Here is a 72,089-nt window from a genome sequence, read left to right as displayed (position 1 = left end):
AGAGATTCTTCGATGACTTTTATACATCAGACAAACCGTAGTTAAAGGGGTATGAAACTCTAGAAATTATTTAATTTATGAAAAAATGAATGAACTGCTACATTTTAAACTTCATGTTTAGAAAAAATTAAAGTTTTATAGTTAATTATCTCAATTTTTTTCCACAGTTTTTTAATAGAGGTAGAAAATTCTAGAGTTTCATACACTTGTAACTACTGTTTGTATGCTATGAAAAATTCATCGAAGAATCTTTCTTACTTAGGAAGAAAAGTGTACCTATAGCAACAAATGCAGGCAGTAATAAGTGAAAAAAGATGAAATTTCACATGTAAAAAAAAGGTATTTTGATATGTTTTTGAACTGCGATGAGTGTGAATCCATCCTGGTCATGGTGACAAAGTTTTATGAATTTATTTGTAAAAGTATAGACAGTGGAAATGAAAATGTCCTGTGGTGACTCTCCTGCTCCAACTCGGCCCGTTTGACGTCCTACGTTCTCATTTGCGCGATTCTGAAGCTCTTGATACATTGCGAGGCGAAAGTCTTTCTCGTCTTGACTCACGGGCTGTAGGACGAACCTGGCGGCAACACGATGCGTTCCTGGCTGCTGTGTCAGGATTTCATGACATGACCCGACTGAAATGTTACATTCTTCTGCCAGCTCTCGGACAATCAGTCTTCCATTGAGACGTACAATATCGTTGACGTTCTTGACGCGAGCGTTGTCGGTAGACGTCGAAGGGCGTCGTGAACGAGGGTCATCTTAACTTCCGTCCGGCCGTTTTTTAACCGTGTGAACCATTCGCAACACCGAGTAAGGCTTACGCGCTCACCACCGTAGGCTTCCTGCATCATTTGGCGTGTGTCTGTAAAGGTTTCCTTGAGTCTCACGTAAAATTTAATGCAGATGCGTTGCTCCTCTAATTCTACCTTCTAGAAATTCGGAAGCTCTGCGACAAAACGTTCTACGCAATGCAGCACTGAGCCCGGCAGTTATCAAACACAGCCGTGTGCAGGGATGCCAACCGCATATCGCTCCAAGACACTACTGGCGCAAAATTACGAACGTTCCGAATTTTTTGGAACCGACCTCATATATAAGTACGGGTAGGGCTGTTGCTCTGCAGGTTCTGTCCACACTTAGTTATATCTATACATAATAATAATAATAATAATAATAACAATAATAATAATTTCGTGTGGCTCAGTAGCGTGCTGCGAATCTTTCTGCTTCAGGCCACTTCAGCGACTTGCGCGTCCCTACCTACCTAACTGGGGAATGGGGACCTTCAGTTTAACGTGAGATTTGAACCAGCCGTCATTTCTGGCAACCAGTCACATCGTTGAGAGGTTGAAACGTCCCCTTAGAAAAATTATGAATGGCTGCGCTGGTAAACTTCTACGTTATTTGATTTTGAAAAAGCTGAGCAAAACTGAACGTACTCAGTCATTTCGCTCTTTACTTATTCTGATCATCACTAAACTGACACACAATATTTTTGGCGCAACGCAATCTGACTTTGAACAATCCCTACAAAAGAATGAGCCTGACTAAGAATAATCTATACCTTCCATGAATCACTTACCTCACAAAAATCTTCGTTACTCCAACTACTGCAATACAGCGATCGCCAATACTGGCAGCTAAATAAAATATTTTAACTACTGACGGCACTAACTACTGATAGGCATAGTTAGCAAATGATAGATTTTGATAGAGAACAAACAATGTATTTACCTTAATAGTGTTCAAAAGTCATAATTTTGTGACATCCAATTAAACAAATTTCCTTTTTCTGACAGACACACGTCCTCATCGTACGCTCAAAACTCCGCCATCTGTCTCCCCACATCCACCACTGCTGGCGGCTCACCTCCAACTGCGCAACGCTACGCGCTGTTCACATCCAACTGTCCAACACTACAATAGCGAATATTACAACAATGCCAACCAGCCACAGACTGCACACAGTCAGTGATTTTCATACAGAGCGCTACGTGGCGTTACCAAAATAAAAACCTAAACAGCCTCTTACAAGGTGAAGGCTGGGTTAATGAAGACAGAAAAATACATGTCCCCACCGTGACTCGATCCCGTGAGCTTTCGTTTTCGAGACCGCTAGATGCCCACCACGGCCGGCTTCTGTGTGGATAATTCTTCTATATATAATTTGGTGAGTGAGTTTTGGAGTATCAAAGTATGTGACATAAAAGCCCGTTATCTTTTGATTTGATTGACTTGGAAGCTTAAATTTAACATCGCCTTCAGACCGTTGACCTTTGTATCTGAAATAATTTGTAACGTGATACCTCTCCTCGTTCCTGAAGAAAAAAAAAGGTTCTTAACAGTGGGACAGACAGGCAATAAAGTTATCCTGTAAGGGTTCCGTTAAGACTGTCTCCATTCTGATACGATAGAATTACGCTGCTCCGCGTATTACCGCCAAACGATAGCCGGACAATTTATAAAATAGATAATTTATTGAGAACTGCTAAGTGGCATACGAGGTAACCAATTGGGTCTAAGAGCCAATAAGGATATTTTTATTTCGAGTCCCATTAGTATTGAGGCACTACGTTTTATTTGTTATTAAAACAAGTACAGAAACGGAGCAGTAAGTTTTTAACTAGTAGAACTGCCGACAATAATAACCACCGTGTCACATCTTTTAAATCAACAGTGGAGCGGTTCTTGGCACGAAGGCTATGCGTCGTCCAGTGACGTATTTTCGGAAGACTTTCTGCACGATGTGACACCTGGATCAAGTCCAGGGACATGAAACAGAGAACCGATAACACAACAGCACTGCAAACGCGATTTGTGAAGAAATGGCACTTAAAACATATTGCAAATCGAATCTTTATGTTATGGCGCACTGAAATCATACACATTCCCCAACCAAGCATGGAGTGTTTCGGTCTTATTTCAGCCTCCAAATGCCAGAAACGAAATTCCGTACCATTCTTGCCATCAGTGATGGCAACCTTGTGTTGTGGCTCTTCTTGTTTCACCAGATCAGAATCGTAGCAGAAATCGCATTTACAAGGGGAGGACAAAATTATAGAAACGCGGCTAAAGATGCGTGTTTGTTCACAAATGTAGGGGGGGTGCTAGCCAAGCCTGAGGCTCGCGCCGATATACGTGGGGCAAGGTTCTTGTCAGCGCACTCCGCATTGTTGCCAAATTTATTCAAGATGGCGGTGATGACGTCATCCAAGATGGCGGCTTGTAGACTTGGCAACAGGGCATGACGTCATCCAAGATGGCGGATTTTGGTGGGAAAATAGGACAATTGGGCTATGTCCACTAACCTAACCCTCCAGAGAAAATGGTGGGAAATTTGAATTCCAGCAGGATAATGTATGCAAAATCGTACTTGCCTTTATTATTATTCATTATTATTGATTATCATTTATTATCATTTATTATTATTATTATTTATTATTATTAGCCTACCTCCACTAGAAAATTCGCGCCAAATTCAAATTCCAGCACGATAATTGCTGCAAAACCGTACTTGTTTTTATTTTTATTCGTTATCATTTATCATTTATTATTATTGGTCTACATCCACTAGAAAATTGCGCTAAGTTCAAATTCCAACACCATAATGTCTCGAAAACTTGTACTTCTATTTTTTATTATTTATTCAAGACGTCCGATTTCTGCGGCGAGAGAGCCATTTGCATTACATCCATGACAAAAATCTATGCGTTAGCCGCTGGACCAGCGATCGCTCCCACGTCTTAAACATGTTTTCGCTGGACACGCTGGAACCTCCCGATGCAGATGTCACACAACGGTCGGTTGTCTGTTGACCACGTGCGCGACATAGAACGCACTGCCACGCTTTTGGCGCCAAATTTGTTTTCCTGGACAGGTTCGAACGTGTTGATGCTGACGTCACACAACGGTCGGTCAGTTGCCGATCCAGCACGTGGCCGACGTAGAACGCACTACCACACGTTCGTCGTAAACATGTTTTGCCACACAGGTTGGAACCAGCCCATGCCTGCATCACAACAGGTGGTCCAGCACGTTTGGTGATGAGTACTAAGCCAGCTTTCGGGAGGACGATGGTTCAATCCTGCGTCCAGCCACCCTGATTTAGGTTTTCCGTGATTTCCTTAAATCACTCCAGGCAAATGTCGGGATGGTTCCTTTCAAAGGGCACGGCCGACTTCCTTCCCCGTCCTTCCCTGATCCGATGAGACCAATGACCTTGCTGTCTGGTCTCCTTCCTCAAAACAACCCAACCCAACTAAGCCAGTTGGACTCCGGACCTCATGGTCAGATAGAGAACATAAACACACACACTCCTAAGACTACGTCATGCTGCACTTAAAAACAGTCTATAATATTAGATCGAAAACCTTTCACCCCTATCAGACATACATCCTTCTTCACAGTTTCTCTACCTTGAACTATCTTATCGAATCGTAAAACATTTCCTGTTCATGGTACGTGCGCAATATAGCTTTGTGGAGACGTATAGTGTTCACATCCGATCACGGTTCAGAAATTATACGATGCCTGCATAAGGCCTACACAAAATGATACTTACTGGGGGGGGGGGGGGTTATCCTACAAGGAGACAGATAAACGCAAAGCAGCAGCGTGCGACATGTGAAAATTACAACTCATTCCGTCACTAACTCCGTAAACAACGAATAAGTCGAGCAAGCCGTACACAGCGATTGCAGTACATCACAATCTCTTACCGCTAAGTTAGTTATGACCATGAAGTCTCGATTTTACACCCAAGATCTGACTGGGGTGATTGCATAAATGAAAGCTCCTTTAGAGGAGTGTGTCAAGTTTCTTCACATATGAGATGGAATTCCTCTGATGACCGACAGGTTTACCGTTAACGATCGCAAGTAGACAGTGATGTAAAACACATACCGGACGTGTAGCTGTATACGAGTAGAATGCAGGCCATGTCACGTGACGGATGCATCTGGAATCACTGGTAACTCAATAGACGTACAGTATAATGCACCCTCAATGGGAGAAAAAAAAATTGACTGCCCCCCCCCCCCCCTATTCCCTTCGTTTCGGTATCCACGTTTTTCCGAGATTCCTCCTGTTGCAGCATATTTGGCCCGATATACTAATTGTTCGGTGCGAACCAGAATATAGCAAAGTACTTCCTCAAGTTCACCACAGTACGCTCTATATTCGATCGATATATACCTATTCCTCGGTCACTTTTCGCAACTCTATCGATTTGATCTATATACGCGATCATGACATAACATCTCGTTCTGTGTTCTAGAATGGATTGTAAATGAAGGAAAGATGCCACCACCTAGCCCAAATCCAGTGATCGGGACGTGGAATACAGCACCGCACTCGACTGCATCCAGTCACCTCCATGTTCAGTGAGCGTTTGCTCTGCTTTCTGTATGTCTCTGTGCCGATGATTCTGTGTACTGAGTCAGCTGGACCGTGCACTGATTGGCGAATACAGAGGGTGGTGGTGCTATCTACACTACTGGCCATTAAAATTGCTACACCACGAAGATGACGTGCTACAGACGCGAAATTTAACCGCCAGGAAGAAGATGCTGTGAGATTCAAATGATTAGCTCTTCAGAGCATTCACACAAGGTTGGAGCCGGTGGCGACAGCTACAACGTGCTGACATGAGGAAAGTTTCCAACCGATTTCTCATACACAGACATCAGTTGACCGGAGTTGCCTGGTGAAACGTTGTTGTGATGCCTCGTGTAAGGAGGGGAAATGCGTACCATCACGTTTCCGACTTTGATAAAGGTCGGATTGTAGCCTATCGCGATTGCGGTTTATCGTATCGCGACATTGCTGCTCGCGTTGGTCGAGATCCGATGACTGTTAGCAGAATATGGAATCGGTGGGTTCAGGAGGGTAATACGGAATGGCGTGCTGGATCCCAACGGCATCGTATCACTAGCAGTCGAGATGACAGGCATCTTATCCGCATCGCTGTAACGGATCGTGCAGCTACGTCTCGATCCCTGAGTCAACAGATGGGGACGTTTGCAAGACAACAACCATCTGTACGAAAAGTTCGACGACGTTTGCAGCAGCATGGACTATCAGCTCGGAGACCATGGTTGCGGTTAGACTTGACGCTGCATCACAGACAGGAACGCCTGCGATGCTGTACTCAATGACGAACCTGGGTGCACGAATGGCAAAACGTCATTTTTTCAGATGAATCCGGGTTCTGTTTACAGCATGACGATGGTCGCATCCGTGTTTGGCGACATGGCGGTGAACGCACATTGGAAGCGTGCATTCGTCACTGACATACTGGCGTATCACCCGGCGTGATGGTATGGGGTGCCATTGGTTACACGTCTCGTTCACCTCTTGTTCGCATTAACGGCACTTTGAATAGTGGACGTTACATTTCAGATGAGTTACGACCCGTGGCTCTACCCTTTATTCCATCCCTGCGAAACCCTACATTTCAGCAGGATAATGCACGATCGCATGTTGCAAGTCCTGTGCGGGCCTTTCTGGGTACAGATAATGTTCGACTGCTGCCCTGGCCAGCACATTCTCCAGATCTCTCAGCAATTGAAAACGTCTGGTCAACGGTGGCCGAGCAACTGGCTCGTCACAATATGCCAGTCACTACTCTTGATGAACTGTGCTATCGTGTTGAAGCTGCACGGGCAGCTGTACCTGTACACGCCACCCGAGCTCTGTTTGACTCAATGCCCAGGCGTATCAAGGCCGTTATTACGGCCAGAGATGGTTGTTCTGGGTCTGATTTCTCAGGATCTATGCACCCAAATTGCGTGAAAATGTAATCACATGTCAGTTCTAGTGTAATATATTTGTGCAATGAATACCCGTCTATCATCTGCATTTCTTCTTGGTGTAGCAATTTTAATGGCCAGTAGTGTATATGTAATTGTTTACATAAAGACTGGTGTATGATTTTGAAAAGTTTACGGCTAGCGAGCATGGTATTTGAGATGGATTATTATTTAGACAAATTAAGAGTTGTTCGGTTCTATGGACTCAAGTGTTTTGAATTGTTTAGGAGTATTTCGCATCTCTGTAGGCTGTGTAGTGACTTTTTTTGACGGTTTACAATTAGCAAGCGTGTATGTAGAGCCTTATACATGAGTTATGTAGGAGTAGTTTGCAGGTCTGTATGCTGTGGGACATTTCAGAGCGCGTATTCTGTGATAAATATAATTAATCGGTAAATAAAGTGCTGGCAAATAAAATAAAGTCATTCTTCTCTCGATCAGTCTAGTGCAGCCTGAGTGAGTCCTTTTATCAGCAGTCCCTAGGAGGAGGTGGCGGTCGGGTGACAGGTTAGTGGAGGTGAGCTTTGCCCGCCACAATTTTCTCATGTTGGTAGCGAAACACAAAGTGACCGCCAAAATTCAAACTTCACTTATTTCTATAGAGAAAATGTCATATAAGTTAATGTACGTTAGCAAACGTTAATACAGCTCAGTGCATGAACATGGGTTGGTAAGGGGATGTGGCGGTTGGCTGAGGATCGTGGTAGAGACTTTTACTATTTGGTTCCAAGTCTAGGTGGAAGTGGCGCTTTCTGCAGCAACGAGGTTAATTAATTGATCAATTTAATTATGTAGTGATCTGAACTTTGTGTTAGGTTAAATTGTGGAGGTATGTAGGATGGGGCAAGCGATGGTTCACGCATACGCGCGTGTGTTTTCGGGACGAATTTGGATTAGGTAATAGCACTATATCGATCTGTTATCTTAAGAGACGGACTTCGTGTTGAACAAACGTGGTGGGCCGCCTGTTGTGACGTAGACATAGGCTGGTTCCAACCTGTGCGGCAAAACATGTTTACGACGAACATGTGGTAGTGCGTTCTACGTCGGCCACGTGCTGGATGAGCAACTGATCGAGCATTGTGTGACGTCAGCATCGACACGTTGGAACCTGTCCAGGAAAACAAATTTGGCGCCAAAAGTGTGGCAGTGCGTTCTATGTCGAGCACGTGGTCAACAGACAACCGACCGTTTGGTGACGTCTGCATCGGGAGGTTCCGGCGTGTCTGGAGAAAACATGTTTACGACGTGGGAGCGATAGCTGGTCCGCAGCTAGCGCATAGATTTTTGTCATGGATGTAACGCAAATGGCTTTCTCGTCGCGAAAATCGGACATCTTGAATAAATAATAAAAAATAGAAGTACAGTTTTCGAGACATTATGGTGTTGGAATTTGAACTTGTCGCAATTTTCTAGGTGATGTAGACCAATAATAATAAATGATGAATGATAATGAATAATTGTGGTGTCACCGCCAGACACCACACTTGCTAGGTGGTAGCCTTTAAATCGGCCGCGGTCCGTTAGTATACGTCGGACCCGCGTGTCGCCACTATCAGTGATTGCAGACCGAGCGCCGCCACACGGCAGGTCTAGTCTAGAGAGACTCCCTAGCACTCGCACCAGTTGGACAACAGACTTTGCTAGCGATGGTTCACTGACTACATACGCTCTCATTTGCAGAGGCGACAGTTTAGCATAGCCTTCAGCTACGTCATTTGCTACGACCTAGCAAGGCGCCATATTCAATTACTATAAGTAATATCTTCAAGAATGTATTCTGAACAGATAATATTGTGAATCATGTACCGTCAAGAGCGACGTTCATCATTAATGGATTAAAGTATCAAACTAATTACGTCCTCTTTCTGAATTCTGATTCCTTGGCCGGCCTGAGTGGCCGAGCGGTTCTAGGCGCTTCAGTCTGGAACCGCGCGCCCGCTATGGTCGCAGGTTCGAATCCTGCCTCGGGCATGGATGTTTGTGATGTCCTTAGGTTAGTTAGGTTTAAGTAGTTCTAAGTTCTAGGCGACTGATGACCTCAGATGTTAAGCCCCATAGTGCTCAGAGCCATTTTTTTTTTTTCTCATTCCTTGTCATGTTCCAGACCTCACGTCAGTATAGTTCTTCCATCCTCATGCCAGCATGCGTGAGCTAAAACGCGTGCATTTTGGCCTCCACTCATAACATGGTGTTGGCTCTTCTGCTAACACAAAAATAATAATGAATAAAAATAAACACAAGTACGGTTTTGCAGCGATTATCGTTTTGGAATTTGAATCTGTCACGAATTTTCTAATGCAGGTAGGCTAATAATAATAAATAATAATAATAAGTGCTAATGAATGATAATAAATGATAAACGATAATAATGAATAATAATAAAGACAAGTATGATTTTGCATGCATTATCCTGTTGGGAACCAAATTTCGCACCGTTCTTTCTGGAGGGTTAGGTTAGTGGACATGGCTCAATTGACCTATTTTCCCGCCAAAATTCAAATTTCCTGCTATTTTTTCTGGCGGTAGGTTAGTGGAGGTAGCCCAATTTGCCTATTTTCCCACCAAAATCCGCCATCTTGGATGACGTCATGCCCTGTTGCCAAGTCTACATGCCGCCATCTTGGATGACGTCATCACCCCCATCTTGAATAAATCTGGCAACAATGCAGAGTGGGCTGACAAGAATCGTGCCCCACTACTTACGGGCGCCTTGTGCGCGATGCCTTCAATACGCCAAAAGTCTCAGCTGTGGCCACAACAGTGTTCTTTGAGCCTGTGGCTCAATTATGCCCCAGCAAAGTAAATGCGAACGTGTTCAGACTGCTGGTCGCTCCTCTGGTGGAGCTTTCCATAACCAAGCTATGCGAAGTGTTTCAAGAGGCATCGTATCGAAGATTTATACCACATACACGGAAAGTGGAAAAACGTGGTCTACAAAAAAACGCAGACGAAACTGTATTCGATCCTGATGATTTTCCCAGCTAACACCAAGTTCGAATTATGTTGTCGGAATCATTTTCACTTCACCCGACAATAAACGTCTCTGATCACTTCATCACACGTAATGTATTTTAAACGTGCTTGAAGAGTCTTTAAATAATCTCCATAACGAATTTCGCAGTCGCGTACCACTTTTTCATCGACTAACCCGATCGCGATAACTGAAGGTAGAGAGCTCAATAATGTGTTACATGTTCCTTTATACGTATTAAAAAACAAACGCGCCCCTATACTTTTGTGTCCCGCTTGGTCTTTGGTACTTTGCATTTTATTACTTTTCATTACATTGCTTCTTAGTAATACTGTGCAGTTATTAAAGTTTCGTATTACTTTCCCCTTTTTAATTCTTCCAAAATAAAGTCGATTTATCCCCGATTTTAATTAATATGATGCTAATTGACACGCCTACCCGCAAAGTACCGTTATACTAGTCTCAAATCATCTTCTTTGTAGACAAGGGAGGATTGGATTCGCTGATTGGGTCCTCTCAGAATATGCAGCTTGGGAACCCAGCGCGCTGTCGGAATTGGCTATCAAGCCAACATAACCATCAAGAGGGGAGATTCTAATACTAGAGGATAGTTCCATTGGTTTGTGCAATATGGGGGTGGTTTTGTTGTGCTAATTCAGCTCCCGTACCGAAGCTTGGTGGAAAGTGTTTGCGATTTTTCGAGAACTTTCGTCTTCTGTTCCTCCCCTAGTGGAGAACTCCAGGTCTTCCAATGGTGGGTCGGACTTGTGGTCTGTACCCTGTGGCAGTCATCAGTCTGCTGACTGGTTTGATGCGGCCCGCCACGAATTCCTTTCCTGTGCTATCCTCTTCATCTCAGAGTAGCACTTGCAACCTACGTCCTCAATTATTTGCTTGACGTATTCCAATCTCTGTCTTCCTCTACAGTTTTTGCCCTCTACAGCTCCCTCTAGTACTATGGAAGTCATTCCCTCATGTCTTAGCAGATGACCTATCATCCTGTCCCTTCTCCTTATCAGTGTTTTCCACATATTCCTTTCCTCTCCGATTCTGCGTAGAACCTCCTCATTCCTTACCTTATCAGTCCACCTAATTTTCAACATTTGTCTATAGCACCACATCTCACATGCTTCGATTCTCTTCTGTTCCGGTTTTCCCACAGTCCATGTTTCACTACCATACAATGCTGTACTCCAGACGTACATCCTCAGAAATTTCTTCCTCAAATTAAGGCCGGTATTTGATATTAGTAGACTTCTCTTGGCCAGAAATGCCTTTTTTGCCATAGCGAGTCTGCTTTTGATGTCCTCCTCGCTCCGTCCTTGGTTATTTTACTGCCTAGATAGCAGAATTCCTTAACTTCATTGACTTCGTGACCATCAATCCTGATGTTAAGTTTCTCGCTGTTCTCATTTCTACTATTTCTCATTACCTTCGTCTCTCTCCGATTTACTCTCAAACCACACTGTGTACTCATTAGACTGTTCATTCCGTTCAGCAGATCATTTAATTCTTCTTCACTTTCACTCAGGATAGCAATGTCATCAGCGAATCGTATCACTGATATCCTTTCACCTTGTATTTTAATTCCACTCCCGAACCTTTCTTTTATTTCCATCATTGCTTCCTCGATGTACAGATTGAAGAGTAGGGGCGAAAGGCTACAGCCTTGTCTTACACCCTTCTTAATACGAGCACTTCGTTCTCGATCGTCCACTCTTACTATTCCCTCTTGGTTGTTGTACATATTGTATATGACCCGTCTCTCCCTATAACTTACCCCTACTTTTTTCAGAATCTCGAACAGCTTGCACCATTTTATATTGTCGAACGCTTTTTCCAGGTCGACAAATCCTGTGAAAGTGTCTTGATTTATCTTTAGCCTTGCTTCCATTATTAGCCGTAACGTCAGAATTGCCTCTCTCGTCCCTTTACTTTTCCTAAAGCCAAACTGATCGTCACCTAGCGCATTCTCAATTTTCTTTTCCATTCTTCTGTATGTTATTCTTGTGAGCAACTTCGATGCATGTGTACTGACAGTAGAACTAGATGTCATCTCGGACGTATTGTGTGCCACGAGGGTCAACTTATTCGTCCTGAGTCGGCGGTCTGAAGTTTAACGCTGGCAGCATAAAGAGTGAGAGCCTCTGAGTCAAAGTGATTTGGCAAGACCAGCGAGCAGGTACACCTCACACTGAAATCTGCCGAATTTCAGGGCTCTGATAGGGAAATTCCCCGCGTTCTGATAGTCAGAACGCAAGACCGCGTAGTTCGCATATTTTCGTGGACGCGTCAGGACGTCACAGCTGCCGCTCCTCGCATATAGCGTGCTGATTCCTGCTGTCCCCTGAGTCAAGGTGAAAGGGGAAAGTACGGGTGCACCGTCGTAGGGTTGTTAAATGATATTCACAGCACACTGCTGTCAGCTGGACCATAGTTTGTGCTATAGTTGTTCGTAGTTGACTCCATTTGAACAGAGTTGGGCCTGTAACAGGAGTCCTCTTCCAGCATTACCTTTCCTCAACAGTAGTAGTCGATACCAGTAATATTTTTCGATTTTTGGATAGGTGAATATTATCTCAGTTGCTTCTCTGAAAACTTTTACAAATTTCAAGCTAATATTTAAGAAAAATTACTTTATTTGCGATGTTATAATTGATGAGTACTAGTTCTGAATGTACAGTTATTTTTTTAGAAACATTTGAAATTACGAACTATTGACACACTTAACATTTCTGTTATTAATTACGCAATACTGTACTGGCTACTATGTTTATTTCTGAAATAATAATCGAAATTAAAGCTAGTAGAAATTCATTTCTTAACAAAAATTGGAACCCCTTTGGAATATTGTTATTTCCGCATAGAGAGTCATAACCATGCCTTTGATGTGATAGGACGTACCTTTGTATTTTATGCAAACACTGTAATTTCGGCATTGTTAATGTGAAAAATCAAAAGAATATCGTATACTAAAACGAGAAAAAATATATTTACGTAAAAACTAAAATTCTGCAATAATAATCTTCAAATCTACTTAGGTCAATCCAACAGTGAGGACCTAAAACGTGACGTTTTCAGCTTCAAGTATCAGAGCCCTAGACAAGATGAACTGGAGCCAATTCTGCGTGACGACCCAAGTAATCTAGGAAGTTTATTGTAATCTTCGTTCCTCTCAAATCTTCATGAAAGACTAGCGTGAACCATAGATGGAATTAGGAAGGAGGGGGAAGATTACAGCCCTCACAGTGACTTAATGCAAACAGAGTGATCAATTATTCAAAATGACCGTCACAGTCGCATTATTTATTTTGCCGCCAACCGGTTTCAACCCGCGATGGGTTGATTATAAGTGAATTAATCGCTGTTATCTCTACACAATTATGTTGTCTAGAAACTCAAACAAAGTGAGATTGCATTGTAAAAGGGGAGCGAATTTGCATTGCTTCTACCCCAATGTTTGCTTTGCCTATTAAAAACCTTTCCTTATGTGATTTGTTTTTGTGATTTTTGTGCAAGATTTATCAACTAGTTGTAGTGTCACTAAAGGTTCAATAAAACTTGTCATTATTTCGTAAAATGGAATACGCCATTGATCTCATCGATATTCCCTCTACTATTCACTATCTTTATTTTCTTGTGGAGGTACATGAGTACCTTCACTCAGACATATATTTTAGATTAAAGCGAGTGATGGCTTGCAACACTGTTGTTCTTGTAGTCTTCAGTCCTGAGAATGGTTTGATGCAGCTCTCCATGTTACCCTATCCTGTGCAAGTTTCTTCATCTCCCAGTACCTACTGCAACCTACATCCTTCTGAATCTGCTTAATGTATTCATCTCTTGGTCTCCCTCTACGATTTTTACCTTCCACGCTGCCCTCCAATACCAAATTGTTGATCCCTCGACGTCTCAGAACATGTCCTACCAACCGGTCCCTTCTTCTAGTCAAGTTGTGCCACAAGCTCCTCTTCTCTCCAGTCCTATTCAATACCTCCTCATTAGTTATGTGATCTACCCATCTAATCTTCAGCATTCTTCTGTAGCACCACATTTCGAAAGCTTCTATTCTCTTCTTGTCGAAACTATTTATAGTTCACGTTTCACTTCCATACATGGCTACACTCCATACAAATACTTTCAGAAACGACTTCCTGACATTTAAATCTATACTCGATATTAACAACTGTTTCTTTTTCAGTAACGCTTTCCTTGCCATTGCCAGCCTACATTTTATATCCTGTCTACTTCGACCATCATCAGTTGTTTTGCTCCCCAAATAGCAAAACTCCTTTACTACTTTAAGTGTCTTATTTCCTAATCTAATTCCCTCATCATCACCCGACTTCATTCGACTACATTCCATTATCCTCGTTTTGCTTTTGTTGATGTTCATCTTATATCCTCCTTTCAAGACACTACCCATTCCGTTCAACTGCTCTTCCAATCCCTTTGCTGTCTCTGACAGAATTATAATGTCATCGGTGAACCTCAAAGTTTTTATTTCTTCTCCATGGATTTTAATACCAACTCCAAACTTTTCCTTTGTTTCTTTTATTGCTTGTTCAATATACAGATTGAATGACATCGGGGAGAGGCTTCAACCCTGTCTCACTCCCTTCCCAACCACTGCTTCCCTTTAATAACCCTCGACTCTTATAACTCTCATCTGGTTTCTGTACAAATTGTAAATAGCCTTTCACTCCCTGTATTTTTCCCCTGCCAACTTCAGAATTTGAAAGAGAGTATTCCAATCAACATTGTCAAAAGGTTTCTCTGAGTCTACAAATGCTACAATTGTAGGTTTGCCTTTCCTTAATCTATTTTCTAAGATAAGTCGTAGGGTCAGTATTGCCTCACCTGTTCCAACATTTCTACGGAATCCAAACTGATCTTCTCCGAGGACGGCTTCTACCAGTTTTTCCATTCGTCTGTAAAGAATTCGCGTTAGTATTTTGCAGCTGTGACTTATTAAACTGATAGTTCGGTAATTTTCACATCTGTGAACACCTGCTTTCTTTGGGATTGGAATTATTATATTCTTCTTTAACTCTAAGGGTATTTCGGCTGTCGTATACATCTTGCTCACCAGATGGTAGAATTTTGTCAGGACTGACTCCCCCAAGGCTGTCAGTTGTTCTAACGGAATGTTGTCTACTCCGCGGCCTTGTTTCGACTCAGGTCTTTCAGTGCTCTGTCAAACTCTTCACGCAGTATCATATCTCCCATTTCATCTTCATCTACATCCTCTTCCAATTCCATAATATTCCCCTCAAGTATTTCGCCCTTGTATAGACCCTCTATATACTCCTCCCACCTTTCTGCTTTCCCTTCTTTGCTTAGAACTGGGTTTCCATCTGAGCTCTTGATATTAATGCAAGTGGTTCTCCTTTCTCCAAAGGTCTCTTTAATTTTCCTGTAGGCAGTATCTATCTTACCCCTAGTGAGATAGGCCTCTACATCCTTACATTTGTCCTCTAGCCATCCCTGCTTAGCCATTTGGCACTTCCTATCGATCTCATTTTTGAGACGTTTGTATCCCTTTTTGCCTGCTTCATTTACTGCATTTTTATATTTTCTTCTTTCATCAATTAGATTCAATATTTATTCTGTTGCCCAAGGATTTCTACTAGCCCTCGTCTTTTTACCTACTTGATGCTCTGCTGTCTTCACTATTTCATCCCTCAAAGCTACCCATTCTTCTTCTACTGTATTTCTTTCCCCCATTCCTGTCAATTGTTCCCTTATGCTCTCCCTGAAACTCTGTACAACCTCTGGTTCTTTCAGTTTAGCCAGGTCCCATCACCTTAAATTCCCACGTTTTTGCCGTTTCTTCAGTTTTAATCTACAGCTCATAACCAATAGATTGTGGTCAGAGTCCACATCTGCCCCTGGAAATGTCTTGCAATTTAAATATATATTATACTAGAACTGACATGTGATTATATTTTCACGCAATTTGGGTGCATAGATCCTGAGAAATCGGTACCTAGAACAACCACCTCTGGCCGTAATAACGGCCTTGATACGCCTGGGCATTGAGTCAAACAGAGCTTGGATGGCGTGTACAGGTACAGCTGCCCATGCAGCTTCAACACGACACCACAGTTCATCAAGAGTAGTGACTGGCGTATTGTGACGAGCCAGTTGCTCGGCCACCATTGACCAGACATTTTCAATTGGTGAGAGATCTGGAGAACGTGCTGGCCAGGGCAGCAGTCGAACATTTTCTGTATCCAGAAAGGCCCGTACAGGACCTGCAACATGCGGTCGCGCATTATCTTGCTGAAATGTAGGGTTTCGCAGGAATCGAATTAAGGGTACAGTCCCGAGTCGTAACACATCTGAAATTTAACGTCCACTGTTCAAAGTGAGGTCAATGCGAACAAGAGGTGACCGAAACCTGTAATCAACGGCACTCCATACCATCGCGCCGGGTGATACGCCAGTATGGCATAACGAATACACGCTTCCAATGTGCATTCACCGCGATGTTGCCAAACACGGATGCGACCATCGTGATGCTGTAAACAGAACCTGGATTGATCCAAAAAAATGACGTTTTGCCATTCGTGCACCCAGGTTCGTCGTTGAGCACACCATCGCAGGCGCTCTTGTCTGTGATGCAGCGTCAAGGGTAACCGCAGCCACGCTCTCCGAGCTGATAGTCCATGCTGCTGCAAACGTCGTCGAACTGTTCGTGTAGATGGTTGTTGCCTTGCAAACGTCCCCATCTGTTGACTCAGGGATCGAGACGTGGCTGCACGATCCGTTACAGCCATGCGGATAAGATGCCTGTCATCTCGACTGCTAGTGATACGAGGCCGTTGGGTTCCAGCACGGCGTTCCGTATTACCCTCCTGAACCCACCGATTCCATATTCTGCTAACAGTCATTGGATCTCGACCAACGCGAGCAGCAATGTCGCGATACGATAAACCGCAATCGCGATAGGCTACAATCCGACCTTTATCAAAGTCGGAAACGTGATGGTACGCATTTCTCCTCCTTACACGAGCCATCACAACAACGTTTCACCAGGCAACGCCGGGAACGGCTGTTTATGTATGAGAAATCGGTTGGAAACTTTCCTCATGTCAGCACGTTGTGTCACCACCGGCGCCAACCTTGTGTGAATGATCTGAAAAGCTAATCATTTGCATATCACAGCATCTTCTTCCTGCCGGTTAAATTTCGCGTCTGTAGAACGTCATCTTCGTGGTATAGCAATTTTAACGGCCAGTAGTGTATATACTACAAAACACGGCAGGGGAGACAATTACCAGAGAAAGAGAAAGCTACAGGAGGTGGAAAAAGGTACTGACAATCCAAAAACACAGTACATTTCCATGCCTAATACGGCGTCGGAAAACCATTGGCATTCAAATCAGCTTCTATTCGTCGGAAAATGGATGGATACACGTCCTGTATGGTTTTCGAGTAAATTTTATGTCATCCATTCAGCAAAATATTGGCAATTTCAGTTAACGAGGATGGGACGGATAATGACGACGCACCCATCTGACCTCAACAATATTGAGATCTGATGACTGTGGCAGCCAGTGGAGATGTGACAACTGATCTCAGTGTCACGAAACTAGTCCTGGACGATGCAGGCTGTGTGAAACGGAACCCTTGCTTTCTAAGCATTAAATCGGTACTTCCTGTTTCTCATCGTTGCAGAATGTACTCCAGCGTTATTTCTGCTTCAGCGCCAGCAGTGAGAAAGATCTTCATGCTCTTTCCTCGAATGTTCTCTTTCTCACCACTTTCATCATTACTTCTCTGTACGCTTTTGATTATTTCTTCGCCTGTTAAAGTTTGGTCATAAACAGTTGCTCGTCCTACAACGTACTCGGCAGCAAAGGCTTTCTCCGAAGAACCTCAGTTCAGCTCATCTCTGCTTTATGTCAGCCATAACACGTTTCGCTTTAGAAGCCATGACACTGAACCGTAAAGAAAGCCGCAATTTCAGACACGTGTAGCGTTTCAGGAAACATCATGATGTAAATTTGTTACGTGTTTCTGGGAAGACTGTTTGATAAAGAGAAGAAACAACCAAAGTACTGGTGGTACCGCATATAAAAATCTCTCCACTTACGCCTGTAACACACTGTAAATGTACAAGTATTAAAGCAAAAATTAAAACACACGCAGGATTCCGAGATGAAATTATAATAGATAAGGGGATTAGACAAGGAGACTCGCTAAGCCCATTCCCATTCACCTAAATAATGGACCCCGTCATTGATGCCGAAAGAAAGAAACCAGCCATTAAAATGGGAAATAGAGTAGTAAAAGCTGTATATTATGAGGATTTTCTGTACTGGTACCAAATAAGTAATATAATTTACAAAGGTTACTCTAGCATTTAAAAAAAAGGTTGAGCAATACAACACAGTAACCTTATCGTAGAATACTAAGCGTGTGATAATAACGGAAACACCTGTAAGATGTAGTTAGAAGCAGGTAGTGTGTCAACTGAACAAGTTACGAGTTTTAATTATCTAGGGACTGTTACCAACAGCTAAAGACTTAACTGTGGAAATGGAAAACCAACTGACAAAAGCAGTCAGGGATACCAGATGCCAGCAGAATAGTGCTTGCAGAAAGAAATTTATGACAGCTTAGGGGAAAATATAAACATCGAAAAAATGGTGCGTCAAACGTTATGACGTATGGAGCAGAAACGAAAACGATAAAACAAAAGTTAATAGCAATGGAAATGAAGCTCCTAGAACAGACGCAAGCAGTAACTGCACGGGACAAAAGAACAAATGAATCGATAAGAGAACACTGTGGAATACAAGGTCTAAATAAATGGATGAATACAAGGAGAAGAAATCGGTAGGATCATGTGTAAAGATTACACCCCATAAGATTCGTTAAAATTTGTAATAATGGACGACTGCAAGGGAAATGGCTACCCAAACGACCACCCAAGAGATGGAACAGCAGTTGCTACGGTACATCCACGAAATCAGGCAGACAAACAGGGAAAATCCCAGGCAGCAGAAGAAGAAAATGAAGAAGAAGGAGAGCTTACACGGAAAGATTTTAGTTTTCATTCTTCCCGACATACTATTCAAGAGTGGAATGGTAGAGGAGTTGAAAGAAGATCTATTAGCCTTATTCCAAAAATTGAAGGGTGTATTGGAAACTACTTACGTAGATGTAGATGCAATAGATACCTTCGGAAGATACGGCAGTTTCCCTCCTTTGTGCTGTGTCCCTAACGACCCAGTGGATGGTACGCTAAAACCTCGATCTCTCTACTTTTTTCTCAGTCCTCCAGGCAAATAGCAATACATCGCAAGTCTCAAACCGCTAGTGGAACAGACATAGGGCTTTTGTGTAAGAAAACGTGCCAGAAACTTGTCACCGGAAGTTTTCTGCACTAAGCTACTGTTGTTTAGAATGGTATTCTGAAAGCACTTACTTAAAGCTTGAAGAATGATATAATGAGTCTCGAATGAATATGCACAGGAACAATGAGGTGAAAGTCAAAAGAACCGTTTCCTTTCCTTTCCTTTCATTCAAGGGAGGCGGACGTAGCTTTGCTCCAACACCGCGGGGCTCATTCTGCCGTATCTGTTAATAGTATAGTAATAGCCCCTGCTAATACTGGGAGTGATAAAAGGAGGAGAAGGGCTGTAATAGCTACAGATCAAACAAATAAAGGTGTTTGATCTAGAGTTATACTTTCTGATCGTATATTAATTGCTGTTGTAATGAAGTTTACTGCACCAAGAATAGATGATACACCTGCTAAGTGAAGTGAAAAAATAACTAGATCTACAGATGCCCCCCCATGTGCGATAGCTCCTGCAAGAGGAGGGTAAACTGTTCATCCTGTACCAGCACCGTCATCTACTATAGAAGATGTAAGAAGAAGGGTAAGTGAAGGCGGTAATAATCAAAAACTTATATTATTTATTCGTGGGAACGCTATATCTGGTGCACCAATTATTAATGGTACGAGTCAATTACCAAATCCACCAATTATAATAGGTATTACTATAAAAAAATTATTACAAATGCGTGGGCTGTAATAATGACATTATAAATTTGGTCATCTCCAATTATTTTTTGTTTATTTAATTATTTAATAAAAATAATTTTGTCGAATTTTGTCTTAGTATATTTTGTAGAATTGATTTTTTATATTATAGTTTATTGGTAATGTAATTGTTTTATGAAATATTATTTTAAATTTTTAAAAGTAGATTTTATTTATTGTACCTTTTGTATCAGGGTTTATCAAAATTTTAGTATTTACTTTACTTGTCTCGATTTGGGTTGATTTATAAATAATTTATAGTTAATGTATCATAATTAATATTAAATTATTTATAGAAATGAGATGTTAATCGTTTCCCAAGATATCTAGTTTCTTAAGAAAAAATTTAATTTTTTGAAGTTAATTGTTTTTATTTAATTTTTTAGGTATAAATATTAACTTAATTATTCTTTAAGGGATAAGCTTTGAAGTTAATAACCTATAATTTGTTTTATAAAATATAATAGTAAGCTTTAAACCAGCTATCTCTAAGATTACGTTTTAGTTCATTATTTTTATTTTTGATTTTATAATTATTTTAGGTTTTTTATTAAGATTATAAATTTAATTTTGAAATTTTTGTAATAAAGATAGAATTAGTATATTTATTTGTATATAATTTTTACCTTGTTAATTTATAATAAGGAACTAGGCAAAATTGATTTCTGCCTGTTTATCAAAAACATGTCCTCTAGAAAATACTTTGAGGTCTGGCCTGCTCACTGAGCAGATTTATAAAGAGCCGCGGTATTTTGACCGTGCAAAGGTAGCATAATCATTAGTCTCTTAATTAGTGGCTGGAATGAATGGCTTGACGAGAAATCAACTGTCTCTTAATAAATTTTTGAATTTAACTTTTGAGTCAAAAGGCTTAAATTTTTCTTTAGGACGAGAAGACCCTATAGAGCTTAACATTTTATTTTTATATAGTTTTCTGTTTGTTTTTCTATATTTAATGATGATGTTTTGTTGGGGTGACATGAAGAATAAATAAACTCTTCATTATTATATCATTTATTTATGTTTGTTGTTTTGATCCATAATTTATGATCATAAGACTAAGTTACCTTAGGGAGAACAGCGTAATTGGTTTTGAGAGCTCATATCGACAAAGCAGATTGCGACCTCGATGTTGGATTAAGAAAAATTTTGGGTGCAGTAGCCCAGTAATTAGGTCTGTTCGACCTTTAAATTCTTACATGATCTGAGTTCAGACCGGCGTGAGCCAGGTCGGTTTCTATCCTAAGATTATTAATTCATATTAGTACGAAAGGACCATATGGTTGAAATATTTTTTATTTTATTGATTAATACTAATTAAATTACTATTTTGACAGATTAATGTGTTGAATTTAGATTTCATTTATGTACATTTTTTCTACAAATAGTATTGATACTTTATGATTTATTTATGTTTATTTTGAATTTTCTTTTATTAGTTATTTGTGTTTTAATTAGTGTTGCTTTTTTAACTTTATTAGAGAGTAAGGTTTTAGGTTATATTCAAATTCGAAAGGGTCCAAATAAAGTAGGTTTTGTCGGAATTCCTCAACCCTTTAGTGATGCTATCAAGTTAATTTGTAAGGAGCAGCCAGTTCCTATTATATCTAATTATTTACTTTATTACTTTTCTCCTGTTTTTAATTTAATAATTTCCTTGGCTGTTTGAGTGATTTTCCCCTACTTAACTTATATATGTTCTTTTTCTTATGGATTTTTGTTTTTTTTTTGCTGTACTAGATTAGGTGTTTATACTGTTATAATTGCTGGTTGGTCTTCTAATTCAAATTATTCTTTACTAGGTTCTCTTCGTTCTGTTGCTCAAACAATTTCATATGAAGTTAGTTTGGCTTTAATTTTATTATCTTTAATTATTTTAATTGGTAGTTTTAACATGTTTGATTTTATAAATTATCAGCTTTACTGTTGATTTATTATTATTTCTTTTACTTTAGCTTTAGCTTGTTTTGCTTCTTGTTTAGCTGAAACTAACCGTACTCCTTTTGACTTTGCTGAAGGTGAATCTGAGTTAGTTTCAGGTTTTAATATTGAATATGGTGCAGGAGGTTTTACTTTAATTTTTTTAGCTGAGTATACTAGAATTGTTTTTATAAGAATGTTATTAGCTTTAATTTTTTTAGGTGGTGATTTTTATTCTTTTATATTTTTTATTAAGCTTGCTGTTATGTCCTTTGGTTTTATTTGAGTTCGTGGTACATTACCACGTTTTCGTTACGATAAGTTAATGTACTTAGCTTGAAAAAGTTTTTTGCCATTATCTTTAAATTTTTTTATTTTCTTTGTTGGTTTAAAGATTTTATTTATTTCATTTATTTAGTGAAATTTTTTAAGAAAAGTTAATAGAAGAGTTAAACTTCTAGTTTTATGTTTTCAAAACATACACTTTTCCTAAGCTAATTAACTTATTATTCCTTAATTAGTTTATCTCATGCGTTTGCAACATGCACATTAATTAATTATTTTTTTGGTTTTTTCTGTTTGTGAAGGTGCTTTAGGTCTTTCTATTATAGTTTCAATAATTCGTTCTCATGGTAATGATTTTTTTAATTCTTTTGTTTATCTTTATGTTAAAGTATTTATTTATAACTATTTTTTTGATCCCTCTTTGTTTAGTTAATAATTGTTGATGGTTGGTTCATTCTTTAATATTTCTGTCTAGTTTTGTTTTTATGATTTGTGTTTATTCATATGCAGATTTAAATATGATTAGATATTATTTTGGTATTGATTATTTTTCTTTTAGTTTGATTCTGCTTAGTTTTTGAATTTGTTTTTTAATAATTACTGCTAGAGGTTCAGTTTATTTAAGTTCTTATCATTCTAATTTTTTTGTTTTTATAGTTTTAATTTTAATGATTATGCTTTCTTGTTCATTTGCTAGATTGAGTCTTCTTTCTTTTTATATTTTTTTTGAGGCTAGATTGGTTCCTACTTTACTTTTGATTTTGGGTTGAGGCTATCAACCTGAACGATTGCAGGCTGGTGTTTATTTAATTTTTTATACTCTGGTTGCTAGATTGCCTTTATTATTAGTTTTATTTAGGGTTTATGATTTTTCTAATACTTTATACTTTCCTTTATTGGTTGATTTTGGTTCTTATTATTTTATATTTTATGTTTTTATAATTCTTGCTTTTTTAGTTAAGATGCCAATATTTTTGGTTCATTTGTGGCTTCCTAAGGCCCATGTTGAGGCCCCCATTTCAGGTAGAATGATTCTTGCTGGTGTTTTATTAAAGTTAGGTGGTTATGGTATTTTTGGTGTTATAAAGGTTATTTCTTATTTGGGTTTAAAGTTTAATTATTTTTGATTGTCTTTAGGTTTATCTGGTGGGGTTATTGTTAGATTTATTTGTTTTCGTCAGGTGGATTTAAAGTCTTTAATTGCTTATTCTTCTGTTGCTCATATAAGAATGGTTATTGGAGGATTGATAACTATAAATTGATGAGGTTGTATAGGTTCTCTTTCTTTAATGGTTGGTCATGGTTTGTGTTCTTCTGGTTTATTTTGTTTATCTAATATTATTTATGAGCGTTTAGGTAGACAAAGATTATTAATTAACAAGGGTATAATTAATTTGATGCCAAGAATGGCTTTATGATGATTTCTTTTGAGATCTTCTAATATAGCCGCTCCTCCTTCTTTAAATTTGGTAAGTGAACTTAGATTATTAAATAGAATTATGTCTTGATCTTCTTTTAGATTTTTTGCTTTAATTTTTTTGTCTTTTTTTAGAGCTGTTTATACTTTATATATGTATTCTTATTCTCAGCATGGTAATTATTATTCTGGTGTTTATACTTGTTCTCTTGGTTATTTTCGTGAATATCATCTTTTACTTTTACATTGATTGCCTTTAAATATTCTTTGTTTAAAGGGGGAGTATTTTTTTTTGTTTAGTTTGCTTAAGTATTTTAATTAAAAATGTTGTTTTGTGGAATCAATTATATGAATTTTTTCATCTTAGGCTGTGAATTTGTTTTCTATTTGTTCTTTGAGTTTTTTTTTCTTTATTTTTTTCTAGAACTATAATTTTTATTTTGGGTATTTATTATTTAATAATTGATTATAGAGTTTTTGTTGAATGAGAGCTTTTTAATTTAAATGGTTCTATGGTTGTTATGACTTTAATTTTGGATTGAATGTCTCTTATTTTTATATCTTTTGCTATGTATATTTCTTCTTTGGTTATTTACTATAGAGAGGATTATATATCGGGAGAAAAGAATATAAATCGTTTTATTATTATTGTTTTAATATTTATTCTTTCTATAGGGTTTTTAATTATTAGTCCTAATTTGATTAGAATTTTATTAGGATGGGATGGTTTAGGTTTAGTTTCGTATTGTTTAGTTATTTATTATCAAAATGTGAAATCTTATAGTGCGGGTATGTTAACTGCACTTTCTAATCGTATTGGTGATGTTGCTATTTTAATTTCTATTGCTTGAATATTGAATTTTGGCGGTTGAAATTATATTTATTATTATGATTTTATTTCTAATTCTTTTGAAATAAAGCTTATTACTATATTAATTGTTTTAGCAGCTATAACTAAAAGAGCTCAAATTCCCTTTTCCTCTTGACTTCCTGCTGCTATGGCTGCTCCTACTCCTGTTTCTGCTTTGGTTCATTCTTCTACTCTTGTTACCGCTGGGGTTTATTTATTAATTCGTTTTAGACCAATATTAGATACTTATAATTGTGGTTGATTCTTACTTTTAATTGGTTGTATAACTATGTTTATGGCCGGTTTGGGAGCAAATTTTGATTTGATTTGAAGAAAATTATTGCTCTTTCTACTTTAAGACAACTTGGTTTAATAATAAGAATTTTGGCTATGGGTTATCCAAAACTTGCATTTTTTCATTTATTAGCTCATGCTTTATTTAAGGCTTTATTGTTTATGTGTGCAGGTTCAATAATTCATAATTTAAAGGATTCTCAGGATATTCGTTTTATAGGTTCAATTGTTAATTTTATGCCTTTAACTTCAGTTTGTTTTAATGTTTCTACTTTATCTTTGTGTGGTATACCATTTTTAGCAGGTTTTTATTCAAAGGATTTAATTCTTGAGATGGTTTGTTTAAGATGAATTAATTGTTTGATTTTTTTCTTTATTTCTTTTCTACTGGTTTAACTGCTTCTTATTCTTTTCGTCTTTTTTATTATTCAATATCTGGTGATAATAATTTTTATTCTAGATTTTCTTTTGACGATAAGGGTTATTATATTTCTTTTGGTATAATTGGTTTATTGTTTGTTGCTGTTTTTGGTGGTAGTCTTTTGTCTTAGTTAATTTTTCCTGTTCCTCATGTGATTGCCTTGCCTTATTATTTGAAGTTTTTAACTATTACTGTAGTTGTTTTGGGTGCTTATTTGGGTTATCTTATTTCTAATTTTGATTTTTCTCAAAATTTATTTTCTTTAAGTATGCTTTCTTTTGTTAGATTTGCTGGTTCTATGTGGTTTATACCTTTCATTTCGACTAAGTTTATTAGATATGTTCCTTTAAAATTGGGTTATTATTCATCAAAGTCATTTGATTATGGGTGAGGTGAATTATTTGGTGGTCAAGGTTTATATAGACTATTTATTTATTTAATTAGTTATATACAAGGTTGATATGATTCTAATTTTAAGATTTATCTTTTAACTTTTATTTTTGGAATATTTATTTTGGTGGTATTATTTTTCGTTTACTTAAATAGCTTATAATTAGAGCGTGACACTGAAGATGTTAAGGAAGTATTTTTACTTTTAGGTATTTATAAATATACATATATTATTTTTACAGTGAAAATGTAATGTTTTATTTAAACTATATAAATTTTAGAAATGTTAACGGAGTTTAACCGCTAATATAAAAAGTTAGCAGCTTTCATATTGGCTTTACATTTCCTTAATTGGAACTTTATAGTTCAATTATATTATTAACAGTAATACGCCTCTTTTTGGCTTCAATTAATAAGAATAAGGGTATTTTATTTACCAATCTTCCAGGTCGAAACTGACTGCAATACTTCGCTTCTTATTCTATTTAAGGTTGATTGATTATATCAATACTTTTTGAATGCAACCCAAATGTTATAGTTAACTACAACCCTTTATTCTGCTCATTGCAAGGCTCCTTGGTTTCATTCATGGTATAGTCCACCTAATAATACTATAATAAAGTAAAGTTTGGAAGGTAGGAGACGAGGTACTGGCAGAAGTAAAGCTGTGAGTACCGGGCGTGAGTCGTGCTTCGGTAGCTCAGATGGTAGAGCACTTGCCCGCGAAAGGCAAAGGTCCCGAGTTCGAGTCTCGGTCGGGCACACAGTTTTAATCTGCCAGGAAGTTTCATATCAGCGCACACTCCGCTGCAGAGTGAAAATTTCATTCTGGATTGTTGATACTGTTCAGATTATAATGTCTGAAGTTTTAAAAATAATTACAATTGGAAGGATTAATGCGATTTCTACATCAAAAATTAAGAAAATTACTGCAATTAAGAAGAATCGAAGTGAGAACGGTATTCGTGCTGATCTCTTTGGGTCAAATCCACACTCAAATGGTGATCTTTTTTCTCGGTCATTAATTAATTTTTTTGATAATGTTGTTGCAAGGATTATAACAATTATTGGAATAATAAATCTAATAAAAATTCTTGTAGATAAAATTAGGATTGTTTTTCTTGATTTATATCAAGCTTTTTGATTGGAAGTCAAATGTACTATTTATACTAGAAAAACAATTATCTACCTCATCAATAAATAGAAATATATAAGAATAATCATACTACGTCTACAAAGTGTCAGTATCATGCTGCTGCTTCGAATCCAAAGTGGTGTCTTGGTGAGAATTGGTTTATTGAATGTCGAAGTAGACATGTTGATAAGAAAATTGTTCCGATAATTACATGTAGACCATGAAATCCTGTTGCAACAAAGAATGTTGATCCATAAACTGCGTCTGCAATGGTGAAGGGTGCTTCTCAATATTCATATGCTTGAAGTATAGTGAAGTATAGTCCTAGTAGTACTGTGAAGAATAGTCCTTGTAATGCTTGAGTATGATTAGATTCTATTAGACTATGATGTGCTCATGTTACTGTTACTCCTGACGCTAAAAGAATAGCTGTATTAAGTAATGGAATTTGTATAGGATTGAAAGGTTGAATTCCTATTGGGGGTCATAATATTCCTAGTTCAATAGTAGGCGCTAGTCTTCTTCTAAAAAATGCTCAGAAAAATGAAACAAAGAATAGTACTTCTGATGCAATAAATAAAATTATTCCTCATCGTAATCCAATTGATACAAATCCCGTATGTAGTCCCTGGTATGTTCCTTCTCGAACTACATCTCGTCATCATTGGATTATAGTTAGAAGTGTAATTCCAAATCTGATTATAAATAAGTTAATGTTAAATAGGTGAAATCATTTTGCTAATCCTGATACTAGAACTATTGCTCCAATTGCTCCTGTTAATGGTCAAGGTCTGTAATCTACTAAGTGGAATGGGTGGTTTGAGTGAGTTGTTAACATAAGTTTAGTATACTTCTCTAGAATATAAAGTTCTTAAAATTGAGAAAACATAGGCTTGAATTATTGCTACTGCTGATTCTAGAATTAATAGAAGTATTTGTCCAATAATTAATAGTGAAATTAAGTTTATTGCTATAGATGGTCCTGTATTTCCTAGTAACGTTAATAATAAGTGTCCTGGAATTATATTTGCTGCTAGTCGTACTGCTAGTGTACCTGGTCGAATGACATTTCTAATTGTTTCAATTAATACTATAAATGATATTAATGCAGTTTTCCTCCTTTGTGCTGTGTCCCTAACGACCCAGTGGATGGTACGCTAAAACCTCGATCTCTCTACTTTTTTCTCAGTCCTCCAGGCAAATAGCAATACATCGCAAGTCTCAAACCGCTAGTGGAACAGACATAGGGCTTTTGTGTAAGAAAACGTGCCAGAAACTTGTCACCGGAAGTTTTCTGCACTAAGCTACTGTTGTTTAGAATGGTATTCTGAAAGCACTTACTTAAAGCTTGAAGAATGATATAATGAGGCTCGAATGAATATGCACAGGAACAATGATCTGAAAGTCAAAAGAACCGTTTCCTTTCCTTTCCTTTCATTCAAGGGAGGCGGACGTAGCTTTGCTCCAACACCGCGGGGCTCATTCTGCGATTAAAGCTGCTTGCGACTTTATTGCCAATGAGCCATTCATATGCAAATGGCTGATGCTATATGAGAGGTCATATGTTTGGCCTGTAGAGGTCTCATTCATTCTGCCGTTGTGGTCATTTAGCTAAATAACTTTTAACGATGTAAGGGTACGAGGGAGGCAGTTCTGATATTGTTACTGATAATGGATCCAAGGCTTAAGAAATATCGAGACACGTTCCATAGCATTTGTCGACGTGCAAAGAGGGCTCGATAATGTAAAATCGAGGAAGATGTTTAATATTCTTAGCAAAACACGAGCAGGCTGGAGGGAACAAATATACGTACAAAACGCTAGGGTCTGGATGATCCGTAGGTTAGGTCTAACACAGGTGATCAGACTGACAATAACTGCAGAACTTCATTTAGAAATTCAGAAAACAAACTTCCCACAAAACTGCGAGAACAGGAATGGCTCAGATATCGAACCCTGCAACACTGGTCATAATTCGTCCACACTGACATCCATCAGCAAAGCTACACGAATTATCTCATGAGATCCCTTTTATCAGTTTCACATGTAATGCATCAGTTACTCATCGTGTCTGATGACCTGCAACATCCGGTCGTGCATTATCCTGCTGAAATGTAGGGTTTCGCAGCGATCGAATGAAGGAAAGAGCCACGGGTCGTAACACATCTGAAATGTAACGTCCACTGTTCAAAGTGCCGTCAATGTGAACAAGAGGTGACTGAGACGTGTAACCAATAGCACCCCATACCATCACGCCGTGTGATACGTCAGTATGGCGATGACGAATACACGCTTCCACTGTGCGATGTCGCCAAACACGGATGTGACCATCATGATGCTGTAAACACAACGTGGATTCATCCGAAAAAATAACGTTTTGCCATTCGTGCACCCAGGTTCGTCGTCGAGTACACCATCGCAGGCGCTCCTGTCTGTGATGCAGCGTCAACGGTAACCGCAGCCATGGTCCCCGAGCTGATAGTCCATGCTGCTGCAAACGTCGTCGAATTGTTCGTGCAGATGGTTGTTGTGTTGCAAACGTCCCCATCTGTTGACTCAGGGATCGAGACGTTACAGCCATGCGGATAAGATGCCTGTCATCTCGACTGCTAGTGATACGAGGCCGTTGGGATCCAGCACGGCGTGCCGTATTACCCTCCTGAACCCACCGATTCCGTATTCTGCTAACAGTCATTGGATCTGGACCAACGCGAGCAGCAATGTCGCGATACGATAAACCGGAATCGCGATAGGTTACAACCCGACCTTTATCGAAGTCGGAAACGTGATGGTACGCATTTTTCCTCATCACACGAGGCATCACAACAACATTTCACGAAGCAACGCCGGTTAACTACTGTTTGTCTATGGGAAACTTTCCTAATGTCAGCACGTTGTAGGTGTCGCCACCGGCGCCAACCTTGTGTGAATGGTCTGAAAAGCTAATTATTTGCATATCACAGCATCTTCTTCCTGTCGTTTAAATATCGCGTCTGTAGCACGTCATCTTTGTGGTGTAGCAATTTTAATGGCCAGTAGTGTATATTAGTGTGACGAGCAATTTAGGAGAAGCGGTCGACGGAAGGTTCTGCAAGTACCTCCAACTGCGAATAACTATCATTTCTCGTCTCCCAGTGGACCTCTGCCAGACCTGAGCGTTTCCTTCAAGTACGAGGGGCGTTCAAAAAGTAATGAAATACGATAATTTTGTGGGCCAATGTCGGTTGCAAAAATGCGAAATTTGTTGTGGGACATCGTGTAAGATTTCCGCTTCAGCCCCTAGAGTTTCATGAAGTGCCGATTGGCGGCAGCACCACATATATTCTTCAAAATGGCGTCTGACGAGGAGCTGCGCTCAAAGCAGAGATGTGTCACTGAGTTTCTTCCGGTGGAAAGCCAGACCATTACAGATATTCACAGGCGATTGCAGGATGTCTAAGTAGAGCTGGCATTGAACAAAAGCACGGTGAGTCGCCGGGCGAGGCGTCTGTGACCATCGCAACAAGGTCGCGCAAACCTGTCCCATCTCCTGTGTGCCGGCCGCCCGCACGTAGCTGTGCCCCCTGCAACGTTGGAACGTGCGGACACTCTCACTCGACGTCATCGACTGATCCCAGTCAAACACCTTGCTGCACGACTGTACGTCTCTGATGATAGTGCTGAAACACTCCACCACCAGTCGGAGTAGTCAAAGGTACGTGCCGCCATGTTCCATAAAGAGCAACGATGGACCATCTACGCGAAGTTGCTTGCGTGTAACGACGTTGATCGGTACAATATTTTGTCGAACATCGTCAGAGATGGGTTCATTACTTCGAACCGGAAACAAAACGACGTTCCAAAGAATGGCGCCACACCACGCCCCTTCGAAGAAAAAGTTCAAAGGTGCACTCTCAGCTGCGACAGCGATAGCGACGGTCTTCTGAGACTTTGAAGTAGTTATTCTGTTTGATGTCCTCCCTCTTCGTGCAACGATCAAGTTTGAAATATTGTGGTACCCTCATGAAATTGAAGAAACGGCTTCAGCGTGTTTGTCGCTACAAAAATGCAAACGAACTTTTTCTCCATGACAGCAGAAAGCCTCACACAACACTGTGCACCCAAGAGGAGCTCACAAAACCTCATTGGACTGTGCTTCCTCATCCACCCTACAGCCTGGATCTAGAACTTTCCGACTTCCACCTTCTGGCCTAACAGGGTGCACATCGCAGGAAGTAATGTGTGTGTGTGTGTGTGTGTGTGTGTGGATGATGATGAGACTACTGATCCAACAAGACGCTGGATCAGAAGTGGACCAGTAGAGTGGTACCACGAGGGCAGAGAGGCCCTACCATTGAGATGGCGTAAGGTCCTCACACTGAACAGAGGCTATGATGAAAACAGGGTTTTGTAGCCAGAAGAGTCGGGAATAATATGATGTATTGGAAACCTGAATAACACCGACCTGCTTTCAGAAAAAAATGTCTTCCATTACTTACTGAAACGTCCCTAGTAGATTTATGCCGTTGTTCCACTTTTAAGATTTTTACTGGCTGTAGTGATCTATCGTAACTGAAGAGTGACGGGAAGTGTGGTGTCACCGCCAGACACCACACTTGCTAGGTGGTAGCTTTAAATCGGCCGCGGTCCATTTAGTACATGTCGGACCCGCGTGTCGCCACTGTGTGATCGCAGACCTAGCGCCACCACAAGGCAGGTCTCGAGATACGAACAAGCTCTCGCCCCAGTTGTACGGACGACCTAGCTAGCGACTAGATGTACGAAGCCTTTCTCTCTCATTAGCCGAGAGACAGAATAGCCTTCAGGTAAGTTTGTTGTTGTTGTGGTCTTCAGTCCTGAGACTGGTTTGATGCAGCTCTCCATGCTACTCTATCCTGTGCAAGCTTTTTCATCTCCCAGTACCTACTGCAGCCTACATCCTTCTGAATCTGCTTAGTGTATTCATCTCTTGGTCTCCCCCTACGATTTTTACCCTCCACGCTGCCCTCCAATACTAAATTGGTGATCCCTTGATGCCTCAGAACATGTCCTACCAACCGATCCCTTCTTCTGGTCAAGTTGTGCCACAAATTTCTCTTCTCCCCAATTCTATTCAATACTTCCTCATTAGTTATGTGATCTACCCATCTAATCTTCAGCATTCTTCTGTAGCACCACATTTCGAAAGCTTCTATTCTCTTCTTGTCCAAACTATTTATCGTCCATGTTTCACTTCCATACATGGCTACACTCCATACGAATACTTTCAGAAATGACTTCCTGACACTTAAATCAATACTGGATGTTAACAAATTTCTCTTCTTCAGAAACGCTTTCCTTGCCATTGCCAGCCTACATTTTATATCCTCTCTACTTCGACCATCATCAGTTATTTTACTCCCCAAATAGCAAAACTCCTTTACTACTTTAAGTGCCTCATTTCCTAATCTAATTCCCTCAGCATCACCCGACTTAATTAGACTACATTCCATTATCCTTGTTTTGCTTTTGTTGATGTTCATCTTATATCCTCCTTTCAAGACACTGTCCATTCCATTCAACTGCTCTTCCAAGTCCTTTGCTGTCTCTGACAGAATTACAATGTCATCGGCGAACCTCAAAGTTTTTATTTCTTCTCCATGAATTTTAATACCTACTACGAATTTTTCTTTTGTTTCCTTTACTGCTTGCTCAATATACAGATTGAACAACATCGGGGACAGGCTACAACCCTGTCTTACTCCCTTCCCAACCACTGCTTCCCTTTCATGTCCCTCGACTCTTATAACTGCCATCTGGTTTCTGTACAAATTGTAAATAGCCTTTCGCTCCCTGTATTTTACCCCTGCCACCTTTAGAATTTGAAAGAGAGTATTCCAGTCAACATTGTCAAAAGCTTTCTCTAAGTCTACAAATGCTAGAAACGTAGGTTTGCCTTTCCTTAATCTTTCTTCTAAGATAAGTCGTAAGGTCAGTATTGCCTCACGTGTTCCAGTGTTTCTACGGAATCCAAACTGATCTTCCCCGAGGTTGGCTTCTACTAGTTTTTCCATTCGTCTGTAAAGAATTCGTGTTAGTATTTTGCAGCTGTGGCTTATTAAACTGATTGTTCGGTAATTTTCACATCTGTCAACACCTGCTTTCTTTGGGATTGGAATTATTATATTCTTCTTGAAGTCTGAGGGTATTTCACCTGTTTCATACACCTTGCTCACCAGATGGTAGAGTTTTGTCAGGACTGGCTCTCCCAAGACCGTCAGTAGTTCCAATGGAATATTGTCTACTCCGGGGGCCTTGTTTCGACTCAGGTCTTTCAGTGCTCTGTCAAACTCTTCACGCAGTATCGTATCTCCCATTTCATCTTCATCTACATCCTCTTCCATTTCCGTAATATTGTCCTCAAGTACATCGCCCTTGTATAGACCCTCTATATACTCCTTCCACCTTTCTGCTTTCCCTTCTTTGCTTAGAACTGGGTTTCCATCTGAGCTCTTGATATTCATACAAGTCGTTCTCTTATCTCCAAAGGTCTCTTTAATTTTCCTGTAGGCGGTAGCTATCTTACCCCTAGTGAGATAGGCCTCTACATCCTTACATTTGTCCTCTAGCCATCCCTGCTTAGCCATTTTGCACTTCCTGTCGATCTCATTTTTGAGACGTTTGTATTCCTTTTTGCCTGTTTCGCTTACTGCATTTTTATATTTTCTCCTTTCATCAATTAAATTCAATATTTCTTCTGTTACCCAAGGATTTCTACTAGCCCTCGTCTTTTTACCTACTTGATCCTCTGCTGCCTTCACTACTTCGTCCCTCAAAGCTGCCCATTCTTCTTCTACTGTATTTATTTCCCCCATTCCTGTCAATTGCTCCCTTATGCTCTCCCTGAATCTCTGTACAACCTCTGGTTCTTTTAGTTTATCCAGATCCCATCTCCTTAAATTCCCACCTTTTTGCAGTTTCTTCAGTTTTAATCTACAGGTCATAACCAATAGATTGTGGTCAGAGTCCACATCTGCCCCTGGAAATGTCTTACAATTTAAAACCTGGTTCCTAAATCTCTGTCTTACCATTATATAATCTATCTGATACCTTTTAGTATCTCCAGGGTTCTTCCATGTATACAACCTTCTTTCATGATTCTTAAACCAAGTGTTAGTTATGATTATGTTGTGCTCTGTGCAAAATTCTACCAGGCGGCTTCCTCTTTCATTTCTGTCCCCCAATCCATATTCACCTACTATGTTTCCTTCTCTCCCTTTTCCTACACTCGAATTCCAGTCACCCATGACTATTAAATTTTCGTCTCCCTTCACAATCTGAATAATTTCTTTTATTTCATCATACATTTCTTCAATTTCTTCGTCATCTGCAGAGCTAGTTGGCATATAAACTTGTACTACTGTAGTAGGTGTGGGCTTCGTATCTATCTTTGCCACAATAATGCGTTCACTATGCTGTTTGTAGTAGCTTACCCGCATTCCTATTTTCCTATTCATTATTAAACCTACTCCTGCATTACCCCTATTTGATTTTGTGTTTATAACCCTGTAGTCACCTGACCAGAAGTCTTGTTCCTCCTGCCACCGAACTTCACTAATTCCCACTATATCTAACTTCAACCTATCCATTTCCCTTTTTAAATTTTCTAACCTACCTGCCCGATTAAGGGATCTGACATTCCACGCTCCGATCCGTAGAACGCCAGTTTTCTTTCTCCTGATAACGACATCCTCTTGAGTAGTCCCCGCCCGGAGATCCGAATGGGGGACTATTTTACCTCCGGAATATTTTACCCAAGAGGACGCCATCATCATGTAATCATACAGTAAAGCTGCATGCCCTCGGGAAAAATTACGGCTGTAGTTTCCCCTTGCTTTCAGCCATTCGCAGTACCAGCACAGCAAGGCCGTTTTGGTTATTGTTACAAGGCCAGATCAGTCAATCATCCAGACTGTTGCCCTTGCAACTACTGAAAAGGCTGCTGCCCCTCTTCAGCTAAGTTAATAGCTACGAACTAGCAAGGCGCCATTAGCCTTACAGTGATTGTAATTAAAGTCTCCTGTGTATCGTCAAGAGCGATGTACCACAATGATTGATTAAAGATAAGTATTAATCCAGCTACGTACTTTTCTTCATAGCATTAATTACGTAGCCTGTTCCAGTACTTCACGCCCGTATGCGTTAGTCTAGCGTGCATTTTCAGCCATCTCTATCTACAAGGTGTTGGCCCAGCTGCCGACACATCAGGACGCACGCCGTATTTCTGCGCAGTGCTTTTCACTCACTTACGCTGGAGTCAGCTGCCAGCCCCCACACCAAGCGTCCATCCACTGAAAGTTTTCCTGCATTCCGCTGTAGTTCTGTAGCGTTGCGACTTCGCGACACACGTCACTGATCATGAACTGAGTCACACGGCTTACGACGTTCTCCAGCAGTCCACTCGGGTATAACGTGTACAATGTCCGTTTAACACTCTCTTTGGCTACTAAGGAAGTTAGTGTTACGTGGGACGATGAAGAATGCCAGAGGGTTAGTCAAAGTTGTTGTTTTGCACCTACTTTAAATAATATTGAAACCTCCCCATAGAAAATTTCATGAATTACTGTGCTGGTAAACCCCTTACGTAATTTGATTTTGAAACAGTTGAGCAAAACTGAACGTACTCAGACATTTCTCTCTTTACTTATTCAGACCAACACTTAACTGACAAACAATATTTTTAGCGCAACGCAGTCTGACTTTCAATAATCCCTACAACAGAATGGCCCTGACTAACAATAACCTACGCCTTTCATGAATCACTTACCTCACAAAAATCTTCGTTACTCGAACTACTGCAATACAGCGAGCGGCAATACTGCCAGCTGAATAAGAGATTCAAACTACTGAAGGCACTCACTACTGATAGGCATAGTTAGCAAATGAAAGATTTTGATATAGAACGAACAATGTATTTACCTTAATAATGTTCAAAAGTCATAATATATATATATATCAGTTCATGATATCCAATATTACAAATTTACTCTTTCTGATGGACACACGTCCAGATCGTCCGCTCTCAAATCTCTGCCATCTCTCTCCCCACATCCACCACTGCTGGCGGCTCACCTCCAACAGCGCAACGCTACGCGCTGTTCACATCCGACTGCCCAACACTACAATAGCAAATATTACAGCAATGCCAACCAGCCACAGACTGCACACAGCACAGCCAGTGATTTTCATTTAGAGCGGTACGTGGCGTTACGAACATAAAAACCTAAACAGCCTACTTACAATATGTATTTAAATAATGAAGTTAAAAGCTGCTTCGAAAAAATAAATGGTGTGACAATAGCGGAAAGAATGCAACACACGCAGCACTGGTGTAATATTCTACAATATTTATTACTGTTACACGAACCGGTTTTCGTCTGTTACGCAATCATCAGGTATCAAGTATGTGGTGGAGTGAAATTTTGCTGGATCAAAGGTTTTAAAATAGTGCATGTAGAGAATGTCTCCACTTCCTGAGACGAAAAATGTAAATGTTAGAATTACGAATAAAAGAAACGGTATTATCTCAGTGTAAATGCGATGTGAGTTTATTTAATTAAGATAAAATATGTAAAACATTAACTCATGAATTATAGACAAATTACAACAGTTGCACATAAAAGAACATACTTGAACAATAAACTTTGGTGACATATTCTAAAGATGTGGCTGAACAAAATAATGCTGCCTTTAATAGATCCTAAATTACAAACAGGCAATATATAATAGTGTTATTAAACAGGTGATTATACAGAGTGAAATTTTTTTAACTCGACGAGAGAAATTATAGTAACAGAAAATAGGGCAACTGAGTGGGAGGGGTGATATACAACACGGCCTGAGTGGGATTATGAGTAGAATCTGTAGTTAAAAGTAGTGAGTAAGAGAACTTTCTGTGGCCATTCAGTACTAAGCTTGGTTTGATGGACACATGTTTATTGATTTCCACTGTTTCAAGATAGTGCATCTTCCTTCCTTTATGGATGTTTCACCTTATATCTATGGCCTTCTGTAAGCAGGTGGTCTGCAGAAGTAGAGTCTCCTTTTCTAAGTGTTGAGCTTCTGTGGTGTTCCTTAAAGCTGTTACATATTGACCTCTCAGACTGACTTACATAGAATTTGACACAATCAAAAGTAATTTTGTATATTCCATTATTTTCCAAAGCTGTCTTCGCCATCAGGAAAAGAGTGTCCAACAGCAATGTACGCATAATTTTATGTTTTTACGTTCCTGGATTTAAGCTTTCTAGCTACAGCCAGTGAGAATGTTTGTAAGTATGGAGTTGTGCCCCTTTTGTTGCATTCTTGAGGCGGTGGATTAAGGGCAGAATAAAGAAGAGAGTTTTTGCTTTTTGTGCTTTGTGGAGTCCATTAAGGTAGGAGGGCAAGCTCTGTTTGAAGCTATTTGTTTGTCTGCAATCATGAGGATCGAGAAATATTGTAGAATATTACACTAGTACTGTGTGTTTTTCATTCATAATGTATAAAATATTCTACTAAGAATCGACGGAACAGTCAATCAGTGCAGTAGCGGAAAGGACGATCTTGTGTGAAAGATATCCTTACATCGTGTTATCACTAAGTAACAATGAAAAGGCAATTGACAGTGGCCTATGTTGAAAGCTGCAAACATCAGTTTTTAGCAATATGGAATGAGGATAAATGTGAAGAAGGCAACAATTTTTTCAAGACAATAAAAGAAGATAGAAGTGAATATTTGTGATGAGTTGGTGGAACAAGTCGATACTTTCAGGTGTGGATGTTGTAAAATATACAGTCATTAAACTTGGAACCAGGAAAGGAAAACATGCATACCTATGGCGAAATTAAATGTTTGGCAGGAGTGTTTTCTATGATTCACTATGTAAACTATGAAGGAGTAGATTAGAGAAGCAGTTTGAATGGAGTGATGCCCTTAATAAAACAGAAATATCGGTGGAGAGAGGAGAAAGACTTAAAAGCTCTTCGAGAAGGGCTGATGGTATCAAATGGACAGATAAAGTAAGGAATGAGTTTGCCTCACACAGTGTGAATGTGAAATGAGAAACGCTGCAAACATTTCAGAGGAAGAAAAAGTATTTGCCAGGACGCTGGATGAGAAAAGACTGTATAATAAGGGATTCTTCAGAAGGAATGAGTATAGGAAGAAGAAGATACTAGCTTATTGACGACATCGAAAGATGCGGTGCCCGGCGAAAGGATGACCAAAAACCATGGCGACTGCACAGTGATGAATTTGCAGGGACGGGCACGGCTAATGAGCACATCATTATCATCATCATCATGGGACACACCACCCGCAACCTTAAATTTATTTCCCTAAAAAGTATTAATGGTTATTTCACATCTTTGGAGTATTTACTCTTACATCCCAAAACAATTTGGCTACATTCGAGTGTCAAGCCCGCCTAAGAAATATTTGAAGCATGGACTGCACGAGGGACTGTCGCATACTGACCACTGCTAAAGTTGTCAAGATAGTACCCGACTGTCAGAGACTTGCATCCGATGTACCACTGGCAGGATGCACTGATGGCTAGACACAAAATGCAAATAAAAATTGGCACAGAGTAATTTGGTCCAAGTGTCCCAAGGAAGAACAAAGAAGGAAATAGATACTTTCGGATCTTGTAGAAGCTGTTTCTCAGTTTAATATGGCATGTGTGAGGACTGAAGAAAGCAGGAATCCCAGCACTCCTTTATCGCCCTCACAGAAAAGATCAGAGGCCAACCATAGATCAAGCAGACCGCAAGACGCTACCAGGAGAAAGAAATATTGAAGGAAAAGTCTACCCTGTACTCGAAATTACAAGAAGAAGAACACTTATGGCAGCAGGAAGGCAAAACGCATGGTGCTGGTGAATTTTATTGGGTATGTGTGTGTTGTATAAGCATTCACTTTTTCATAAAACTTTAAAATTCTTTTTTCTGCAAGTTTGTTTTTCTAATTTCAGTGCCAACTTTTGTGTCCTAAATATTATCCAATCTCGAAGATATTTTTACAAGTAGTAGTCTTGAGCTATTTCCATGGTTGCGTGTACTAAAATAGTCGAAAATATGGTTTGTTTATTTTATCATCAAGTTTGTTGTTGTTGTGGTCTTCGGTCCTGAGACTGGTTTGATGCAGCTCTCCATGCTACTCTATCCTGTGCAAGCTGCTTCATCTCCCAATACGTACTGCAGCCTACATCCTTCTGAATCTGTTTAGTGTATTCATCTCTTGGTCTCCCTCTACGATTTTTAACCTCCACGCTGCCCTCCAATGCTAAATCTGTGATCCCTTGATGCGTCAGAACATGCCCTACCAACCGATCCCTTCTTCTAGTCAAGTTGTGCCACAAACTCCTCTTCTCCCCTATTCTATTCAATACCTCCTCATTAGTTATGTGATCTACCCATCTAATCTTCAGCATTCTTCTGTAGCACCACATTTCGAAAGCTTCTTGTCCGAAATATTTATCATCCATGTTTCACTTCCATATATGGTACACTCCATACAAATACTTTCAGAAACGACATCCTGACACTTAAATCTATACTCGAAGTTAACAAATTTCTGTTCCTCAGAAACGCTTTCCTTGCCATTGCCAGTCTACATGTTATATCCTCTCCGATCATCATCAGTTATTTTGCTCCCCAAATAGCAAAACTCCTTTACTACTTTAAGTGTCTCATTCCCTTATCTAATTCCCTCAGCATCACCCGATTTTATGTTCCGGTAAGTCAAGAAAATTTAAGATTGACATTTGAAAAAGGTAGAGAAAGAAATTAATAATACTTCGCATAAAATGAATGCGTAGTACTGTTTAACTACATCTTGTGAACGTAACTAAAAGATGTGGAGAGCGGAAACTGAGGGCGAAGTACCAAAAGCTGGTTTTCAAAAGTATCAGTAAAATCAAATTCAAAATTCGAAACTCAAAAACCAATATAATTTTGGACTTGAAAGCTCGGATATTGCTACATCTTCAGGTGATAGATACGATTTTAAAATTCGGTTGAAATGGACAAAGTAGAAGAAAAGTTAAATGTTTGGGTGGACTCTCCCCTTAATATCGACACGTTGGACTCGGTGTGTTTGGAAGTATTGAACCCTGACCCCCGCCGTACCATCTCAGACGTCTGTTTCCTCGCCAGCTGTGTGCTTCGAGTGCGCAGAAAAACTGGCTGCTCAGATCTACATGGATACTCTTGTAAGTGCCTGGCAGAGGGTTCATCGAACCACCTTCACAATTCTCTATTATTCCAATCTCGTATAGCGCGCGGAAAGAATGAACACCCATATGTTTCTGTACGCGCTTTTTCCCTTATTTTATCTTGGTGATCGTTCCGCCCTATATAGGTCGGTGTCAACAAAATATATTCACACTCGGAGGTTGCAATGGTACTTGAATTGCGTAACCATTACGGCACCTCATATGAACCTCTCGATACCAGTAATATTCGACTGTGTTTCTGTAAAGTAGTTGACATATTTCTGAGACAACATTCAGATATGATTTCATTTGTGATACATCGATATGTTTGTATTGCAATTATATTATCCTTATGTGTATTCTTTCTTTTGTCACTATGTTCTTTGACGTACTTGTAACTGGTGATTTTTGGGCACGTAAGCGATTATTAGTTAGTTAGAGAGTCGCACCTTGAGAAAGTCAAGTCTTGGACGTCATGTTGGAAAGACGCATATTGTAGTCAGCTTATAAAATGTGAACTTTAACAGTGAGGAAGATGTTTTCAAGTATGTTTTGTATTGTGAAGTGATGTTTTGTGTGTTACGTGATATTGAAACAAAAGCAATAAAACGGAAGTGTAACTTAAATTCGGAGAGCTGATTATTTTTTTACATCACCATTGTGCTAACTTTGAAAGGTTTAATCTTCAAGAATGGTTTGTGAAGCGCATCTATAAAACTTTTGAATATAGCATAATAAAACCTAGGCCACTTTGCATCCGAGCTTGGAATCATTACCACCTAGATCTTCGACGATTGGGCCATGATTTTACAACGAGACCAGCGTGGGAAACACGAAAAGATGAGTGCCTAGTTTATTCATTATTACATGAAATGACTTTATTAACTGTGCTCTAATGACTCCTGCCACATAATAACTTAGTTGTTGCCCGAAAATGCAGTATTTAGCAGCGTCAGCAATACCACAATAATTATTAAATTTTGACCTTTGTTGTGGTAGGGTTGTTAGAAGGTGAAAGTTGGTGATTGGAATTTTGTGAGAAGATTCCGTCGCATCGAAAAACGCCTTTCTTTTAATGATTTCCAAATCCTGTATCATTTCTGTGACACTCTCTCCCATATTTCGCGATAATACAAAGCGTGCCGCCTTTCTTTGAACTTTTTCGATGTACTCCGTCAGTCCTACCTGGTAAGGATCCCACACCGCGCAGCAGTATTCTAAAAGAGGGCGGACAAGCGTAGTGTAGGCAGTCTCCTTAGTAGGTCTGTTACATTTTCTAAGTGTCCTGCCAATAAAACGCAGCCTTTGGTTAGCCTACCCCACAACATTTTCTGTATGTTCTTTCCAATTTCAGTTCTTCGTAATTGTTATGCCTAGGTATTTAGTTTAATTTACCGCTTTTAGATCTTTGACTGCCGCACGTGTTTGTACCGACGGCTCAAGGCTGTTGCGAGGTGAGCGAACTGGGCGAGGAATTTGGATCGTTCGTCATGCGTGAAGTCCTGTGATGTAATGGACAGCCGCGCCCCCTGCTGGACGTTCGCCACGTCACCAGACCGCCTCATCGCACGCCGGACATCAGCTGCTCGCCGTGAATCACCGTAGCGGCCGACCGACAGAAATCGGCGTTACACATTCTGTGACTCAAGGGAAGTAATAATACGTCCATTGCCCAAAGGTCACGCGAATCAGCATGGGTTTCGAAAAAGACGATCGTGTGAAACCCAGCTCGCGCTATTCGTCCACGAGACTTGAGGGCCACAGACACGGGTTTCCAGGTAGATGCCGTGTTTCTTGACTTCCGCAAGGCGTTCGATACAGTTCCCCACAGTCGTATAATGAACAAAATAAGAGCATATGGACTATCAGTCCAATTGTGTCATTGCGTTGAAGAGTTCCTAGATAACAGAACGCAGCATGTCATTCTCAATGGAGAGAAGTCTTCCGAAGTAAGAGTGATTTCAGGTGTGCCGCAGGCGAGTGTCGTAGGACCGTTGCTATTCACAAATACATAAATGACCTTGTGGATGGCATCGGAAGTTCACTGAGGCCTATTGCGGATGATGCTGTGGTACATCGAGAGGTTGTAACAATGGAAAATTGTACTGAAATGCAGGAGGATCTGCAGCGAATTGACGCATGGTGTAGGGAATGGCAATTGAATCTCAATGTAGATAAGTGTAATGTGCTGCAAATACATAGAATGAAAGATCGCTTATCATTTAGCTACAGTATAGCAGGTCAGCAACTGGAAGCAGTAAATTCCACAAATTATCTGGGAGTAGGCATTAGGAGTGATTTGAAATGGAATGATCATATAAAGTTGATCGTGGGTAAAGCAGATGCCAGACTGAGATTCATTGGAAGAATCGTAGGGAAATGCAATCCGATAACAAAGGAAGTAGGTTACAGTACGCTTGTTCGCCCACTGCTTGAATACTGCTCAGCAGTGTGCGATCCGTACCAGATAGGGTTGATAGAAGAGATAGAGAAGATGCAACGGAGAGCAGCTCGCTTCGTTACAGGATCATTTAGTAATCGCGAAAGCTTTACGGAGATGATAGATAAACTCCAGTGGAAGACTCTGCAGGAGAGACGCTCAGTAGCTCGGTACGGGCTTTTGTTAAAGTTGCGAGAACATACCTTCACCGAGGAGTCAAACAGTATATTGCCCCTCCTACGTATATCTCGCGAAGAGACCGTGAGGATAAAATCAGAGCCCACACAGAGGCATTCCGACAATCCTTCTTTCCACGAACAATACGAGACTGGAATAGAAGGGAGAACCGATAGAGGTACTCAAGGTACTCTCCACCACACACCATCAGGTGGCTTGCGGAGTATGGATGTAGATGTAGATGTAGAGCGTCCGTACGTTGTTTTCTCGTTTCTGCGCGGGTCAGTGTGATGGTCTAACGGTGATTCTGGATTTTACAAGTCAGCCCCGTGTCTTCTGCAAGTTTTCGTTACTTTCATAGCTGACAAGGGGACATGCCCAGGTGCAAATAAAAGATCTTGATGGAAGTTAGTACGTACCTAGAAGGGCCAAAACAGTGCTATACATAGCTCGCCCGGCTAGCCGCGCGGTCTAACGCGCTGCTTCCCGAGCGGGAAGGCGTGCCGGTACCCGGAATGAATCCTCCCGGCGGATTAGTGTCTAGGTGCGGTGTGCCGGCCAGCCTGTGGACGGTTTTTAAGGCGCTTTGCCATCTGCCTCGGCGAATGCGTGCTGGTTCCCCTTATTCCGCCTCAGTTACAGTATGTCGGCGATTGCTGCTCAGACACCATTTCCATATGCCTGTAGGTGGGTGGCGGACTGATGTTTCCTTTTGTAGGGTTGTGAACCACTGAGGGCTACGGCGGAACGAAGCCTCTCCGTCGTTTCTAGGTCCCCGGTTTAATAAATACATACATACTATAGATATTTTCCGTGTCCACTTTCAGGAAGTAAAACACACCCCGAAAGGTAATTTGGCGTATTATGATTAGATGGATAATCTTCAAAATTATGAAATTCAAAAAAATGTTTTTAGTATAAAAGTTGAAATGTAATTAACGTTCTTGAAAACTGTACAACCAACTTTTTCTAATAGTGTGAAATTTTGCAGAATACCTCATCACCGCTAAGTAATGTTTAAAAGAATGGAAACTTTTGTTTTAACACGAATTAAAGAATCTTTCATGCCACAACAATCCACACGTAAAAATAGCTGGTTTCTGAAATACCGTTTTTGGAAAATAACCTGTATCCTACATAATGTCAGAATATTTTTAGTGTACCTAATTAAAACATCAAAATGTCCCATCTTTATTCTACTTAATTATTTTTCTTGTTTTTGTTTTATATTTTAAATTCATGTTTTTTGTTTTGTTTTTAGTTTGCCGTTTCACATACTTCGACAGAGTCAATTGGAATATATTGATTAACATCCTTAAGGAAATAGGAACCAAAAAAAAAAATGGTTCAAATGGCTCTGAGCACTATGGGACTTAACTTCTGAGTTCATCAGTCCTCTAGAAATTAGAATTACTTAAACCTAACTAACCTACGGACATCGCACACATCCATGCCCGAGGCAGGATTCGAACCTGCCTGCGACCATAGCGGTGGCGCGGTTCCGGACTGTAGCCCCTAGAACCGCTCGGCCACTCCGTGCGGCAATAGGAATCAACTAGAGAGATCGGAGACTTATAAAGAACTTGTACCTGGGACCAAGGGCAAGCCGGCCGCGGTGGCCGTGCGGTTCTAGGCACTTCAGTCCGGAACCGCGTGACTGTTACGGTCGCAGGTTCGAATCCTGCCTCGGCCATGGATGTGTGTGATGTCCTTAGGTTAGTTAGGTTTAAGTAGTTCTAAGTTCTAGGGGACTGATGACCTCAGAAGTTAAGTCCCATAGTGCTCAGGGCCATTTCAACCATTCGAACCAAGGGTAAAGGTACGACTAAACTATGGAGAAACGAACAGTGTGGAAATAGGAAGGGGAGTGAGACAAAGATGTTGTCTGTCGCCAAGTCTCTTCAACCTGTATGGAGAAATGCTGGCGAGAGAAGCGCTGAAAGGATGCGGAAACTTCAGAGTAGGAGGACGTCTCATCAACACCATCAAGTATGCAGACGACCTGGTAGTGCTCGCCAAAAATCAGAGACAGCTGCAACACATGATGAACAATTTGGTGGAAACGGGAAGAAAATACGGCATGGAAATGAACATCGAAAAATCAAATGTGATGCGCATATCAAAACGTAAGAAACACTTGAAGATAACTGTTGACAATCGGGAACAGGAAAATGTGCATCAGTTCAAGTACCTGGGAAGTTTTATCACAAAGGATGCCCACTGCACCAACGAAATCCGAGCAAGAATCGCCATGGCCAAAGCTGCTTTCAACAAGAAGAGGACTCTGCTGACCAGCAAGATGAGTTTGGCAATGAGGAAAAAACTGATGAAGTGCTACATTTGGAGCATTGCACTGTATGGAGCAGGACATGGACCATGAGAAAGAAGGAGAAAAAATACTTAGAGAGCTTTGAAATGTGGTGCTGGAGAAGAATGGAAAAGATCAAGTGGACAGATCGCATAAAAAATGACTATGTACTGCAAAGAGTAGGAGAGAAGTACGTACAATTCTTCAGAGAAAGGCCAACTGGATTGGACATGTAAACACGAGGGACTCATACACAATGCCATCGAAGGGAAACTCAGAGGAAACGCAGGACGAGGAAGAAGAAGAATTCAACATCTGGACGACATGAAAGATGGAAGGAGATACAACAGACTGAAGGAAGAATCTCAAGACAGGGAACAGTGGAATCAGAAATTCTCCGTACAAAGACATGGACCTGCCACTAGGCAGAATACTGCACAATAATAATAATAATAATAATAATAATAATGTAACTCTTCAGGCTTTCCCGGCGATCTAATGACATCTTGGGTTGTCGGGTGTTCTGCCGGATATCAGCGTCGTACTTGCACGATATTTCGGTCACGTAGCTCGTGGCCTTCATCAGGTGCGACCTGAGACTGCTCTTCGAGTGGACCTGGTCCAGTATTTATGGCTATGGCGGTGAGCGGGCGCGGACCGCAGGGGGACCGCTTGGTACCCCAGACCGTAGATGAAACCCCCAGGAGCGGGTTTGGTGGGCGCGGACCGCAGAGGGAACACCCAGAACCGCAGCGGACGGAAAACGGAGCAGCAACGCGCCAGCAGGTCGCAGGGAATGGGCGCGGACCACAGAGGAAGCGCCTGCAGCCGTTGGGGGAGGGGGAAGGCCATAGGCATAAATACTGGACCAGGTCCACTCGAGGAGCAGTCTCATGTCGCACCTGATGAAGGTTAAGAGCTACGTGACCGAAATATCGTGCAAGTACGACGCTGATATCCGGCGGAACACCCGACAACCCAAGATGCCAATAATAATAATAATAATAATAATACTTACAATTTTCAGTTCAGAAAATAGGTGTAACACATTATTATAATACAAAATCACTACAGTAATAATAAACTACAAAGAAATGTTTAAAACATAACGTTTTTTACACTATAGACATAAAATGAACGATATTTCGCGTTGTACAAATCAATATGAAACAGAGTTTAGCAGGATTCGCAAAACAGTGGGGGACGATCCTCTAAATATCCTGATTTATACAAGGCGTACTTCAGTACATTCGAAAAGCTTACCAGAGAGAACTGATTATGTACTAATGACAGCAGATTGATTGCATTGTTTCTCAAGTGAAGACTGACACCATAGACATTCAGCAGAATTAGAACTGAAAACCTCACGAATTTCTTCCAACATCAAATGCCATATCAATCCAACGGATAAATCACCAGATGAACAAGTTTTCTCCTCCGGTACGACGCTCAGAACAGTTCTTTCACATTGACCTCCGCAAGAATGTAACAGTGGTAGGGAAAACTTGTGTCAAATACCTTTTTGGGCGGTCCGACGTTAGTTTATCACATTTCGATGACGTCACAAGAACATCTGTGGCTTCAAAAAGACACTGTCGAATTCTAGGTCCTAAGTCTCCATCAGTTTATTTTTAAACTTTGAAATGAAGGCACCCCAGACATAACTCTCATCTGATAATTAAATCGACACCCTAGCTGCAAACAGGCGTTGATATACATCATTGGGGACATGCTGAAATTGTGTGCCCCGACCGGAACTCGAACCTGGGACCTGCAGCTTACATGGCAGACGCTCTATCCATCTAAGCCACCGAGGGCACAGAGGATAGTGCGACTGCAGGGACTTATCCCTTGCACGCTCCCCATGAGACCCACATTCCCACCATGTCCACATCACTACACTCGTAGTGCGCCTAATCCTGCCATTAATGAGTGTGATGGACAAGCATCGATTAGGTGCACAACTTCTCTGACGTTGACATTAGGGTTATCGTCAACTGCACGAAGAATTGCCTCGTCCATTGCAAGTGTCCTCGTCGTTCTAGGTCTTCCCCAGTCGCGAGCCATAGGCTGGAATGTTCCGTGCTCCATAAGACGCCGATCAATTGCTTCGAACGTCTTCCTGTCGGGACACCTTCGTTCTGGAAATCTGTCTCGATAAAAACGTACCGCGCCACGGCTATTGCCCCAAACTAATCCATACATCAAATGGGCATCTGCCAATTCCGCATTTGTAAACATTGCACTGACTGCAAATCCACGTTCGTGATGAACACTAACCTGTCGATGCTACGTACTGATGTGCTTGATGCTAGTACTGTAGAGCAATGAGTCGCATGTCAACACAAGCACCGAAGTCAACATTACCCTCCTTCAGTTGGTCCAACTGGCGGTGAATCGATGAAGTACAGTACATACTGACGAAACCAAAATGAGCTCTAACATGGAAATTAAGCGTTTCCGGACACATGTCCACATAACATCTTTTCTTTATTTGTGTGTGAGGAATGTTTCCTGAAAGTTTGGCCGTACCTTTTCGTAACACCCTGTATAGCTTCCATCTGTGTGGCTGTATGGAGGGCGAGGGTCAGGTTGGTATGCCGTCAGTGTCCAGAGCGGCACCGGACGTCGCTTCGGCGTGGAGTCTCATTGACTGAAATGTAATTGTCTTCAGTGATGAGTCCAGCTTCGAACTCAGCCCCAGTGACCAGGAAAGACGTGTCCAAAGGCGGTGCGGACAGCAGTGGCATACCAACAGGGACTGGCGCCCACGAGACAGTCTGACAACCAGGAGTGATGTTGTGGGGTGCCATTTCTTTGTGGTTGTGATCTGCGACACCCTTACGGGACAGCGGTACATCGACGATATTCTACGCCACTCCAATGCCTGGGCAAGCAGGATAGAGCGGGTTAGGTTGTGGAAAGAGGCCAAAATTAGTTCCTGTCAGTTTCACTCAACATAAAAACTTTATTCATCAACACACAATATTACAACAAGGATACAAAACACTCAAAATCTTAATCGATCTCCTTTGATTAACGTTAGATTGGCTGAAGGCCACATTCAAAATCAAAGACACAAAGCCTAAGCAAGGAATTGAAATACAGAGTTCTTTTGGAGGTTTGACACAAGAATGTTTTCTAAATCTTCAATCTAAAGAGACTGAAGGCCTTAGCAATTTAATTTTAATTAAACTTGCCTGGATGCTGCATATTAAGCAATGTTGTTGTTGTGGTCTTCAGTCCTGAGACTGGTTTGATGCAGCTCTCCATGCTACTCTATCCTGTGCAAGCTTCATCATCTCCCAGTACTTATTGCAACCTACATCCTTCTCAATCTGTTTAGTGTATTCATCTCTTGGTCTACCTCTACGATTTTTACTTTCCACGCTGCCCTCCAATGCTAAATTGGTGATCCATTGATGCCTCAGAACATGTCCTTCCAACCGACCCCTTCTTCTAGTCAAGTTGTGCCACAAACTCCTCTTCTCCCCAATCCTATTCAATGCCTCCTCATTAGTTGTGTGATCTACCCATCTAATATTCACCATTCTTCTGTAGCACCACATTTCGAAAGCTTCTGTTCTCTTCTTGTCCAAACTATTTATCGTCCATGTTTCACTTCCATACACGGCTACACTCCATACAAATACTTTCAGAAACGACTTTCTGACACTTAAATCCATACTCGATGTTAACAAATTTCTCTTCTTCAGAAACATGTTCCTTGCCATTGCCAGTCTACATTTTATATCATCTCTACTTCGACCATCATCAGTCATTTGGCTCCCCAAATAAGAAAACTCCTTTACTACTTTAAGTGTCTCATTTCCTAATCTGATTCCCTCAGCATCAGCCGACTTAATTTGACTACATTCCATTATCCTCGTTCTGCTTTTGTTGATGTTCATCTTATATCCTCCTTTCAAGACACTGTCCATTCCGTTCAACTGCTCTTCCAAGTCCTTTGCTGTCTCTGACAGAATTACAATGTCATCGGCGAACCTCAAAGTTTTTATTTCTTCTCCATGGATTTTAATACCTACTCCGAATTTTTCTTTTGTTTACTTTACTGCTTGCTCAATATACAGCTTGAATAACATCGGGGAGAGGCTACAACCCTGTCTCACTCCCTTCCCAACCACTGCTTCCTCTTCATACCCCTCGACTCTTATAAACGCCATCTGGTTTCTGTACAAATTGTAAATAGCCTCTCGCTCCCTGTATTTTACCCTTGCCACCTTCAGAATTTGAAAGAGAGTATTCCAGACAACATTGTCAAAAGCTTTCTCTAAGTCTACAAATGCTACAATCGTAGGTTCGCCTTTCCTTAATCTTTCTTTTAAGATAAGTCGTAGGGTCAGTATTGCCTCACGTGTTCCAACATTTCTACGGAATCCAAACTGATCTTCCCCGAGGTCGGCTTCTACCAGATTTTCCATTCGTCTGTAAAGAATTCGGGTTAGTATTTTGCAGCTGTGACTTATTAAACTGATAGTTCGGTAATTTTCACATCTGTCAACACGTGCTTTCTTTGGGATTGGAATTATTATATTCGTTTTGAAGTCTGAGGGTATTTCGCCTGTCTCATACATCTTGCTCACCAGATGGTAGAGTTTTGTCAGGACTGGCTCACCCAAGGCTGTCTGTATTCTAATGGAATGTTGTCTACTTCCGGGCCCTTGTTTCGACTTAGGTCTTTCAGTGCTCTGTCAAACTCTTCACCCAGTATCGTATCTCCCATTTCATCTTCATCTACATGCTCTTCTCTTTTCACAATATTGTCGTCAAGTACATCGCCCTTGTATAGACCCTCTATATACTCCTTCCACCTTTCTGCTTTCCCTTCTCTGCTTAGAACTGGGTTTCCATCTGAAAGCTTGATATTCATACAAGTCGTTCTCTTTTCTCCAAAGGTCTCTTTAATTTTCCTGTAGGCGGTATCTATCTTACCCCTAGTGAGATAAGCCTCTACATCCTTACATTTGTCCTCTAGCCATCCCTGCTTAGCCATTTTGCACTTCCTGTCGATCTCATTTTTGAGACGTTTGTATTCCTTTTTGCCTGCTTCATTTACTGCATTTTTATATTTTCTCCTTTCATCAATTAAATTCAGTATTTCTCCTGTCACCCAAGGATTTCTACTAGCCCTCGTCTTTTTACCTACTTGATCCTCTGCTGCCTTCACTACTTCATCCCTCAAAGCTACCCATCCTTCTACTGTATTTCTTTCTCCCGTTGTTGTCAATGTTCCCTTATGCACTCCCTGAAACTCTGTAATATTAAGCAATCAGAAGAGTTTAAATAAAAAGGCAGAAGGCCTTATCTTAAAAGAAAAGCATAACAATCTTATGCCTTAATGGCGAGACAAGAACATTAATTTAAGAGACATAAAAACTCGGCTGAAGGCCACACATCAACCAAATAACTAAACCCAAACATGGAAATTACTGTGTAACATACAAGGAAGGCGCTCATAAGTTTCCAAGAGTCGGCCTGGGATTGTAACAGCAACGCCCGTTTAGGTGAGACAGGCAGTCTGTGCAACGACATCTTAATCTGAAGGCAACCCAACCGACAGACAGCCGACCGACCAATGAACAAGACCATTTCCGTTCCACGCAACCAGCAAAACGGCCACAAGATTTCAATACAACGGCACACAGAATATTGGCGCCCACAACGAACAACCACCCCTCAGCTGTCGAACTACACGCCACGCTGGACAGCAGCAACACGACGAGGGAAATACACCGCCTAAAATTACGTCAACGACCAGGGCAGGTATGGGAACGTCAACGGCCACAAGGCAGAAGATACCGCTGGTCATCTTCAATAAGAGGGAATAAATTAAGTTAAACTCCACAGGAAGATGGCTGGAATCTTAGCCGACTTGAAAATATACACGTTGCTGCTCACGGGAATGTCCCAAAAGCGACAACCAGGATCAAACGAAGAAATGTGAACAGCTGAGGCTCGATAGCAGGTTAAGTGAGGACTCAACTTTGATGTCCAAGATCGGTGGGCGACGCACTACGTAGCACTCGCAAGCAGCACCTCACACTCCAACCGCGCGTCTACACCGCCAGCGGCTACAGCCAACACCGACTCAAAGGAAGGCCTCGGCGCTTGTTGGTGACGTCACGTCAGCTGGGCACGGCGAACGCCAGGTCTGTTGCAGGCAGAAACGCCTGGGCGTGCTTATCACTATAAATCTCTTATTTTTGGACAAAATGTTTGGTATTGTTTTGGATTCTGCAGTTTTATTTAGATGAAAGATTTTCTTACTATCGTAAAGCTACAAATGAAGATCATAGTTCTGTATTACTGAATCCTGTCGAAACAAACGTAGGTCAATATGAGAAGATGCTTTGCCCCATTGCAAGCTTCGGAATTTTTACATTCAACTAACTATTACTTGATCCATTCTGTTATCGAAACTTACCCCAACCCCCTTACAATAAACTCGTTTCTTTTATTTATTTATTTTCGTTTGACATCGTCACTGGAAATGTGAACTAATTTACATGTGTAAACGTCCAACTGTTGCCAGTCATCAGATTACAGTCGTTTTTAACGAAAGAAATTCTAAACAGGAAACAAAATAGTTTCATACATCGAAAATACTGCTGAGCTTAAACTTTTTTAAACGTGCACATTAGAGAAGATAGATATTCCCCTCTTGCAACTGAAAGGAGAAACTTCATAAGATAAAAAAAATTTTATTTGATAAAATGAGTATCTCTCTTTTGCCTCTGCTTCTGTCCCCGACCCCCTCCCCCGACGTGTGCAATCGCAACATATTTCATTAACATTCAGTGCTCCTCACCCCATAGTCAACCAAGATACCTAAAGAAGACCACCAATATGTTCACAGTTTCTTGTAAATGCAACCCAGTACAAATGTAACTTCCTTATATTTACAAATAAGGTAAAGAGGCACGAATTCTTTTGCTGCTGGACCATAAAGTTGTTTTTGTATCTCAATCCTTAAAACAGGTGGAAATTTAAGTTCAGGAGTGCACTATTTGTTAAGAAGTGTAATGAATTGCAAAATTAATTGACTGCAGAAATCTCTCAGAATAATGTGTGTTGGTCAAATACCGCTAATAGTTTCACATTTTCCTGTGTCAGAGAGGGAGACAAAACCATTATGAGTATGCCTGCAACAGACCTGTCGTTCGCCGTGCCTAGCTGACGTGACGTCACCAACAAGCGCCGAGGCCTTCCTTTGATTCGGTGTTGCTCTAGCCCGACTCTGCGCGACGGAGACTTCTTCGCTGCCCCACGCCAACTGACCGACAGGTCACACACCGGCCAGCCGGAAAATACATCCGCCACACCAAAGATAGTAGAGCAGTACTAGTATCGATGCACGCTGCTGCTGCCACTCATGGAGAGGACAGCAACGTTATCACGATAACTGCAGGAGACATAAAACCACAGGACTGCAACCGAGGTTTAACCCAAGACAAGGTTAACTCGAGCCAGCCACGGCTCAGCCACGTTTTATTGCACTTCATGGCAAGCCATGAAGATAACGCCAGTCCTCAAACGGCGAGAGTTTGCACTGTTTGTCTTCGTGTTTGCTAAATCATAACAGAAAGGTCACCGGATATCTTCCCAACTGACACTGTTTGGAGCTCTAAGAGGCGTGGCCCCTACATCCAGCTCGGGACTTTGACGATTTGCCACACCAGTTGGGCACAGTTTGGCACGGCATCCATCAGAACACAATCAGTGCGAAGCCGAGTAACTGCTTGCGTCACGGGCGAAGATCTACACCTACATACATACTCCGCAATCCGCCATACGGTGCGTGGCGGAGGGTACCTCGTACCACAAATAGCATCTCCCTGCTCCACTCCCAAACAAAACGAGGGAAAAATGACTGCCTATATGCCTCTGTACAAGCCCTAATCTCTCTTATCTTTGTGGTCATTCCGCGAAATGTAAGTTGGCGACAGTGAAATTGTACTGCAGTCAGCCTCAAATGCTGGTTCTCTAAATTTCCTCAGTAGTGATTCACGAAAAGAACGCCTCCTTTCCTCCAGAGACTCCCACGCGAGTTCCTGAAGCATTTCCGTAACACTCGCGTGATGATCAAACCTACCAGTAACAAATCTAGCAGCCCGCCTCTGAATTGCTTCTATGTCCTCCCTCAATCTAACCTGATAGGGATCCCAAACGCTCGAGCAGTAATCAAGAATAGGTCGTATTAGTGTTTTATACGCGGTCTCCTTTACAGATGAACCACATCTTCCCAAATTCCACCAATGAACCGAAGACGACTATCCGCCTTCCCCACAACTGGCATAACATGCTTGTCCCACTTCGTATCGCTCTGCAATGTTACACCCAAATATTTAATCGACGTGACTCTGTCAACCACTACACTATTAATGGAGTATCCAACATTACGGCATTGTTTTTCCTATTCATCTGCATTAATTTACATTTATCTATATTTAGAGTTAGCTGCCATTCTTTACACCAATGACAAATCCTGTCCGAGTCATCTTGTATCCTCCTACAGTCACTCAATGACGATACCTTCCCGTACACCACAGCATCGTCAGCAAACAGCCGCACATTGCTATCCACCCTATCCAAAAGATCATTTATGAAGACAGAAAACAACAGCGGACCTACCACACTTCCCTGGGGCACTCCAGATGATACCCTCACCTCCGATGAACACTCACCATCGAGGACAACGTACTGGGTTCTGTTACTTAAGAAGTTCCACCAAAGTGTTGTTGACCTGCTCACTTTGTGGCTTTGGGAAGATTTTGCACTCCGGCATTGCGTCGCACGAGAACAAGGTATAGCCGATGACTTGGCGATTTGAGGGCAGTGGCCACTTGCAGTGCTGCAACTGCGGACCAGCGACCCAGGGATTGCGCTCTGGACCAGAACGTCGTTGCACTGCAGTCGCGGTCTGGCGCTGCGCTGTGTGACGGAGGCCTGCAAGGCCGTTCCAGTTCCTCTGGAGCCTCCAGTAGCGGCTGGAAAGCGTCGCTAGGGCGCTCTACTGAGCCAGAGGTCGCTCATCTCGTTTTCCAGGCTGGTACCTCCGACATCGGACTACATTACTTTAGATGGGTGTTTTTCAGCCTTTTGGAGTACACGATCCCTTGAAACGTCCCCTTAGAAAACTTCATGAATTACTGTGCTGATAAACCTATTACATTATTTGATTTTGAAACAGCTGAGCAGAACAGAACGTACTCAGACATTTCGCTCTTTACCTATTCTGATCAACACTAAACTGACACAATATTTTAACGCAACGCAATCTGACTTTCAATAATCCCTACAAAAGAATGGCCCTGACTAACATTAACCTATACCTTTCATGAATCACTTACCTCACAAAAATCTTCGTTACTCGAACTACTGCAATACAGCGAGCGCCACTACTGACAGCTAAATAAAAGATTCAAACTACTGAACGCACTAACTACAGATAGGCATATTTAGGAAATGAAAGATTTTGATAGAGAACCAACAATGTATTTACCTTAATAATGTTCAAAAGTCATAATATATATATATATATATATATATCAGTTCACGATATCCAATATTACAAATTTACTGTCCCTTATGGACACACGTCCAGATCGTCCGCTCTCAAAACTCCGCCATCTCTCTCCCCACATCCACCACTGCTGGCGGCTCACCTCCAACTGCGCAACGCTAAGCGCTGTTCACATCCAACTGTCCAACGCTACAATAGCCAACAACAATGCAAACCAGCCACAGACTGCACACAGCACAGCCAGTGATTTTCATACAGAGCGCTACGTGGCGTTACCAATAAGAAAACATAAGCAGCCTACTTACACCCTTTCCAAGTATAAATATTCTGGCGACCCCCAGAACCATAATAAAAGTATGTCAGCGATTTCAAATACAACGTATATAATTTCCTTTCTATTGATACTATACCGACCGAGAAATGAAGTGCAATGTGAAAAGAGGTCACAGTACTCTGCGGGCAGAGATACAGCAGAGTCCCACTAATCCGAACCGCGGTAATGCGAACGTTCGGTTAATGAAAAATGTTAGTCTAAGTTTGGAAAACTGTGCGGTAAACTGCTGTACAGACACACTATTTTAATTTACACAAAAAAATGGCTCTGAGCACTATGAGACTTAACTTCTGAGGTCATCAGTCCCCTAGAAGTTAGAACTACTTAAACTTAACTAACCTAAGGACATCACACACATCCATGGCCGAGGCAGGGTTCGAACCTGCGACCGTAGCGGTCGCGCGGTTCCAGACTGTAGCGCCTAGAACCATTGGGCCACTCAGGCCGGCTAATTTACACAGTACAGTAAACATATATTAGAAAAATTGGCAAGAAAACATTAGATTTAAACAATGCATAACAATGAAAGAAAAGCTGTCACTAAAATACAGCGGACATTTTATCCCTACTTTTTAGATGACAAAAACTCAGTCATTGTTTTTTCGCGTAATGAAGACAGTCTGTTATATGACGCAGAGTTGTGCCTTCGTCTCATAAACATCAAATCAGCAGGTGTAGCAGTGGACTGATGCTCCAAATAACGTAGCGCGAGATCAAGGGCTTCTGTTGCGTCGCTGTGTGGCACCAGCTCTCCTTTGTCGGTTCCAGGGCCATTGTCACTTCCGTCGCAGCAGTCCACTTCTTCCTGGTCTCGAGTCACAGCAGCAACTAAATCAGCGTCAGTAAGGTGCCCCATCCGCTGCCATCCACTCGTTTGCGTCTCCTTCGCTAGCTTCTTCACATCCAGGGATTGTCTGTATCATTTGCAACAGATTTTCCTCTCCATTTTCAACTAGGTTGTCTTGAAATTCAAGAGATGGTCACAATTTTCTCCACGATTTTCTCAGACTATTTTCTGAAATATTCTACAATGCCTCAGTGGTCCAATAAACAACATCCTTCACATTGGTCTTTTTTATTTTGTCCACTAAAGGAATGCTATCATGTTGGATCAGCATTCTTAAGAATTGTTTTCTGTAAATCAGTTTTAATGTTTGCAGTACGGCCTGCTCCATCAGCTGCAGAAATGGTGTAACATTCGCCGGCAAAAACTTCGCCACAATTTCGGCAACACATAATTCCTCAATGCTGGGGTGAGATGGTGTATTATCAATGAAAAGGATTGCACGGGGACATAAACGATTTTCGTTATAAAACCGTCGAACAGAGGTAACAAACTGGCCTTGAAACCATTCTTTGAACAGCTTACCATCCATCCATGCTTTATTCTTGTTGCGATAACACACGGCCAGGGTCTTCATGTTGCAGGTTTTAAAAGCTCTGGGCCTAGCAGATTTGCCGGTCAGCATAAAGGCAGCTTGTGATTACCAGCAACGTTGCAGCGCGCTAATAAAGTCACACGATCTTTGCACATTTTAAAAGAAGGAGGATGGTCTTCCGCTTTTGATGCCAGGGTTTTTGTTGCCGATGCCCTAAAATTAAGGCCAGTCTCGTCAGCGTTATAAATTTGTTGGGGAGAAAACTTTCCCTCTCTTATCATTATTTGAAACTCATCCAAGTATTCCTTCGCTGCATCACGGTCAGAAGGAAGCTTCTCTCCGGTAATTGTTAGTTGACGAATTCCGCCGCGCGGGATTAGCCGAGCGGTCTAGGCGCTGCAGTCATGGACTGTGCGGCTGGTCCCGGCGGAGGTTCGAGTCCTCCCTCGGGCATGGGTGTGTGTGTTTGTCCTTAGGGTAATTTAGGTTAAGTAGGGTGTAAAGTTAGGGACCGATGACCTTAGCAGTTAAGTCCTGTAAGATTTCACACACATTTGAACATTTTTTGACGAATTCCATGGCGTTTTTTGAATCTGTCCAAAAAATGGTTCAAATGGCTCTGAGCACTATGGGACTCAACATCTGAGGTCATCAGTCCCCTAGAACTTAGAACTACTTAAACCTAACTAACCTAAGGACATCACCCACATCCATACCCGAGGCAGGATTCGAACCTGCGACCGTAGCAGTCACGCGGTTCCGGACTGAAGTGCCTAGAACCGCACGGCCACCGCGGCCGGCTTGAATCTGTCCAACCAATATGTACTCGCACTAAAAGACTCATCACCATTCATTAACTTTTTCAGGTACACAGCCTTCTCCTGAAGCAGTGTTCCACTCAAAGGAGTTCTCCTTTCTCTTTCCTGCTTAAACCAAAGGACAAGAGCTTGATCCACTTTATCTTACTGGAACTGTTTCAAAGTCTGCCGAATTTCGAGTGTTTCTCCCGAAGACGTTGCACAGGTTTAAGCTTCACTCGGTTCTTTTTCCAATCACAAATGGTTGCATTACCAACGCCCAGTTCCACTGCCAGTTTTGATACATTCTCACCATTGTCTATCCGCTTCAAACCATTCAGTTTTTCTTCGGGAGTTAATGTTGTATGTTTCCGTTTCCTCATGACGAAAATACGTACACCACTACACCTGAACGAATACAATAGAACTGTTACGCGTGCCAGCGATCGATAACTAACGTAACGAAGCACTTTGCGAGCGAACTGGCAGTGCACTGATCTCAGACACTACAAAGGTTTCAACAGTGCACAACAACAGGGGCAGGGAGTGAGAGTAAGCCATTCTTCCCACACCTGTTCCCTTCTATTACCATAGTATATATAAGCCACAGCAGCAAAATACTAACGCGAATTCTTTACAGACGAATGGAAAAACTAGTAGAAGCCAACGTTGGGGAAGATCAGTTTGGATTCCGTAGAAATATTGGAACACGTGAGGCAATACTGACCCTACGGCTTATCTTAGAAGAAAGATTAAGGAAAGGCAAACCTACGTTTCTAGCATTTGTAGACTTAGAGAAAGCTTTTGACAATGTTGGCTGGAATACTCTCTTTCAAATCCTAAAGGTGGCAGGGGTAAAATACAGGGAACGAAAGGCTATTTACAATTTGTACAGAAACCAGATGGTAGTTATAAGAGTCGAGGGACGTGAAAGGGAAGCAGTGGTTGGGAAGGGAGTGAGACAGGGTTGTAGCATATCCCCGATGCTGATCAATCTATATATTGAGCAAGCAGTAAAGGAAACAAAAGAAAAATTCGGAGTAAGTATTAAAATCCATGGAGAAGAAATAAAAACTTTGAGGTTCGCTAATGACATTGTAATTCTGTCAGAGACAGCAAAGGACTTGCAAGAGCAGCTAAACGGAATGGATGGTGTCTTGAAGGGAGGATATAAGATGAACATCAACAAAAGCAAAACGAGGATAATGGAATGTAGTCGAATAAAGTCGGGTGATTGTGAGGGAAATAAATTAGAAAATGAGACACTTAAAGTAGTAAAGGTGTTTTGCTATTTGGGGAGCAGAATAACTGATGATGGTCGAAGTAGAGAGGATATAAAATGTAGGTTGCTAATGGCAAGGAAAGCGTTTCTGAAGAAGAGAAATTTGTTAACATCGAGTATAGATTTAAGTGTCAGGAAGTCGTTTCTGAAAGTATTTGTATGGAGTGTAGCCATGTATGGAAGTGAAACATGGACGATAAATAGTTTGGACAAGAAGATAATAGAAGTTTTCGAAATGTGGTGCTACAGAAGAATGCTGAAGATTAGATGGGTAGATCACATAACTAATGAGGAGTTATTGAATAGAATTGGGGAGAAGAGGAGCTTGTGGCACAACTTGACTAGAAGAAGGGACCGGTTGGTACCATGCCCGAGGCAGGATTCGAACCTGCGACCGTAGCAGTCGCACGGTTCCGGACTGCGCGTCTAGAACCGCGAGACCACCGCGGCCGGCGGTAGGACATATTCTGAGGCATCAAAGGCTCACCAATTTAGTATTGGAGGGCAGCGTGGAGGGTAAAAATCGTAGAGGGAGACCAAGAGATGAATACATTAAGCAGATTCAGAAGGATGTAGGTTGCAGTAAGTACTGGGAGATGAAGAAGCTTGCACAGGATAGAGTAGCATGGAGAGCTGCATCAAACCAGTCTCAGGACTGAAGACCACAACAACAACGACATATATACTTATCGGTTCGGTATACTTCATTCTAGAAACTCGTCACCGTAATTCCGGCTAATCCGAACAAATCGGTAATCCGAACAAGGTTCGGTTCCAATTAGTTCGGATTAACGAGACTCTACTGTATAATTGTATTCTTTGCCGCGGTAGGGACGTGGGTGAGAGAAGAGGTCAGCGAGGACTTAATCGAGCGTTTTAGGTCACTACAGTGTTGTCAGAGTACGCCAGCAAGTAAGGACGTGGTTATTGTCTTCGCGCTCCGCTCTAAGCGGGCATAAAACGGACAAATTTCTTAAAAGATGTGTGCAGGGCTCCACGTCTGGTATAAGTCGCAGTGGCGGAAGCGAATCAAAATCGAAAAAAATAGACTTTGAGACGACAGTTATCTGAAGTATGGTTTTACTGTCATGTACAATAAATCTCAATGTTTAATTTGCGGCGTAGAATTGTCACGTGAGAGTATGAAACCGTCAAAGCTTCTGCGTAACCTCTCAACTATATGTTCCAAGGAAGGTGACATACCACTAGATTTCTTCGAAAAGAAACTGAAAATATTTAACCGGGAGCAAACTACTGTGACTCAAGTAATAAAATAGCAATGTTATCTCTTGATTTAAAACAGTATTAATATTTGTGATTTCACAATACTGTTTATTTGATTTTAGGTACTCAGCGTCAACGACAAAGTGTTACTAGCCAGCTACCGAGTCGCATTCCGAGTCGCTGAAGCAGGGAAGCCTCCAACAGATGCAGAGAATCTTATTTTGCCAGGAGCCCTGGATATGGTTGAAATTACGTTAGGTAAGCAAGGGGAAACAAGCTAAAAAGCAGACCAGTTTCTGATAATACCACTGAACGCAGAATAAACTACATGGCCGGTGAGTGTCGAGAACAGTTAGTCGAAAAAATTAAAGAAGAGCCGACATTTTGCTTTCCAGTTTGTTGAATCTATTGATGTTTCACATTGAGCTCAATTTATAGTACTTATAGTTGGCTTTGAAGCAGATGAAAGTATCAAGGGAGACATTTTATTTTGCAAAGAACTCCCTGAGAACACTACTGGCCAGTGTTTTTAGAAAGCACTCGCAATTACGAGACTGATTCGACAAAATGTATCGCCATTCGTAGTGATGGTGCTAAAGCTAAGACTGGCAGCGACAGTGGGCTCGTCGGGAAATTAAAATCAACAATGCCGAATTTTTCGTCGACTCACTGCTTTCTTCATCGATAAGCTCTGGCAGCCAAGATATTAACTTCTGATTTAAATGATGTGCTTAAAGAGGTGATACAAGTGCTTTCTCCTGCGACCGCGACCGCCTGAGTAAGGCTTTGCAACCCCCAGGTAGAAAAAAATTCCTTCAGGTGATCTCTTACCTTCTGCAGCGACATGTGACTTTAAATGAAAAAAAAAGGTCGTGACTGAAAAACAATCCAAGGATACTACATGAAAGCTTCACAAGACGTCGCGGTCATCTTCTGCACTTCTAATGAAACTCTCGTCCTGAACACAAAATACTCACTTTATTTCTTCCTGGTACGTACCAGCGTTATGCCGTTGTCAAAAGAACTGAAGCTGAAAGCAGGCACACACAATGAGATACGTGTTTGCGTAAAGTGGATGCAATAGTACTGACAGTAGAACTAGCACCTACTACACTAGCGGCCATTAAAAGTGCTACACCACGAAGATGATGTGCTACAGACGCGAAATTTAACCGACAGGAAGAAGATGCTGTGATATGCAAATGATTAGCTTTTCAGAACATTCACACAAGGCTGGCGCCGGTAGCGACACCTACGACGTGCTGACATGAGGAAAGTTTCCAACCGATTTCTCATACACAAACAGCAGTTGACCGGCGTTGCCTGGTGAAACGTTGTTGTGATGCCTCGTGTACGGAAGAGAAATGCGTACCATCTCGTTTCCGACTTTGATAAAGGTCGGATTGTAGCCTATCACGATTGCTCTTTATCGTATCGCGACATTGCTGTTCGCGTTGGTCGAGATCCAATGACTCTTAGCAGAATATGGAATCAGTGGGTTTAGGAGGGTAATACGGAACGCCATGCTGGATCCCAATTGCCTCGTGTCACTAGCAGTCGAGATGACAGGAATCTTATCTGCACGGCTGTAACGGATCGTGCAGCCACGTCTCGATCCCTGAGTAAACAGATGGGGACGTTTGCTACAGAACAAACATCTGCACGAACAGTTCGACGGCGTCTGCAGCAGCACGGACTATCAGCTCGTAGACAGTGGCTGCGGTTACCCTTTACGCTGCATCACAGACAGGAGCGCCTCCGATGGTGTACTCGACGACGAACCTGCGTGCACGAATGGCAAAACGTCATTTTTTCGAATGAATGCAGGTTCTGTTTACAGCATCACGATGGTCGCATCCGTGTTTGGTGACATCGCGGTGAACGCACATTGGCAGCGTGTATTCGTCATCGCCATACTGGCGTATCACTCGGCGTGATGGTATGGGGTGCCATTGGTTACACATCTCGGTCACCTCTTGTTCGCATTGACGGCATTTGGAACAGTGGACGTTACATTTCAGATGTGTTACGACCCGTGGCTCTACCCTTCATTCGATCCCTGCGAAACCCTACATTTCAGCAGGATAATGCACGACCGCATGTTGGAGGTCCTGAACGGGCCTTTCTGGATACAGGAAATGTTGGACTGCTGCCCTGGCCAGCACATTCTCCAGATCTCTCACCAACTGAAAACGTCTGGTCAATGGTGGCCGAGCAACTGGCTCGTCACAATACGCCAGTCACTACTCTTGATGAACTGTGGCATCGTGTTGAAGCTGCATGGGCAGCTGTACCTGTACAAGCCATCCAAACTCTGTTTGACTCAATGTCCAGGCGTATCAAGGCCATTATTACGGCTACAGATGGTTGTTCTGGGTACTGATTTCTCAGGACCTATGCACCCAAATTGCGTGACAATGTAATCACATGTCAGTTCTAGTATAACATATTTGTCCAATGAATACCCGTTTATCATCTGCATTTCTTCTTGGTGCAGCAATTTTAATGGCCAGTAGAGTAGAACCGTTTGATATGCGTGCCAAGTATAACCGAAAACTGGCTCGTGTGCGGCCACAGAATGATAAAGAGTAATGATACAGTTTAACTGATGACACGGTTTCCATTCACTTCTCTTTGTTTATTTCACTGAGTAGGAACAAGGGGTTATGACATATTCCTGTATATTCAGCAAGAAATCATTAAACATGCAGCACGTATCGCAACAGTTCTTACGACGGGATAGGGTCTGCTCGTCATAGCCGATTTCGTGCAAAATTCTATTACACACAGGCCTCGGTCAGACGTGAAACTGACGGAAGTGAGAGAATGGTCAAGCGTTTAGAAAAAAATAGCATTTTAGGTGGGGTTTGGGGACGCATGAGCCATGTATACAGGGGATTTTGAAATACGCACTACAAACGTCTACGAGTTGTAGAGGCGAGTGGGTACATAATACTTTGAATAGGATCTCATATCTGGAAATGTACCGTTTGCGTTCTACGAGGGTTACAAGTCAGATGTTTCACTCATACACTTCCGTCTGAGGAAACGAATTACGCTTGACGCAGTACAATTACTAGGTAACAATTCGAAAGCAGACCTAACGAAACATCTATTTATCACTTAAGCACAGTTGTTTGTATTAAGCCTTAAACATCGCGTGTTACATTATCCCAAAAGAAAAAAAAGAATCCGGCATAGTGCACGTACAGGTCAGCACTGATGCATTGTAACAGCGGCCCGCTGTGGTCACCGCCTACGTTGTTTGAGACACTGTACCTTCGGAGCATCTTCTTGTACACACGTCCGCCTAGATAGCTGAGTGGTCAGCGCGGCGGTCTGTCATGCAAATGGGCCCGGGTTCGATTCCCGGCTGGGTCGAACATTTTCTCCCCTCAGGGACTGGGTGTTCTCCTCATTATAATTTCATCGTTATCAGTGGAAGGCAACGGGAAACCACCAGTGCAACCACTTCCCTAGACGCTCAAGCGCTGGACCCCTCTGACGAAGCTTCCCCCACGACAAGAGCTGCCGTAAGGCAGAACACAAAGTTCTCATTGTACTCTCTCTCCATCCCCCCCCCCCTCCCCCCTCTGGTGTCTCATCAGTTTGTAGCGCAGCGGCCAGAACTCGTGCTAGGCACTCTGTCTCTACAGGAGTCTCGTAAACTTTATAAGTGTGTACTTCTATTGTCAAACCACAATATGAAAGATGTTTATATTTTATTAACAGGATTAAGTAGCAATAATTTACTCTCTTTCGAATTCTGAAGGTGGCATGGGTAAAATACGGGGAGCAAAAGGCTATTTACAATTTGTGCAGAAAGGAGATGGCAGTTATAAGAATCAAGGGCCATGAAAGGGAAGCAGTGGTTGGGAAGGGAGTGAGAGAGGGTTGGAGCCTCCCCCCGATGTTGTTCAATCTGTATATTGAGCAAGCAGTAAAGGAAACAAAAGAAAAATTCGGAGTAGGTATTAAAATCCATGGAGAAGAAATAGAAACTTTGAGGTTCGCCGATGACATTGTAATTCTTGTCAGAGACAGCAAAGGACTTGGAAGAGCAGCTGAACGGAATGGACAGTCTTGAATGGAGGGTATAAGATGAACATCAACAAAGGCAAAACGAGGATAATGGAATGTAGTCGAATTAAGTCGGGTGATGCTGAGGGAATTGGATTAGGAAATGAGACACTTAAAGTAGTAAAGGAGTTCTGCTATTCGGGGAGCAAAATAACTGATGATGGTCGAAGTAGGGAGGATATAAAATGTAGACTGGCAATGGCAAGGAAACATTTCTGAAGAAGAGAAATTTGTTAACATCGAGTATTGATTTAAGTGTCAGGGAGTCGTTTCTGAGAGTATTTGTGTGTAGTGTAGCCATGTATGGAAGTGAAACATGGACAAGAAGAGAATAGAAGCTTTTGAAATGTGGTGCTATAGAAGAATGCTGAAGATTACATGGGTAGATCACATAACTAATGAGGAGGTATTGATTAGATTAGGGGAGGAGTTTGTAGCACAACTAGACTAGAAGAAGGGATCGGTTGGTAGGACATGTTCTGAGACATCGAGGGATCACCAATTTAGTATTGGAGGGCAGCGTGGAGGGTAAAAATCGTAGAGGGAGACCAAGAGATGAATACACTAAGCAGATTCAGAAGGATGTAGGTTGCAGTAGGTACTGGGAGATGAAGAAGCTTGCACAGGGTAGTGTAGCGTGGAGAGCTGCATCAAACCAGTCTCAGGACTGAAGACCACAACAACAACAACAACAACAATTAATATTTGTCATGTTGGAAATAATTGTGGTAGCGGGGAATGTCTGCGCCAAAGTATTGTTGTCAAGAGAGACCGCACATTGACATAATTTAAAAAAGGGCGGGAGAGCGTATAGATACATTTTAAGAAAAGAGCGGGAAAGACCTCGCATTGAGTCCGCAGCTCGTGGTCGTGCGGTAGCGTTCTCGCTTCCCACGCCCGGGTTCCCGGTTCGATTCCCGGCGGGGTCAGGGATTTTCTCTGCCTCGTGATGGCTGGGTGTTGTGTGCTGTCCTTAGGTTAGTTAGCTTTAATTAGTTCTAAGTTCTAGGGGACTGATGACCATAGATGTTAAGTCCCATAGTGCTCAGAGCCATTTGAAAGAGCCACCTCGCATTGATACCTTTTGTAATGGTAGCAGGGACTGTCTGCACCAGAAAGCATTGTTGGCAGGAGAGACCGCACTTTAGCGTCCGTAGGAAGTCAGTAATAAGCGAGAAGTGAAGCGAGTCGGTAGCAGGTCTGAAGCGAGAGGTTGAGAGGAGCGGTGTGCCTGCCAGCCACCAGCTATGATTTACAGGAGATTATAAACAGACGTACAGAGACATCAGCTAACTATTATCATAAGAGGAACTAATATTATTGAATTATTGTTTTGAGAAACTCAAGACTACTGAAGGTATGTTTGCGCAATGCTAGTTGTAAGATTATTGTAAAAAGTAAGTCCCATTTGAACGTTTGTAAAATCATTTCATTCAGAATATAATTAATTTTTGCCAGAAATATTGCGTTACTGATTATAACCCATTTCGAAAAATTTTATTGTTGTCAAGAAAAAGTTTAACTATGAATTACGTAACTTCAGTCAAATTAATCAAAGAATAACGTCAACTTTGCTATTAAAGAATAACGTCAGCTTTGGTAATAAATACAGCCACTTATTATGACAGCCAACCAGCAGCTAACAGGGTATAGTAAAACAGAGTAAGTATATTCATGTCGCAGTTCGATGTAGCAGTCAGATGGCGATGCAGTAACAGTAAAAAAGGTAAGGAACAGTTTTGGGTTATTGCAGGTAACGACTGAGGGCCACGACGACGACACATTCTATGTTTCGACGAAGTAATCAGCAAACCACTTTAAGCAGCAATTAAATTTGTGTGCGAAGATGGAGAAAGAGAATAAATTTCAAAGGGGAGATTTCATTTGATATTAAGGAAGAGGTAGAAATCCTAAGGGAAGGTTTCATAGGTTATTGTAGAAGGGAAGGTTGCATAACAAAAGAGATATACAGAGGAGACGGTAAGGTTTCAACTTTGGATACGACCCCTCAAGAAGTAATCCATAGGAGTTACTGCCTACTCTATTGCGTGTCAGGAAAAGCAGCTCTGAGACTTTTCTGTTTCCCTCAGCAGACGGGGACGCGTTTCAGATCTGAGTTGAAACCGACGTAGAACGGGAACGGTACATTTACGTACATGTGTTCCTATTCAAAGTACTATGTACTCACTCCTCTCTACAAGTTCCGGAAGTCTGTACCGGGAATTTCCGAATAGCCTTTATTAGCGAAGTTCCAAGACAGCGGGTGGTGCACCGGAAATACTTCCTGTGGTTTGCTTTTTGAGTCATCGGTCTTCTGATTGGTTTGATGCTAGCCACGACAAATTCCTCTCCTGTGCGAACCTTTTCATCTCAGAGTGGCACTTACCTGCGTCCTCAGTTATTTTCTGGATGTATTCCAATCTCTGTCTTCGTCGACAGTTTTTACTCTCTGCAGCACCGTCTGTTACCTTGGAAATTCCCTGCTGTCTTAACAAATGTCCTACTATCCTGTATAGAGATGCGTCGTTCGCGAACTAACGGCTCCAAAGGAACAGTTTACCAAGATGAACGGAACTAGCGAGGAACGAATTCTAAGGAACGGTCTTTCATAGTTCACTTCGGTCGCGCTTTCTGCTTACAGTTCCTGGCAACGGGAAACGGTCGGTCTCGTTCCCGCAACGGCACGTCGGCCGGTCTCGTTCCAGCCTCGCTTTACAAATCCTGAAACGCCTAAGCGACAGCGTTCGTATGAGGAGCGATCATTGCATCAAAAATGGTTCAAATGGCTCTGAGCACTATGGGACTTAACATCTGTGGTCATCAGTCCCCTAGAACTTAGAACTACTTAAACCTAACTAACCTAAGGACATCACACACATCCACGCCCCAGGCAGGATTCGGACCTGCGATCGTAGCGGTCGCGCGGCTCCGGGCCGAGCGCCTAGAACCGCTAGACCACCGCGGCCGGCGATCATTGCATCACCAAACCGACCACTTCCAGCGTATTTAAAAGTCTCAAAAATATACAGGGACATGAATCATTAGTAAACAACAGGAATGACTCAGTACGATTAAACAATAACAGACCCGAGGTGAAATTAATCATCATTTCACAATGAAATAGGAAGCTCGTTTAATAAATTACTTCCTAGTTGCGAGGCTCAAGCAAAAAAGAAGGAAGAAGACGGCTTGCGCTCTTCGCATTTTATAAACACAAGACAATGACAATTAACACAGATAATTTTAGCGTTGAATTGTAGTACGTATGATAAGATACAATTTTATAGCTGATACCACAGGAACACAAAGGTTTGTTTTACTACATAAGAATTCTAACATGTGGGCGAAAATATCTGGCAGAAATTGGTAATTACAGGAGTAAGTTGCGAGTTAATGAATTTGCGAAGTCAGGTAGCAAAGGAACAGCATAATTTACAAGTAGTTTACGCATGCTTTACCGTGGTGACGATGAATGAACATCGTGTCAGAGTTTGTTATCTCCCTTCTGAACTTCATCTCAGAATCACAAGAAAAATTACACAGCAGATCATCTGAGAACATCGTCGCTAGTGGGTTGAGGTGTTTGTAATTCACCTGAATCTACAGATGCCTCATTCAGAGATCACCATATATTCCGAATCAGTTCCAAATGTGCACAAAGACGTGACATTTTCACTTAAAGGGCACGAGAAAAAGGCAGGCGTTTACCTAACCTGACTACAACCATGATCTCAGCTGCTGATGAAAGCTACTGCAGTGTTTGCGCTTCTCTGCGCTCCCACCATTCTACCTAACTTCGCTGGTCAAATGCGCCCTCATTACCGCCAGACAAACGTCTGCAGAACAATTTTCTACAGCCCCTTGCTCCAGGCGAAGGACAAGACGAAATTATCTTTGTGGAAGCTTTTACCTTGTGGTACGGGCACTTTCCCGTTTTGGCTTAGATAGCTCGCTGTGATGGATAGAGATGATTCGCTATTGACCGTCTGCGATGAAACAAGTGATTTCTTCCGAGCGTAGTGCGACGCTGCGATGCGTGAAATACGCTCGTTCCGAAACGGTGATTGGAAGAAAAAGACTGACAAGGGGAGGCCGCCAATTGTGAAATTCAGATTCGATTCATACTGCGCATAATAAAAGCTCTTGGCCAGAGGTGTAATGTGACAAAGCACCAAGATGCACTTCTCAGCCGTTGTCGAGAAAATTGACAGTTAGAAGAAATGTTGCGGTGAAATACTCTCTACGATTAATAGTTTTCTACAGCGTCGTGGCGTCGTGGCGCTCGGGTTCGTAATTTATATTTGTAGGATTTTCTTTCTACAGATTTGCAACGCTAATTCTTGACCTGTGAAATATTTTTATATGAGACTGCCACTGTAGCGGAAACTGTTGTCGTAAATATTTCCGTAAGAAAATTAAGTGACCACCTGCACGTAATGCGTCGTGGGCACCCAGCTGTGTCAGACGCCTGGAGAAAAAGCCATTAGCGCGTGCCTTTCAGAGCACAGGAAAAAAAAAGGAAGGCCATTATCCTGGCCATTGTCATTCCTTTAGAGAAAGCATCGCAAATCCGACACGCTGATTACTTGGAAACATATCGTACTTTCTGATATTTACTGAAATGCCTAATGAAATGACAAGAAATAGTTTGTCTACACACCTGACTATGACTACTGTCTTTCTAGATGAGAGATTTTTTTACTACTTATGAAATGCCACATGACTATTGAACGATGTTCTTATGCTTTGCTTTGTACATAGTTGCTTATTTCATTTGATATCTAGTTTCTAGCTGCACTGCAGCATTGGTTAAAATAAAATTTTATAGATGTACTAATATAAATATTTTCTGTCTACAGATCGAGTAAATAATAATTTTTTTAAAAAAATGAGGGAGCACAAAATGACATTTACCTTCACAGGAACTGCATTCATAATTTTCTTTTCAAGTAATTGGTAACTTTTTGGTAGAATAACTTCTTGTGGTGCACCACTTTAATTACTTAGACATTAAGATGTGATTATACATTTCCCTTATCTGCATTGTTATCTTTAGTGTACTATTTTTTCTGCTTGAGCTATGTCATGTTTAGATATAAGCTGCTGTTTGCCAGGCATAGTGCTACTGAACTTTAATTTGTGTTACTCTGCTAAGCCAGATTTATTTTTTTGTTGCTGCACATTGGCTCATATTAGTTGTAATGTTGCATTGCTTGGTAATTTAGATTTACTGTAGCTTGCTTTGCAATTTTCCAATTTTTTGGTCATTGCTGTTTGTGTTACTTATTTTGTGCTGCTGCATTGCCTCGTCCCTTAGTTTAACATCTGAGCTCAGTAGATTTAAGTTAGCTTAAGAGGGGGTAGCCTCTAAGAGAATGAGTTGCGATGAATTGGAAGAAATGCATTGAGAAAACAGGTTTAGGTAGGATTTTCTTGGAAATAAATGTTGAGGTAAGAAATGTGTGAACATATAAATACAGAAAGCATGCTTAGATAGAATTTTTTTGGTGGAAACAAAGGATGAAATAAGAGGAAAGATATATGAAGTTTTGGGTTGGACTGCAGTACCAAATGCTACACTGAAAACGAACCCTGTCCTTTCCTATTGGTGTTATCCCACTATGTGTTTGTGTACCCTTGTGTATTTGTTTTCTTCCTGTCTCTGTGTAGTTTCATAGAATTTTTTTTCTTTTAATATTAAGCTACATTCACTATGATGAGGAATACTGTTATCCTCGAATATAATTGGCATTAATAATATGTTATTTACTTTGTAAAGATGTTTAGACATTATTTATTCTGTTTTGTGTCAATGCTCATGTGTGAAGTTGGTGTTTCGAAAGTTATTCTGATCTTTTATGTATGTACTCATGTCATAATTCCTGGAACACTGACGTATATGTTATTTCGATTCTTTTGTAAAGCCTGTACTACAAATGTTATCTGTATTATTATGTTCTTTAATGATGTATTTTGTACCTTTGTTATTGTATTTTTATGTTACCAAATTGTAATTGTTACCAGTTCTTCAAATTAAGTAACATTTCACTGCACATGTTTCTGTTGGTCATAGTACATGGACAATATGCGAGAAGTAGGGACTGATAGTGTTTGCACGTGTGTTAATAATTCAGCAAGGGACTGGATAACAGCATTGCTGGTTCTAAGGACAATTCCAAACACTTTGTGAGTGCACAAGTGGTGGTTTATGGACTTGCTATATTCTCTGCAAGACTCTTCGATGGTGATTGTGCACCTGCACAGTCGCAACAGATGGCTGCTGGCCATTTCTACAAGGACTACAGTGGGTCTACACCTTTGCTGACTCACCAGTACCATTATTTCTACAAGGCCTGCAGTGGGTCTGCACCTCTGGTGGCCCACCAATACCGTAATCTCTACCAGGACTACAGTGGGTCTGTTCTGTGATGACCTACCTACCAATATTCTTCAAAACGTCGAATGACTCTGCTGTGGGTTTGCTATGTTGTGGGCCATTACCTGTCTGCATGTCAAGAGTCAGCACTGTCTTTCCGTTGGAAGGACAACACTACTTCTTCAAGACTGCATGGAAATCCACTACTTCTATGTGCATTTTCTTTAACTGCTCAGACTTTGAGAAAAACTCTGCATTTTTACTGTGATGAACAATGTGGACTGTCTTTATGGACTGTGAGAAATTTTTAGCTTTTGACCAACATTGTATCAATAAGTGTGTGCATTTGATTTCTTTGTTATTGTAATTATGAAAAATTTTTTTCAAATCTGTATTGGCCACTGCCCAATCCAATTTGTAAAAATTTTTGTGGGGAGCATGGGGGCTATGTAAGTAGGCTGTTTAGGTTTTTTTATTGGTAACGCCACCTCTGTATGAAAATCACTGGCTGTGCTGTGTGCAGTCTGTGGCTGCTTTGCATTGTTGTAATACTCGCCATTGTAGTGTTAGGCAGCTGGCTGTGAACAGCGCGTAGCGTTGCGCAGTTGGAGGTGAGCCGCCAGCAGTGGTGGATGTGGGGAGAGAGATGGCGGAGTTTTGAAATTTGTCATGAACTGCTATATTTATATATGATGATATCAAGGTAAATACATTGTTTGTTCTCTATTAATATCTTTCATTTGCTAACTATCCCTATCAGTAGTTAGTGTCTTCCATAGTTTGAATCTTTTATTTAGCTGGCAGTAGTGGCGCTCGCTGTATTGCAGTAGCTTGAGCAGAGAAAATTTTTGTGAGGTAAGTGATTTGTGAAAGGTATAGTTTAATGTTAGTCAGGGCCATTCTTTTGTAGGGAATTTTGAAAGTCAGATTGCGTTGCGCTAACAAAATATTGTGTGTCAGTTTAAGCACAGTCATGTATAATTGTTGAAAGGGGACGTTTCAAAACCCTAGAGGTCCCCACATAAACATTCTCGAGGAACCTGAAGTTTATATACACGTAAGAAACTAACCACAAGACGTAATGAACTAGCAGATGGATCTTAAACATAAATATTATTTTTTTAAATGTATTGAAATACTCAAAAAAGAAAACGCACTGCACAGCGAAAGATGACTACACCAAGATAGAAACTTAACATTGTTGCTCAGTCACATATTCTGGAAGCATATGTCTCAGTGGCAATGTAGTACATACGAGAATAGACCATTTTTTTGTAAATTATGTGAAAGTAGAAGTCAACAAAAGCATAGGCGTCAAATAAAAAACACCTATCTGACAAATACCTGTAAGTTAATAGCATTTAACGATCGCTGTAAACACATAGTACTACGAGCATACAGCAATCATAGGTACTTGTGCAACCAAATAATGTATATATCTTTTGTATAACAGTGTCTATACTTCGTAAACATATGACATCGTAGCTGCCAAACTGTCAGTTTACTCTCCCAACAAATTAATTACTACCTTAATTCACCAATCGAAGTATTAACCAGTCGAAATATAGTTGCCAACGATATTACGAGGGTTATTCGGAAACTACAGGGTGGCGCACGATATATGCTACCAATTGCTTCTTTCACAATTTACGATGCACATTAGATATCCCGCTGGGATCTCTGCAGCAGTACCAGCAGAGCTTGGAAAAACAAATGAGTTACGAAATGACGTGTAATTCACGATACTGCCGCCAGGAGACTAGTAAGCAGCAATGGCTGACTATGGAAGACTGACGACACAGCACCGATCGGCAATTGTGTTACTTTTTCATGAAACGAAAAGCCTTATTGTGACTCAGAGGCGTTTTCGACAACAGTTTAACACACGATGGGTCCCTTGCAAGATGACCATCCACAGGTTGTATGATAAATTTGTACAGGAAGCAACAGTATTGGAAGCGAAGGGACCTCGTCCTAAGCCTGTTCGTTCGCCGGAGAATATTGAAGCGGTACGAGTTGCTGTACAGAGAAGTCCCGGGAAATCGTGTAGAAAGGCAGCAGTGCAACTGGGAATATCCAGACGCTCCGTTCAACGCATTCTTAAAAGTGACCTCCATATGTACCCATACAAGATGACCTGAGCACAGAAGCTCACTGAAGAACACAAGCAGCAGAGACTACTGTTTGCTCAGTGGGCGGAGGATAGGGAAAAAACACTCGACTACGAGGCGCATTTTCATTTATACGGTGTGGTTAACAAACAAAATGTACACTTTTTGGCCACTGAAAACCCACACGTGCCTCATGAACGACAACATTAAGCTCCGAGGATTGCAGCGTGAGCAACAATTTTTAGTCACGGACTTATTGGACCC

Source organism: Schistocerca piceifrons, chromosome 10 (assembly GCF_021461385.2).
Source record: "Schistocerca piceifrons isolate TAMUIC-IGC-003096 chromosome 10, iqSchPice1.1, whole genome shotgun sequence".
NCBI lineage: Eukaryota > Metazoa > Arthropoda > Insecta > Orthoptera > Acrididae > Schistocerca > Schistocerca piceifrons.
This window is presented reverse-complemented; position numbering follows the sequence as displayed.